This window comes from Ziziphus jujuba, chromosome 10 (genome assembly GCF_031755915.1).
Source record: "Ziziphus jujuba cultivar Dongzao chromosome 10, ASM3175591v1".
In the NCBI taxonomy this organism is placed as follows: domain Eukaryota; kingdom Viridiplantae; phylum Streptophyta; class Magnoliopsida; order Rosales; family Rhamnaceae; genus Ziziphus; species Ziziphus jujuba.
This window is the reverse complement of record NC_083388.1, coordinates 20,125,994-20,198,082: the sequence shown is the minus strand read 5'-3', so window position 1 is coordinate 20,198,082 and position 72,089 is coordinate 20,125,994. Positions and strand designations below refer to the sequence as shown.

The following is a 72,089-nucleotide window of genomic DNA, read 5'->3' as shown; positions in this document are numbered from 1 at the left end:
ATGACCGGCGGCCGGCGGGTCCTCTCTCTCTCTTTCTCTCTCCTCTCTCTCTTTCTCTCTCTTCCCCGAGAGTTTTTCAAAATTAAAACCCTGTGTGACACTGTTCATGCCACGTGGACCAATCAGAAACTGACACGTGGCATTTCACTGTTCACGACCCAAAAACATTAAAATAATACGGTATCCGGTAAACTTCAAACGTCCATAACTTTTTAACCACATGTCCGATTTAAGCGTGCCGCTAGTCTATGAACTCGTATCGACGAGTACTTTACAACCATACAAGAGTCAACTCACAATTACATCACAAGAAAAAGTCAACTCCCGGCACCTTTTAGACAGTTTACACTTCAACTTGTTTTGCCCATAACTTTCAAACCGTAGCTCCGTTTTCGACGTGCTACTAGTCTACGAACTCAGGGCGTCATGCACTTCGCCACCGTACCCTAGTCAACTCAAAATTCTCACCGAGTCAAAAAGTCAACTTTTGACCCCCTTCGGTCAACGGTCAACGGTCAACCTCGGTCAACGTGCACGGATTCCGGTGCGATTTGGGTCGGGGTGTTACATTAGCATGAAAGTTACTAAAACTGGCAACAAGGGACACAATTTTGCTTAAAGCATATAAGTGCACACAAATGAAAAAACAGAGTAATTTACTTGATTAAAGCATTCTTTGGACCTCGTTTCTAATTACCTATAAATAACAGACACCATAATATTGCTTGCTTGGTATGTTCATGTGTTAAAACCATGAATGAGCTATCAAAATTCGCAGATGTGGCTACTTCTATGGGAATACCAAATTTAGTTAGGGCTTCTTCAGCACCTTGGCTGCCAAAAGTCCCACTTCACCCCCTGTTTTAGTTACCATCCACTATTTTGAAGATCAAATTCACACCCACGAAGCAGATTACTTTCATTAGAGAGTCCAGGATTTTGTTCATGTACTTCATTTGAAGGGTCATGAAACAGAGTACTTATGCAAATTAGCACCGTAATGTCCATTAATGCAAATTGTAAGAATCTAATTCTTACATCAAGCCCCATAACATGCAGATTTAGCAAAGACCTTAATTCCAACAACCTTAATTTCTTCAACCAGACTAGCATTGTTAACTGTAAACTAACTCACCTTTACTATATAACATTACATACTGAATTTTGTACATACCAATTTTCTCAGGAAATATAATTCATGTCCCTAATAATGAAACTGATATTTTATATGCAGCAAATTGTTTGGCTAATATACATAGATAACTTCCTGGATTGTGCATTTGACATTAAAATTCTCCCTTTAGGATTCAAACTGCACTAGTTAGAGTAAACACTCAGTCCTGTTTGTGCAAGCATGCTTAAGTACATATTGCATTACAAAAGCCATATAGTCTCTTGATCGTCTACCTTAAGCGCATACAAACACTCTCTAATTTAAAGTATACTTCAATAATTATATGTAAACATATATAATTGCATTGATAATGTCACTCCTTTCTTTAAATTTTTACTTTTAGTTAAACATGTATCTTTTTGTATGTAACAAAATTCACCTGTTCTGCATAACATGATACACAAAAGAAAAATGCACTCCCTAGCTAAATTCCTTAACTATAGAAACTCATTGCATTTAGCAGCAACCAATTAAAAGTAATATAATCAAATTAATTAACTATATACTAAAACATGTCATTACATAGCATTGAAGTACTCCAGGAAATTAAGCTACAATATATTATAGGCCAAAACATATACCATCTATCTGATTGAATGAGTGACCTTAATTCCCAATTTCCCACCATATATATAAAGTCCAGCCAACACCTTAGATTTATATTACCAATTGCATAAGAAATATACGATTTATACAGCATTTTGTTCCAGTCATCAGATTTTGTCCCACTTCCATATCTCTAGCAGCCAAGTTATACCCAACTTTAACCCCACTTTTACCTGTAGAGAGTGTCTAGTTCTACTTAAAAGCTTAACTATCGATGTGCTTTTGTAACATGTCTAGTTCCACTTAAAAGCTTACCTATTGATATGCTTTTGTAACATATTTAGTTTTCTGCTTAGACTATTTCTTTTGTACATGCATATTTTTTTCAGTACATTTGCATAGGGATATTCAAAAATGGACGATGTGCTTCACATATATATACTGCAATGGAAAGTTGAATAATATATACTTCATTTCAAAGGACAAGCAATTATAATTTATAGTTCCTGTTTGCTATGTTAATTGTATTTTTGATATTCAATCAGAAAAGTCAATACCAAATACGTTGATCCTTGGTTATGTTTCATGTTAAGGCAATGCAAATTAGAAAGTCTTTCATAGACTAGTATTAGGCTTATTACATACTATAAGAAATTTCTATAGAAAATTGAGTACCAATAATCATTTCAGTGAATAAGGTAGCTAGCGCTGCCTGCTTGTAAGAAACAGTAGACACCAATGAACAAAACCACCTTAATTATCAATAACCAACACTAGGAACTTTCATTCGTTGCCAACATGATGAACTTCATTAAAAGTTAAAGCAATATGAAATTCAGAAAGTAAATAAAGTAAACAAATCCATATTTGTAAAAAAATATTATCTACAGATATATAACAACAAAGAACTCACATCTTGTCCTAGTGGAATTTACAAGACAACTGTACCTATAGGACAGTTGCAACCACTATTTCATTTGACAAAGAGCCAGAGTTCAAATATGATAGTTTAAATGCAACAACAATAGGTGACTATTATGGAATCTTTTGCATGTGGGGGAATAATGCAACAGGGTACACAAACAAAAACACAGCAAATCACTTTATTGAAACTTAATTCAATACAGAACTCATCACAGCAAGCATATAGAAAGAAACAAACAAGAAGAATCACATAAAGAACACACAAATTTTACGAGGTTCGGTTTAGAAATGACCTACATCCTCGGTGAACTCCATCCAAGAAGTTCTTGCACTATGAACAAAACAGATACACCATTGTAGCAGTTTCTCTCTTGATTTTACAGATTCTCTACACCCATAAACCACACCAGAAACCCCTTTACAACCTCTCTCTTTCTCACAAATCACTCACCCAGAATGATCCTAAACAATACCAAGAGAAAGAGAAATACAAAGAGAAAGAGGCTACAAGAAGAAAAGAGAAAACCAGAAGAAAAAAAACTTTGATCGAGAACTAGCTGCTCTATCATCTATTTTCTGTTTCTGCAGTTAAACCATTATTTATAAACCTCCAAAACAGAAAACTAACCGCTGACTCATTCTAACCACTTCCTTAAGTGCAACGGCACCGTTTCACAACTGATGCTTATAAGAAACGTTAACTTTGACCACCTCTCAATTGAATCACAACCAGCATACTCCACCTTGATTCAAGTGAGAGGATAATTTGTGTGCAAGACTCCTTGGACTTCTCAGTTCACTGACTTAAGCTATCAACCAGGTTCAACTCTTAGCAAACTTTTGCAAGTTTCAAGTTTGCTAACTGGAAGCACTTTAGTTCCCATATCTGCTGGATTATGTGCTGTTGCAATTTTCTCCAAGCCAATAACTCCTTCATTCACAACATCTCTTGTGAAATGGTACTTCACCTCAACATGCTTTGTTTGATCATGATAAACCGGATTTTTACACAAATGAATTGAGCTTTGACTGTCTGAAAATACAGTAACTTCACCCTCTAAAAGCTTCAATTCTTGTAGCAAACCCTTTAACTATAAAGCCTCTTTCATATCTTCTGCAGTAGCTATATATTCAGCTTCGGTTGATGATAATGCCACCCTTGGTTGTAGCCTAGACTTCTAGCTGACACAATTATTGCAAAGTGTAAATACATAAGAACTAGTTGACCTTCTTCTATCTCTGTCACCTGCATAATCAGAGTCTACATATCCTTTGAGAACCACACCTTCTTTGCAGTGACTAAACATCAAGCCAACATCACAAGTCCCCTTAAGATATTTTAGAAGCCATTGAAGAGCCTCCCAATATTTTCTTCCAGGATTTGCCATATATCTACTAAGAACACTGATTCCATGAGCTAGATCAGGCCTTGTACAGATCATAACGTACATGACAGACCCTATTGCACTTGCATAAGGCACATTACTCATGTCTTTTTCTTCTTCTTTGGTTTGAGGACACAAACTGGCAGATAGCTTGAAATGATTCCCAAGTGGTACATTTGTTGAATTTGCAGCACTCATTGAAAACTTAGACAATATTTTCTGAATATAACTTTTCTGATTCAAGAAAAGCTGATTCTTCAATCTGTCCCTTTCAATACTCATGCCTAAAATTTTCTTTGCTGGTCCAAGCTCCTTCATGTCAAATTCAGCCTTCAACTCATCCTTTATATCCTTGATATTCTTCATATTTTGACCAGTTAATAGCATATCATCTACATATAAGAGTAAATAGACTGATTCATGATAGTTTTCACCTTTGTAGTATAGACAACTATCATAGCTGCTCCTCTTAAAACCAACTTTTAACACATAAGTGTCAAATCTCCTATACCACTGTCGAGGAGACTGCTTCAAACCATATAATGATCTCTTCAGCAAGCAAACCATCTCCTTATTTGAGTTTGAGACCTCAAAACCTTCAGGTTGCTTCATATATATAATCTCATCAAGCTCACCATGCAAAAATGCTGTTTTCACATCAAGTTGTTCCAGCTCCCAGTTGAAATGAGCAACTAATGATAAAATCATCCTAATAGTTGTGTATTTCACCATAGGTGAGAAAATTTCAGTATAATCTATCCCTTGTACCTGTGTGAATCCCTTGGCAACTAATCTTGCCTTAAATATGACTGGATCAGCACTTGATATCCCCTCTTTCACTCTAAAAATCCACTTGCAGTCAACTACTTTCTGAGTTGCAGGTTTAGGAACCAACACCCATGTCTTATTCTTGTGTAAAGACTCCAATTCTTCCAACATAGATTTATACCACAATCTGGAATGCTTACTCTTCATAGCTTCAGAATAGGACTTAGGTTCCTCATCAGCAAGTTCCTGAAAACATACTAGAGCAAACATAGTGGAGTTAGAAGAAATAAATTTGACAGGGGGTTTTACCACTCTCTTTTGCCTATCTCTGGTCAGCTGGTAATGCTGTAGAGGATTTGTGCTTTCAGCAATTGATTCTTCTTCAGTTTCTTGATCTGGTTGCTCATTTTCAGATTCTGGAAGTTGTGTTTCAGCTTCAGCTTCCACTTGGGTTGTTTGGTTCTCCTTTGCCTTCATATATGGCTCCACCTCAAACTGAACTGACTTATCTTTGGTGGAAATTTCAATCCCTGCATCTTTATTACTCAAGCAAGGCATAATATTTTTATTAAAAATAACATCCCTACTTATTATGGTTTTAAAACCTTTCAAGTCTCTTGCCCACAACCTATAGCCTTTAACTCCCTCGGGATAACCTAGAAAAACACACTTCAATGATCTAGGTTCAAGTTTCCCTTCACTTTGATGAGCATATGCTGCACATCCAAAGATTTTTAGCCTAGTATAATCTGCTGGTTTGCCTGTCCACATTTCTTCAGGAGTTTTGAATTCTATAGCTGTTGATGGACATCTATTAACCAAATAAGTTGCTGTCATAATAGCTTCACCCCAAAATGGTTTTGGTAGACCAGAACTTAGCAACATGCACCTAACCTTGTCTAGTAAGGTCCTGTTCATCCTCTCAGCAACTCCATTTTGTTGAGGGGTATAACTAACTGTTCTATGTCTAAGAATTCCAATTTCTTTGCAGAAATTGTCAAATTCTAGATTACAAAATTCTAGCCCATTATCAGTTCTTAACACTTTCAATTTTTTCCCTGTTTGGTTTTGAACTAAAGAGTGCCAATGTTTAAATTTAACAAAAGCATCACTTTTATTTTTTAACAGAAAAACCCAAACTTTTCTGGAAAAGTCATCAACAATTGAAAGAAAGTACCTGTTACCTCCATGTGTAGGTGTGCTGGCTGGTCCCCATAAATCTGCATGTGCATAGTCCAGTATTGAGGTAGCTTTATGTGTTCCTAGCTTGAAACTCAACCGATGTTGCTTCCCCAATATGCAGTGTTCACAAAATTCCATCTTGCTGATTTTGTTCTTGCCAAACAGCCCTTGCTTGTTGAGAATCTGCAGGCCTTTCTCACTGATATGTCCCAATCTTTTATGCCAAAGTTGGGTTTCATCTGGACTTGAAGTTATAGCTGCTGCATTAGTTCCAGTTATTGTTTTTCCTTGTAGAACATACAATCCATTTCTCTTTAGTCCTCTCATGACAGTAAGAGCACCTTTGCTGATCTTCATGGACCCATTTTCAGACTTACAACTATAACCAGATTCATCCAAGACTCCAAGTGAAATGAGATTTCTTTGCAGCTCAGGAACAAACCTTACATTGCTCAAGGTCCTTATCACTCCATCACTCATTCTAATAGGAATATCTCCTATTCCAGTCACATTACAAGCTTGATTATTGCCTAACAGCACTTGACCACCATTTAAGTTTCGAAAATTAACAAACCACTCTTGTCTTGGACACATATGAAAGGTACATCCAGAATCCAAAATCCATTCTTAACTGGTTTGATCCATTGAGACAGCCAAGACATCTCCAATGTCATCCTCATTGCTTATTACAGCAGCATCTCCATTTTCAGAATGTTTCTCTCTATTTTCTTTATTTATCCTTTTGTAGCAATCTTTAATGAGATGACCTTCTTTCTGGCAATAATAACACTTCCTTCCTCTGTTTCTTGACTTAGATCTAGACTTGTCTCTAGATTTGCCCCTGAAATGGTTATTATAGCCTTTTGAAGTTCTAACAGGATTTCTTCCTCTAGTAATCAGACCTTCCCCACTAGTGTCTGGCCTCTCAATCTTCATTTCCAACTTTTTTGCTCTCAACGAATTTATGACAATATCAGTGGTCAAAATCTCTCTTCCATATTTAATTGCATTTTTAATATCCTTATAACTATCTGGAAGAGAATTTAATAAAATCACCGCATGATGTTCATCAGTGAACTTTTCATTACAGTTGGCCAGATCTAATCCCAAGTTGTTAAATTCATCAAGATTCTCCTCTAAATCCTTTGATGGATTCATCTTGAAACCAAAAATTTTTTCCAGCAAGTATATTTTATTTGGCAGTGATTTAACAAAATATAATTGCTCTAATCTACTCCAGATTTGAGAAGTGGTCTTAGAATCATTTACCTTCCTCAAGATGCTGTCAGACAGATGTAAAATGATGGTGCTGTAGGCAATTTCATCCATGTCTTTTCTCTGCTCTTCTGTGAGACTCTCTGGAAAAGACCCATCTATGGCTTTGGCCACTTTTTGTTGCACCAGAACTGCTTTCATCTTCTACCTCCATAAGAGAAAGTCTCCTTTCCCATTAAAGACCTCTAACTCTACCTTGGAACCCATTTAGCTTGCTGGTTCGTCACTTAGGAATTTCCTCAAACAAATGGCAGGCACACATTTCTTTCTTGTGAATGAGTATACAAGAATGCTCTGATACCACTATTGAAACTTAATTCAATACAGAACTCATCACAGCAAGCATATAGAAAGAAACAAACAAGAAGAATCACACAAAGAACACACAAATTTTACGAGGTTCGGTCTAGAAATGACCTACATCCTCGGTGAACTCCATCCAAGAAGTTCTTGCACTATGAACAAAACAGATACACCATTGTAGCAGTTTCTCTCTTGATTTTACAGATTCTCTACACCCATAAACCACACCAGAAACCCCTTTACAACCTCTCTCTTTCTCACAAATCACTCACCCAGAATGATCCTAAACAATACCAAGAGAAAGAGAAATACAAAGAGAAAGAGGCTACAAGAAGAAAAGAGAAAACCAGAAGAAAAAAAACTTTGATCGAGAACTAGCTGCTCTATCATCTATTTTCTGTTTCTGCAGTTAAACCATTATTTATAAACCTCCAAAACAGAAAACTAACCGCTGACTCATTCTAACCACTTCCTTAAGTGCAACGGCACCGTTTCACAACTGATGCTTATAAGAAACGTTAACTTTGACCACCTCTCAATTGAATCACAACCAGCACACTTGATTAGAGCATCCCCAAGAACTTGTTTGCAATAATGTAGGAATAATAGACTTCATAAATTGCTTTTTGATTTGTTCTGGTTAGAAAACAATGGAAGAGCTGTTGAAATTCTATAAAATGGGTACTTCTATGGGAATTCTAACTTTCCCTCCTATGATTGAAAGTAAGCTGCTAACGAGTTCGGGCTTCTTCAACACCTTAGCTGCCAAGTATCCCACTTCAAACCCTATTTTATGATCCACTATTTCTAAACGTTTCTTCCATAGATAAGCATAGGAGATCAAATTCACACCCACAAAACAAATACTCTCATCTCCCAGAAAGCTTTTCAGAGAGTGTGGAATTTCATCCATGTCATTCAATTTAACAATTAGGCAATGAATCCCAACACAAACTAGTATCATGTCCACAAAATTACAGTATCTGATTTTGAGTCAAGCCCAACAACACGCTGTTTTTTCAGCAAAGATAGAAAAGTCCTTATTTTGTACATTCTTTCATCAACTATACAAGCACTGTCCACTGAACTCACACTTATACTAACACCACTACATTGAATTTCGTATGTACCCATTTTTCTCGGGAAAGATAATGGAATATTATTCATGTCTCTGATATATATATATATATATATAGAGACTGATCTATCTTAATTTGACTATGAAGATATATAGATATGTTGGAATATATATAGGCCTCAATCTAATTAATTGTTCAGTGAATTAGTGGTTGGGAATTGGGATGTGTAATTAACTTCCAGATATTTCAGTGATCAGTTGATTATAGACTACTTCAACAAACATATTGAGCGCATTGTTTTGCACAAATAATTAAGGTGAAAACTGAAAGGCTCTTTACAAATATTACGGCTGGATATTATGTCTTATACGCAGTATTTTATGGCTTATGAATTTTTCTGCCAAAGGAAGGACAAAGAAAGTAAACAAATTAAAAGCAAACAAAATAATAATAATAATAAAGATAAACAATAATTCATGAATGGACGGTGTAAAAATATTAGAGGAAGAGTGAAGGCAGGATGTGGGAGGTAACGAGTTATAAAAGGGATTCTCAACGTAAATATATATTCAATCTGAAGGTTGATACATTGCAAATAAATTATATATCTTATTCAAAGATCCAGATTTCGAATGTGATTTAACTTAAATGGGAACATACTAGGTGCTTGCTTCGAAACCTTTATTATCTGCCTGGAATAATGTTTGAAAGCAGATTTTTTTAAAGCATATAAATGGATACAAATATAAAAACAGATTAAAGTCTCTTGATTAAAGCATGCATAGAACATTGTTTTCAATTACGTTCAAATAACCGACACCATAAAACATTTAGGCACCATAAAACAATTGCTTGTTCGATCTGTTCATATGTTAAAACCGTGAAAGAGCTGCCGAAATTCGCTGTTATAGCTACTTCTATGTGAATACTATGTTTAGTTGGGGCTTCTTCAGCGCCTTGGCTGCGAAATGCTTCAACCTCTGTTTTACCATCCGCTATTTCCAAACCTTAATCCAGTGATTAGCATTGAGGATCAAATCACATCCACAAAGCAGATAACACCATAACACGTTGATTTAGCGAAGACCTTTAACTCCTCCAACAACCTTAGTTTCATCAACTAGACTTGCATTGTCAATAAACTCTGCTTTATCGTGACATCACCATACTGATCAATTTCGTATGAACACATTTTTCTCATGAAATATAATAATGGAATATTATTCGTATCATTAATAATATTCAAATTGATACTATTTATACGGCAAATTGATTGGCTAATATATACACACACACATATATATATATATATATATATATATATATATATATAACATCCCGGATCATGTATTTGACATTAAAATGGTGTCTTTTAAGGATACCAGACTGCACTGGCTAGATTAAAACAACAGTCAGTCCTGTTCATGGAAACATGCTTAAGTTAACACATACTGCATGCATATAAACTATATATACATATGGTTCAATCAGGTTTAGAGCTAAACAAATCCAATTAAAAAATTTTAAATTAAAAAGAAAAAGGAATGGAAAAAGAGTTTAAAAATCTATAAATGACTAAAATATATAAAGAAGAAAAAAAAAAAAAAGGGACCCATCATGGTAGTCAAACTCCTAATTACGCTTACTTCCTCGGCTTCTCTCATGCTTTGTATAGACACAATAGACTTCTTAAGGTGCTTATAATGAAATTGAATTATTTGCAAGATTAATATTCACCTAATAGGTGGTGGATTGAGAAAGAAGTTATTACTAACCTATAAGGGGGGTTAGTCCAGTTGATAGGGAAGGTGCGCGTTATAAACAGATTAGGCATATACCTTAAGCATGTTAGTACCCCCCCCAAAAAAAAAAAATCCATACTATACAATAATATGTGCTATTTATTGAGAAAAAAGAAAGAAAGAAATTGATAATTATCTTATTGGTGGGTCGGGTTATATATAATCCTAATTAAACACAACAAAGGTGTATATATATAGGCAATTAAGTGGAGGGAGTGGTTTGTGATTCCATAGCAATACATGGCATTCACTAATAATGGGAGGCAGAGAATAATAGAGAATAGATATCTTCCAGAGGAATTGGTGAGTGAAATCTTGGTAAGGTTACCGGTGAAATCCCTTTTGCAATTCAAGATTGTGTGTAAGTCATGGTACTCCACCATTAACAGTCTTTCTTCGAATAATCATCGTTATCTCCTCTTCGATACCACCACCACTTAGTATGAAGGTATTGGCACTTTGGCATAAACTACTACTTTTCCCAGGATTTCTAACGACACACTTAGAATCTGCCCTCATCCATTAATCAACCTTGAAATTAGAGGAATTTGCCATATAGCCTGTGCGTGCAATGGTTTTATCTTGTTCGATAATGATACTTTTAATAATGCCGCAAGCAAGTGGTTGCTATGGAACCCCACAACTCGACAGACAAAGCTTCTCCCACCATCTCTCCCACCCCAAGCCTTGGAGTTGAAGCAAACTATACAAATATTATCTATCAAAATGTTGGGTTCGGTTTTGATACCAAAACTATGGATTACAAGGTGGTATTGATCTACAAGTACTATGTGCTTGCAATACCGCTGGCACTGTTGTGTTTGAGATGTACAGCTTCAAAACAAACTCTTGGAAAAGTAAAGCAGCAACTTATAATAATAATTCACACAGGGATTTTCGAATAAATTAGTATTGGCGTGGTGTTTTCAGCAATGGAATACTTTCTTGGAAAGCAAGCTATAAGGGCAATGGGGATATTTGGTATACTAATGTGATTATTTTAGTAGACCTCAGCAATGACTCCATTATAACTGCTACACCCTTGCCTAGTAGCATTAGTCACAAGCATCCTCCTTCTAACTACAAGAATAATTATTGTTTGGATTACAAGGATTCCTTGGTTCTCGTTCATTGCTATACTCAAGCTCACAAAAAAAGTTTCGATATATGGGTATTGGGTGAATATGGTGTTAAGGAGTCATGTAAGAAGCTATTCACTATTGGACGTCTTCGGGAAATTGGTCGAGTGTTCTCTAACAATATGCATATATGCAAAAAAGTGTCTTTCATATACGATGGAAAGTCGAATAATAGTTTGTTTCAAAGAAAAACCTATAATCATATATTGTTCATGCTTTCCATGTTATGGTATTTCTGACATTCAATCTTAAGTTTAAATTCCAAATAAATTATTTATCTTGTCATTCTTCCTAGATAACCTCATTAAAATTTTGAAGCATTAATATGGAATTCAGAAGGTAAATATATTAAACACACAGACACATAGACACACACACACACACACGCACATTTGCATAAAAATATTGATCATGATCTTTTTATATTAATAGATTTCATTTGACAAAGATCCAAAGTTCAAATCCAATAACTTAAATGCGTTTACTCTAGCGGACTACTTTTAATTCTTATTACATGCAGTGAATACTCTTCAAAAGAAGGGACATGGAAGTTATTAAAACTGGAAACAAAAGGACACAATTTGATCAAAGCATATAAATGGACACAAATAAAAACAGAGTAAATCACTTGATTAAAGCATTCACAGGACCTTGTTTCCGATAATATACAACTAATAGACACCTAAATTGCTGATTTGATCTTTTAGACATGTGAAAACCATGAAATAGCTGTTGAAATTCGCTGATATGGGCTACTTTTATGGGAATGCTAAGATTAGTTGAGGCTTAGTCTTTAGCAGCTTGGCTGACAAATGCTTCAACCCCTGTTTTACCGTCTACCATTCTTAAATGTTCTTCCAGTGATCAGCATAGAAGACCAAATCCACACCCACAAAGCAGATAACTCTCATTAGAGAGTCCGGACTTTCGTTCATGTACTTCACTCAAACAAAGTTTCGGGCAACAAGTCCCTGTGCAAAGTACTGTGATCATATCCATTAAAATTGTATGAATCCGATTCTTACACCAAGCCACATAACACGCTGATTTAGCAAAGACCTTAATCCAAGTCTCCAACAGCCTTAATTTCATGAACCATACTATCATTGTCAACTCTAAAATCTACTTTAACATTACCATACTGATCAATTTCACATGAACCGATTTTTCTCAGGAAATATAATGGAATATTTTACACTTTTGCCTTGTAGTATTAGACATCCTCATACTAGCAACAAGTACGACACTTTGCTTTAATTAATTACAATTATTTCATTAATGATTTTGGATTAGAAGAAAGTTTTGATATATTAATGGTATTGGGAATATGGTGTTATTAGACTCATGGAAGAAGTTATTCACCTTGGACCTCCTCAAGGAGTTGATCGAGTGTATATTGGTATTTTGGGAGGATGGTAAAGTGTACAAATTGAGGTCTTAAGCTCATATTTATACGTGATAAGTGAGTTTTAGCTCACTTATTTAGTCTTCTATAGCTTGATTATTTGTGGAAAACTCAAGTATTTATTGTTATTTTGATATATTTTTGTGTTCTTCTGTAGGTGAGCTCTAAAATGAAATTAAGGGTAATTTTTATGGTTTTTAAAGCTTTGGGGATCACCTTAGAGAGGAAGAAGGCTCACCATATCTAAACCAAGTCAAACATGCCACTCATTATTGAAGACTTTCAAAATGTTGACTTTCCATGCTTTTACTTCTAATTTTGGCTTTCATTGACTTTGGTCAAATTTGAGTTTTAATGAGAACATGTGCAAGACATGTGTCTTTAGTGTAGAGATTTGCATGTGCAAATATGTGACCTCATTTAAAATAGCCATGTGAAAGCCATGTGCACATCTAGTACCTTTTGATCTTGATCTAATGGTTGGAATTAACCAAAAAGGCTAAGGTTTTGGAAATGAATTTTGGAAGGCTTGGTTTTTAAAAGAGGCTTGGTAGAAAGAAAATAAGAAGTGGAGCCATCATTGTAAAGAGCTTGGAGAAGAACTAGAGAGCAACACACCCAATTTAGCGAGAGAAAGAGCAAAATCTAAAGAGAGAAAGCTTGGGTTTGGAAGAAGATTGAAGATTGAAGAGATTCTACTACAAGATTCCTCCTCCTTTGAGTTTTCTCTATATTTTATTACTCTCTAAACTGTATTTCTATATATATATATATATATATTGTGTTTGACATGGGTTTACTATCTAGGGTGTTGATGAAACTTTTATTTGGATTGTAATTGAATGGTGGTTGATTATTATTGTGCAATCCTATTCTTTTCTTGTGTATTCCTTGGATTTAATGTTTGAATATACTTAATTAGATTAGAAATCAATTGGGTATTGGGTAGATCTATAAATTTCACCTTGGGAAAGGGTTATTTAATGGATTTGTCACTAGAATTATACAGCCCATGTTTTAATTAGAGTTGGAAAGCTTAATTAGGAAGTGGGTAACCTAGAAAGGGAAATTAATGCATGGCTTTTAGGTTAATTTAGGAAGAAATTCTTGAATTTCCACTAATTATCCATAGATTCTAATTTTCCTAGGGATAGAGAGTTAGATGTAATTAGAAACCCTTTGGTTAGAATTAAGAATAGAAGTCCAATAAAAATCAACCAAAGTAAGTTCAATTATAGGAAGAATAAGAGGGAAATTAACATCCTAGAACTTTAGATCATAATATTTGCCATTTTCATTATTTGTATGTGTTGTTTTTCTTGATTTCTTATCCCACTATTTTAATTTAATTTTAATATTAGTTTTAATTTATGTTTACACTAGTTTTTAATCAAATTGGTTGCCTAAATAAAAAGAATTAATCAATAATTTTGGTACTTAGCAAAGTTTCGAATATCAATCCTCAAGGGAACGATACTCACTCATCACTCTATTAGTTGTGTGACCCATATACTTGTGGAAATAGTGCAACAATACGACCAATGTGGGATTTTTAACCTTGGAGTACTTTCAAAATGGTTCTTCTACCCTTTTTCTTTTCTTCTCAACTATAGGGGCGAAAAAAAAAAAGAAAAAAAAAGGAGAAAAGAAAAAAAAAAAAAAAAACTCTGGCAGAGGCAAATTCCAACAAGAAGTCTGCAAAAGTTAAAAATTGTCTATCTTCTATTTCTTTTAAAAAAAAATTATAGAAAAGAATAAACGAATGATAAAAGAATTAAAATTATTAACGACTAAAAAAATCTAAAGGGAAAAGAAAAACTTTTGATCCCATTATAGGAGTCAAACTCCTTACTCTAATTGCTTCCTCGGCTTCTCTCATGCTTTGTATATAAAACAGGTGCTAATGAAATTGAATCATTCACAAGCTTAATTAGTATTTACAATAATATGTGCTATTTATTGAGGTTAATTGGGTAAAAAAAAAATTATCTTATTGGTGGGTTGGGTTACAACCTAAACAAAATATATAGAAGGTGTGCATATATATATATATATATATATATACGTGGCCTGGAAAGAGAGGTTGTAAGGAATTCCATTCAGTACTTTTCTTGGGCGGCAGAGAATTTAGAATAGAAATAGAGGAGCATGATGATGATAACGATGATCTGTTTGTGTTTTTTCCAAAGGAATTGGTGAGTGAAATCCTGTTAAGGTTGCCTTGGAAATCCCATGGGCTATGCAAGTTCGTGTGCTAGTCACGGTGCTCCATCATCAACACCTTCCCTTCAAATCTTTATCGCCTCTTAGATAACACCACTTATGGCTCTACTACTGCCCCTTCCAGAAATTCTAGTCCCAGGATTTCTTATGACACACTTGCAGCTGTCCAGGCACTCGACCTGATCCATTAGTTGGCCTTGAATTCGGACTAATTAATTACCATATATCCTGTATGTCTAATGGTGTCATCATGTTTTGTAGTAGTGATCAAACCAAGTGGTTGCTATGGAACCCCACAACTGAACACACAAAGCTCCTTCCTCCTTCCTCATCATACCAAACCTCGATTTCAATGCAAGGCTGCAATAGAAGAAATATCAATATCAAAATGTTGGTTTTGGTTTTGATCATATTAAAACTAAGGATTACAATGTGGTCATGATCTACAAGTACAATGCCACTTTTCCTAAGTCCCTTGCGGTTGAGATGTACTCCTTTAAAGTAGACTCTTGGAAAATCATAGCAACTTTTTCACAAAAATGTTTTACTGATACGTGATTGTTTGCATGATTATTTGCATGACTGTTTGCATGATTGTTTGTGTGGTGTTTTCAGCGATGGAATGCTTTCTTGGGAAGCAAGTTATCAGGACAATGAATAATGATCAGTATGCTAATGTGATTCTTATTTCGGTAGACTTCAGCAGTGAGACCATTATAACTACAACCTTGCCTAATAGTATTAGTCAGATTAGTAATCCTCCTTCTAACTTCAAGAATAATTATTGTTTAGTTTATCAAGAGTCCTTGGCTCTTGTTCATTGGTTTGGTCACAAAAGAAGTTTCAATATATGGGTGTAGGGTGAGTATGGTGTTAAAGACTCATGAAAGAAACTATTCACTGTTAGACCTCTCATAGGAATTGCTCGAGTATTGGGATATGGTAAGGTGTTTATTCAAACATACCAAAAGAGGAAGTTTATGACCCAACTCCAAAGACATATAATTGAAAAATACGTGCTTTTGCTTGACACTCTTAATCCTAACCAACGTAGTCTTCAAATTTTTAGAGGATATTATAAAAAGGTCTTTACTATAAGAAGGGTCTAGTTCCACTTAATTAGAAACTAGATCTGCATTTTTTTTTGCATGGCTTAGTGATTTTTCTAGTAACTATAGAAGTATCTTTCATATGTACTTTTTTTTTCCCAAGGCTTATATGCATGCGCGAATGGTGTCTTTCATCTAGTATGATAAAATGGAATGATATGGTTTGTTTCAAAGGAAAAACCTTTTAATTATAAGATATAGTTCATGTTATCTATGTTATAGTATTTCTGATGTTTAATTGGAAGTTTAAACGTGATAACCAATTTGGACAGGCATAAGAGGTATTGGTCGATTATCTGGTATCCAATTCTATATAGTCTGGATACCTCCTACGAAGCTTGAATAAAAAATCCCATATCAAGTGTGGTGGGAACAATATTAGTAAAGAATGACAGGTTTGCCAATGAAGGCGGATTTTACAATTGGTATCGGCCTTGGGTGTGCCAATGAGGACACTGAGCTCCAAGATGGTGGATTATGATGACTAATGTAAGCTAGTGCAAAAGGCATTGACAAATTATTTAGTCTCCAATTTTAAGACATTTTTAGAATGGTTAGCTGTAGGATTTGAAAAAATTCTATAATTAAGCATACTCCAGTGAAAGGATGTTTGGCTTCTTAGAAAGCCTAAACAAAAAACCTCATACGAACTGTGCTTGGTAGCCAAATTGATGACACTATTAGTAGAGAGTGATATGTCACAAGTGGAGGCGGATTGTTATATTAAATTCTAAATAAATTATATTTCTTTTCATGCTACATAAATAAGAAACCATTAAAAAGTTGAAGCATTATGAAATTCAGAAGGTAAATATACATATATATATATATATATACAGTCCATCTATGGTGCGGACGGTCCTCATGCGGACCATAGTATTGGTGACGGTTTTTCATAGTATTGGTGACGATTTTCTAAGAAACCGTCGTTAATACTATAAAAAACCATCACTAATACTGCGGTCCTCATGCGGACCGTCCTCACCATAGAATTTCTGTATATATATATATATATATATATAACCCACATTTATATAGAAAAAGAAAAAAAGAAGAAAAAAAAAGAAACTCACATCGTTAGTAGATTTCGTTTTACAAGGATCCAGGGTTCTAACCCAATAATTTAAATGCAGGCACACTAGGGAATAAGGTTTAAAAGAAGGGACACAATTTTCTTGAAGCGTATAAATGAACATATATATAAAATAGAGTAGATCACTTGATTAAAGCATTCATACGACCTTGTTTCCAATAACATACAAACAATAGACACCGTAAATTTGCTTGTTTGATCTGTTCATGTGTTAAAACCATGAAAGAGCTGTCGAAATTTGCAGATATGGCTACTTCTATGCGAATACCTAGTTTAGTAGTAGTTTGGGGCTTCTTCAACACCTTGGCTGCCAAAAGCGGAAAGTCCCAATTCAACCCCTGCTTTATTTACCATCCACCATTTCTAAACATTTTTCCAGTGATTAGGATTGGAGGGATCAAATTCACACCCACAAAGCAGATAACTTTTATTAGAGTCCGGAATTTTTTTCATGTATGTCAGGACTCGTCCAAAATCCCTCACCGGAACCCTAGGCAAGCCCTGATCCCAGAAAAACCCTACCGGACCCTCCAATGGAAAATCCAGCAGAACCTCCCCTAAGGGTTGGACTTACCACAAATTTCCTGCATTAAAAACACACTTCTGTATCCATCCCCTTATTCCTCCCACATTACTATAAGTTGATTCCACAAATCACAGCGCTCCCAATGAATAACAGTAATCCAGTGCATAATTAATACATAAATGTCCGAGACAGTATACAGAGCTTCATGAAGTACTATTAAGTATAGAAATTATACAACAAGGATGAAAGAAAAAATTTACAATTGAAATAAATGAAGACAAAGGTAACTTCTCGAACTATGACAGTGACGGAGATTAGGTTCGCTCCGGAAGAACGTCTACCACCCCTTGCACCTAAGGGAACGAAATTTAAAAATATGAGATGCTAATCATCTCAGTGAGTGACCCTAACTACTGTACAATTATAAAACAACGATACTTAAGGCACATTTGATTAATTGGGAATAAATAAGTAAATAAATAATAATCATTTGAAAGTAATATTTTCTCTCAAAACCCTCACTATTCACTCCGTTGGAAATGTTCCCCTTTTAAAACATTTTCACAAAACCCGATTGTTCGTATGCCCAAAAATCAAGGAATCGTTAATTTAATAAATAATAATTAAATAATCCAAATATAAATAAAATGTAATAAAACACAATAAATAATTTTAGAACACTTTAGGGTTTGAAATTTCTATCTGAAAATTTATACTTGACGCACCACACTATATACCAGTGATGCCCTCCAATACCCAGCGTCTCGATCACCGACTGGTGGGGAGGTTAAAGAGAGAAACTTGCATACGGTCGCTTCGGCGTCCCGACAGCGCCGCTGCTGAAACCGTCATCCCGGCCACGGAGGGGGGCGGCTATGGCCAATATCATACTTGCCTGCCCTTGGTCCAATGGCAACTCACCGGAGACATAATAACTTGCGCGCTAATCCACATATACGGCCAGAACACCAATACTGTATGAGTGCGTCTAAAATAAATAACCAAATTTTTCCAAAATTCACCATGGGATTTGTACCATTTTCAAATTCAACCTCCCACATATTTCTTTAACATTTCTGGTACAAAACCACCGATAACAATATACAAATAATGTTCCACAGGCATAATTATGAAATTTGAAACCACCAATTTAAACCAATATTTTCCTTGAAATATTTAAACCAATCATAAATAATATTAAAATCCAAATACAATTAATTAATGTAAATACCTTACTCATGCGTAATAAATACAATTAAATCACAATAATAATAATCGGGAATTTCTTAATAACCCAAAATTCCATTTAGCATCAATGGATATATATATATATATAAAATAATATTTTTTCCACAATTATAATTAAATTTCCACCACATGAGCATAATTAGCACCAAATAAATATAATTAATCACCCCAAAATAGTTTTAAAGGTGGGTCACTCATCTTGAGCACGTATATCAATCAAGATCCTCCGCAGAATCAACTCCACTACCCACACGTGCACCTAAAACATCCACAATACACCAAACCAATTATATTAATATTTTAATCGGGTAACACCCAAATGGGTGCTCGGGGAGCGAACACAAACGACAACCAAAATTGACGAGTAATATACCGAATCGAAGCTTGAGTGACGAGGATTACGAATCCGGTTTTGCTTCCCGGAGATCGAACCCGAGGTGGCTGGAATCTCGCCGGAAAGCTTTCGGAATTCAACTCTTCGATTCTCTCAAACCATCGTGAATTGGAGGAAAAAGACCCCGGATTTGGATTCAGGGGGTCGGAATTAGTGGAGAGGGACTGGCAGTGCAACTGGGTTCTTGCCGAAATAGTGATTTCTTCGGTGAGCCGTCGCGATCACCAGCAACCGTCGCCGCCGGCAGTGCGTGCGGTGGATGGTGGCCGAGATTTTTGGGGGTTTTATAGATTGAAGGGAGAGGGTCTCAATGGGACCGGCGGTAACAAGAATGGAGGCCGGAATGTGGAGATCTTGGCGGTTGAAGAAATTGGCGCCGCCGCCGGAAAAAGTCCCGATCCGGGAGCGTCGCCGGTAAGTTGGCGTGAAATTTTGGGGTTTGGCCGAGAAAGGAGAGGTGCTCCTACCTGGCTGGCGCGTGTGGCAAGATTCGGTCGGAAAAGTTGGCAACTCCGGTGGCCCGTGGTTTTCTCTCTCCCTTTTTTTCTCTCTCCTCCCCCGCCATTTTGCCAAAATAAAAGCCACCATGGGTGGTACTATTCACCCACGTGGACCTCTCAGATGTCGACACGTGACATCACTGTTCACTTAAGCCAGATATAATAAAATATTACGGTATTCGGAAAACTTCACATGTCCATAACTTTTAAACCACGTGTCCAATTTAAACGTGCCGCTAGTCTATGAACTCATATCGACGAGTACTTTACAACCATAAAAAGTCAACTCCCGGCACCTTTTGGACAGTTTGAATCTCGACTTGTTTTGCTTATAACTTTCAAACCGTAGCTCCGTTTTCAACGTGCTACCAGTCTACGAACTCGGGGCATCATGTACTTTGCTACGGTACCACGGTCAACTAGAAATTCCAAGTGGAACAAAAAGTCAACTTTTGACCCACTCGGTCAACGGTCAATATCGGTCAACGTGCCAAAATTCCGATGTGGTTTGGGACGGGGTGTTACAATGTACTTCATTTGAAGGACCAGGAAACAGAGTCCTTATGCAAATTAGTACCGTAATGTCCATTAACACAAATTATATGAATCTGATTCTTACATAAGCTCCATGACACGTTGATTTAGCAAAGACCTTAACTCCAACAACCTTAATTTCTTTAACTAGACTAGCATTGTCAACTGTAAATTAGACTGCATTAGTTAGAGTAAAGAGTCAGTCCAGTTCATGCAAGCATGCTTAAGTTAAGTACATAGTGCATATAAAGGCTATATGGTTATCCTCTTGATTGTTTGCATACTTTGAAGTGCATAAACACTCTCTAATTTAAAGTATACTTCAATTACTATATGTAAACATATATAATTGCATTAGTTATGTTACTACTTTCTTTAAATTTTTCCTTATAAATAAACATGTATCTTTTTATGTGTAACAAATTCTACCACGAATTCTGCATATTATAATACACAAAAGACAAATGCACTCCCTAGCTAAATTCCTTAACAATTGAAAATAACATAATCAAATTACTTAACCATATTCTAAAACATATCATTACATAGCCTTAAAGTACTCAAGGAAATTAAGCTACAAAATATAATAGGCGAAAACATATACCATCTATCTGATTGAATAAGTGACCTCAATTCCTAATTTCCCACCATATGTATAAACCTAGTTTTTTGGTAGGAGGGATAGAAAAGAAGAAAGATGAAAAATAAAAAAGAAATGGAGAACTGGAGGGATAACAAAATTCATATTATTCCCTCCTGTTGTTTGGTATGAGATGAAGGATGAAAAATTAATTACATTCTATCCTTCATTTGGTATTGAAGTGAAAAATGGAGGGAAGGAAAAAAAATTTTGGTAAGTTTAGCTATTTTGTATTCACTGAATGCTTTTCCTTTTAGTAATCCCTCCATATATAAAATGATTGTTTTGGATGGAAAGCCCATCCTCTAATTGTCCATTCATCCTCTTCTCCTTCCTAGTCAAACAACTAAACCTATTTTCCCTTCTTCCACTTTTCCATCCATTTTTTTTCTTCCTTCCACTTTTCCACCATAACAAACAAAGTCTAACCTTAGCTTATGTTACCAATTGCATAAGAAACACAAGCATTATACAGCATTTTATTCCAGTCATCAGACTTTGTCCAGTTTCCATATCTAGAGGTGGTATAATACTTTTAAAGTTGATGTCCAGTTCACCTGCTAACTCTGCTAATCCCATGTTCTTGGAGAGTTGAGATTTCTTCAGCACCCTAGCAGCCAAGTATCCGAATTTAACCCCGCTTTTACCAGTAGAGAGTCATGTCTAGTTACACTTAAAAGCTTAATAATTGATATATATGCTTGTGTACATATTTAGTTTTCTGCTTAGAGTATTTCTTTCATATACGTCTATTTTTTAAGTACATTTGCATATGGATATTCAAACAGACATTGTGTTTCATATGTATACTGCAATGGAAATTGAAATAATATGTACTTCTTTTCAAAGGAAAAGCAATTAAATAGTTCCTGTTTGCTATGGCATGGTATTTCTGATATTTAATCTGAACTGTTAATACCAAATACATTGATCCTCGGTTATGTTTCATGTCAAAGCAATGCAAATTAAACTCTTTCATAGACTAAAAGTAGTCTCATTATGGACTATGAGAAATTTCTGTAGAAAAATGAGTAGCAATAATCATTTCAATGGATTGATGAGCCACCCCTTCTTGCTTGTAAAAATCAGCAGATACCAATAAACAAAAAACCAACTTAATTATCAACAACCGAAGATAGAAACTCTCATTTGTTGCCAAAAACTATATATCTAGCTTCCTTAATAAGGAACTCCATTAAAAGATGAAGCAATATGAAATTCAGAAAGTAAATACATAAAACAAGTCCACATTTGCATAAAATATGATCCATAGATATATAACAGCAAAGAACTCACATCTTGACATAGTGGGAACCACTATTTCATTTGACAACCATACCTATAGGACAGTCACAAAACCACTATTTCATTTGACAGAGATCCAGAGATCGAGTATGATAATTTAAATGCAAACACACACTACTATGGAACCCTTATTACATGTGGGGAGTCATGCAAGAAGGGACTCAAACAAAAACAGAGCAAACCACTTGATTAAAGCATCCCCAGGACCTTGTTTCCAATAGCATAAGAATAATAGACATCATAAATTGCCTCTTTGATCTGTTCCGGTGAGAAAACCGTGGAAAAGGGGTCCAAATTCCCAGAAATGGGTTCTTCTTTGGGAATACCAACTTCCCCTGCTATGATTGAAAGTGAGCTGTTAAGGAGTTCGGGCTTCTTCAGTACCTTAGCTGCCAAGTATCCCACTTCAACCCCTATTTTACGATCCACTATTTCTAAACGTTTCTTCCATATATGAGAATAGGAGTTCAAATTCCGACCCACAAAACAAATATGCTCATTTCCCAGAAAGCTTATCAGAGATTGTGGAATTTGAGCCATGTGATTCAATTGAACGATTACGCAACGACTCCCAACACAAACTAGTACCATGTTCACTTGGCAATAACTGATGTTGAAGTCAAGCCCAACAAGACGATGACTTTGACTTTGCAGCAAAGACCTTATTTCAGACATCTTTTCGTCAACTACACTTGCATTGTCCACTACACTCACCTTCATATTGACACCATTGTATTTAATTTCGTATGTACCCATTTTTCTCAGGTAATCTAATGGAATATTATTCATACCTTAATTTGACTATGGAGATAGATAGATATGTTGGAATATATAAGCCAAAGCTGAATTAATTATTCAGTGAATTTTTGCTTGGGGATTGGGATATATAATTAACTTCCACTAGATTTCAGTGATCATATGGATATAAGCAGAGCATTGTTTCACATGTATAATCAAGGCGAAAACTCAAAAGCTCTTCGCTGATTTTACAGTTGGATATATGTGTTATATGCAGTATTCTATGGCTTCAATTGCATTTATGCGATGTCATCCATTTTTTCTGCCAAAGGAGGTATAAAAGAAAGAAAACAAGTTAAAAAGCAAACAAAAAAGAAAGAAAGAAGATATTAAATGAATGGACAGAGTAAAAAATATCTTTCTTTTTACACTTTTTTTATCCCATTAAATATCTGTGCAAGCAAAGGAAACAGAAATTAATCACTAATTAATATCCAAGGAGAATCAAAATGGAGTCGTAGCATGTACCTCTTGGTTGCAGAGAGAAATGTTGAAGGAAGAGTGAAGGCAGGATGAGGGAGAGAATGAGATATGAGGGATTAACAAAGTAAATGAGCTTATTAAGTGATTCGGAGATCGAGGAATGGAAGAGTTTGGCTTATCATCATCTATACTCACCGTTTACTTATATATGTATTTACAAGCACTTTTATTATGCTTTTTTTATTTTTATTTTTTGGTAGTACTATTATCATGCTTCTTAGCTAAGTTTGCTATGGGATCCACACTTGCGACTTTTTCAAAAGTGATTGTATATGGAATTCCTTTTTCACTTGAAAAGATTGGATTTTCACCATGCACACGAGATGTAAGTTAGAGTTATGTTCTTTTGTCCATGTGTCAAGCTTTCATTGAGTAAAAGCTTTATGAATAATTGTCTATTAGCTTGCCTTAACCACGAAGGATAGCTTCTTGACAAGGGATGGTGACGGTGCATAGCTTAATGCTTCTTTAGTACATATAAAAGTATCTTTTATATGTAAATTTTTTTTTTTCTTTTAGTACAAATGCATATGTAAATGTCTGTTTCATACAGGGCAATGGAAAATTGAAAAGCTAGCATAATACATGGTTCATATTTTCTATGTTATGGTATTTGTGAGATACTCAATCACAGTTTAATATTTTGAGTTGTTTAATCCCTCAACTTTCAAAAATAGTCATTTAGATCTTTTTTTTTTTTTTTTTTTTTTGAACGAAGCCATTTAGATCCTTAATTTTTCAGTTTATTGTAGATCGGTTTAATTTTCAAGTTTGGCCAAACAAATATTGCAAATAATTTCGTTCACCTGGATGCTTTCTTCATAGACTCTATTGCTTTCAATCCATCATAGAAATATTTTTTTAGACAGAACTATTAGGGGATTAGACCGTTTGCAATAAATTGAAAAATTAAAAGGTTAAATTACTACTTTTGAAAGTTGAAGGCCCAAATTGTAAAATTTTAAAAATTCAAAATTATCAAAGTGCAACTAAACCTAAATTATATATCTTATTACGCTGCCAGCTGAATAAGAAACTGACTGAAAAGTTGAAGCATTATGGACTTCAGAAGATAAATATAAAAAATAAACCCATATTATGATGTTTAGATAAATAACAACATGACTACTTTGAAACTTAATATATGCAGGGAATAATGCTTAAAAGAAGGGACACATTCGCATAGAATTAAGTTACTAAAACTGGAAACTTAGGGCACAATTTTTTCTAAAGTATATAAATGGACAAAAATAAAAACAGAACAAGTGGCTTTATCAAAGAAATCGTAGTAGGACATTGTTTCCAACAAAATACAAATAATAGACACCATAAAATTGCATGTTTGATCTGTTCATATGTTAAAACCATGAAAGAGCTGTCGAAATTAACAGATATAAACTACCAACTCTATGTGAATACCAAGTTTCCCCGCCAAAACTTATTTATAATTGTGAGCTGATAACCATTTTATAATTAATTCAGAACAAAAAATATATGTTGTTTGATAAGTAATAATATGTGCTATTTCTTGAAGTTGTTTCTTTATCACTTCTACATCAATACTCTAATTCTAAAACCGTCATCACAACTTAATAACGCTATGTTTTTCTAATTGGCCGAAGAATAGAGAATATAGAGATGAAGAAGCATGATGATGATGATCTGCTTCTTCTTCCTCCAGAGGAATTGGTGGGTGAAATCCTGCTATGGTCGCCTGTGGGATCTCTTGGGCGATTCAAGTGGGTGTGGAAGGCATGGTGCTCCACCATTGACAGCCCTTCTTTGAGAAAAAAATTATTAGTGATTAAATGTGCTCGATCGGTTATAGCTTTATTGAATTTATTTTGAAAGTTCATATATTTAAATGGTTGGTTTTTTGGCTTTGAATACATACATGTGTTTATTACGTAAGAGTGTATATATGTATATATATATATATATATCTTTACATATTTTGTTTGAATATTGTTTACTAATATTAGATAAAATTTAAATGTTATTTATTTTATTGAAAATATATATATATATATATATATATATTTTTTTTTTTTTCTTGCACGAAGCATTGATGAGATATTATGCTACTAGTTGTTTATTATTTTTGTGGTTGTAATTTTTGTGTTTGTATGACATTCTTCAAATGTGGGGTAATCAAAATTATCGAAGTTTGCATTTGGATTAATTATATGGATGTACTAACTTATGGTTGATGTTTATTTTATAGGATATATGAATATAATATCAATGTCAACATAATTTGTACAAATTAATCTATGAATTTATGAAGTTTAAAGATTGGATTTCTTATGGACGTGCTATTACTCAATGCTGCGCTGAATACATTATGGGTTTTTCTCAAGCTAGCAATTATAATTTTGGAGGAATGTTCTGGAAAATATGTATATCATCAGGAGCAATGGTTTTTATTTATTTATTTATTTTTTTGTGTAGCTCTCTCAAGTTAAACTTATATGTTATTACTCTACGAAAGGCTCAAATACCTTTCAATTGACTGTTGGGGAATTCTCCTGATATTGTTTTGGACTTCTTTTGAATGTTTGCTAGGGAGTTTCTCTTATTGGGTCTCATATTGGATTTCTGATGGTGACTTTTTTATGCATCAAGCGTGTATATATATATATATATATATGTATATATATTATTAAAATAATTATCAAGGGAAATAGGAGTAAAGCTTTAAACATATAATCATCATAGTTGACATATAACCTCTATGATTAAGGATTCCATGAAAGAGGTTCAATGAGTAAGAACGAAGTTGAGCGTGATTATAAAGCACTGATTTTTTATTTTAGGATTATTTCCTGATCCTACTTTTATGGTAATAAGTGCTCATAAATATAATCGTTCAGGAAGAGTTTAACTCTGAATAAAACCAGAATATATATTTTGTAGGGTGTTGATCACAAATTACCCTTAGAGGTTTTATCTAAGTAAGTGTAATAGTGAGGTTGCTACTGTGGGAAATTAAGTTATTCCTAGAACACGTATGAGACCAGATACGTGCACATGACCGTTAAAGCTAAACCAGACTAGTCCTGATAACAATTGTTTTTAGTGTATGTGTTGTTGTGAGTAGAAAATCTAGCTAAAAGAACCTAGCTCAAGACTAGGTTCACTAAGTGTTAATTTATACTCATAAGGTACCTACACCTATTGCACACAAAGAGATGCTTAAGTATATTAAAATTATTTTATAATTTAAAATAAAGTAGAGGATTGTTAGAAATTTATTTATAATTATGATTTTTAATGTTATTAATTATTTTACCATTATATATTTAATAATTTATAACGGTTTTCTATTTATTTTACCCTTATGTATTTAATAAGTTTTAATATTTTTTTTTATGTTTATTATACATATTAAAGCTATTCTATCAATATTAAAGTGGATTTATGGTCTTAATTTTCTTCTTCTTTGTATCTATATATTTATTTGTTCTCAAAAATATTTTTGAGCGATTTAAAGGTTGTTGAAAGTTCTTATTTGCATCTTAAAACTTTTGGAAAATTATTGTATCTCTGGCGTATAACGATTTAATTTAACAGGCTATATTTATTTAATTAATTATTATTTTTATTATTTATTTTAACATATATTTGTAATTATTTTCTATATTCTTTTTAATAGATATTTTGCGCCTTGTGAAATGAATGTTTTCCAACATATATTTGCCAATTAAAGACCTATTCCTAAGCAAGAACAAGAAAAAATTAAAACAAAACACAGAATTCAAGAACAAGTAAACCAATTTTTTTTTTTTTTTGGGGGGATTAAAGACCGCTAGAAAAGGTATGGTAAGGAGCTCGTATATCTCACAAGCCATAAGAAAGAAGAGCAAAAGCTAAAGAATCCAAAATATGACCCAAACATTGGTCCAACAGAAAAAATAAATAAAATTTCATTATCCGCCTCAAGAAGATCTCTCAGAGAAAGAGAAGGATTCTGGAAAACCAGTGTAACTCTGCATTATCCAATAAATATGAATATATAAGGAAGTAAGGCAGGGTATATTTTAATAAATCATTCAAAAGGATCCATGAGGGATTCCCAATGCTGCATGATGAAATATAAAGAGGAATATGATCACAAAAGGACGCGAGTTCTAATAAGAGTTTCAAGTAAGCCTGCATCTGCTTTGCAAAACTCATTTTCTAATAGAATATCAAAGAGGCGGAGAGTTTCAATTAGACATGTATAGACATAAAAATAAGCTTTGCAAATGATCACAATATCATTTACTTTTGGGCAGATGGCATTAACAAGGTGAAGTGCTGCTTAATGAGCAACCAAACATACATTGCTTGAGTTTAAAAGTTCTCAAAGTTTCATATGGTCAATTACTTAACTACAGAGACAAAACCAGCTAAAAAGATTTTAAAGTCACCAAAATAGTAAGAATCCCCGTTGCTATTTTCTTGTTCCAAAATTGTTGCCTAGTTGATTTTAACCAGGCTCTCACTGTATAGAACAAAGTGGATTGAGAGGTATCTGGGACCTTCAATAACAATCTCTTCTTCAGTAGCAGCCCGAAACAAGCACAGGTTACCATCATTTCGCCTCTTGAACACCAAATTGTCATTCCAATGTATCCATGTAGTTGTCTACCATTGAAGGGGTGAATTTGGCGACCAATATTTTTCCCATGACCCCTCATTGCCAATTTCATGCAACCTCCAAAAATCAAAATATCGCTCAAAATGTTCCTCGCCCTCGGGCTGACGCATGTCATTTAAGAACAGAAACGACTCCATCTAAAGCCCCGATATAATTATAATATAGCATAGGCTCATGAACACCAATATCACTTGGCAAGGGCGTGGTCGTGATCACCTGGGTGTTGATGTCAAATGAAATTATTGAATGTTTCCATGATATACCATATTCACTCCGCGGATCTTTTTTATGAGCAAATGCTACCCACGAAAAGACTCCATTATTGTACACACCAACCCTTTCATCGATATAGAACAGATCGACCTGCAACTCATCACTTCCAGTAATCAAATTCCAAGAATCAGTTCTCAGGCTGTAGACCTCAAGCTTGAACCGCACAGGCTCAGGGTAATAATCATTACCAAATAAGTGAATCACACAGACCTTATAGTCATTGTTAATGGCATCAAAACCAAATGCAGCTGCTTGAGCAGTACTTTTCTGAACAGAGCAAGGTGGCATCACCTTGGTTTCCCTGGTTGCAGGATTCCAAATAACACGTTTTCCACGTTCAAATAAGCAGACAAGACCATTACTAGATCCAATCAAATGGGGGAGGCAAAACTGAATATTACCATTACTAGATCCAATCAATGCGGGAGGGGAAACTGAATATTGGGTAAAGGGTTTCGAACAAGTTGCAGTGTTGTAAGAGAAGCAACATAATAGTAGTCAGGTGATTTGGTGAGGTGGAGTTGGATACCTGGAGGTGTTTGGCAATGAAGGTGGGGTTATTGATAAGAGTGAACCATGATCTGCACACCGCCTTGCATCGCAGCAGGGTAAACACCGGAAGCCATGCTAGGATTTCAGCCAACAAGTACTCGCACATATCCATTATCGTCGTCGTCATTGTGTCCTTGATGGCTTTGGATTTCTTCATCTTCGTCACTTTGGGTTTCTGTCGATTTTAGAAATCAGAGCCCCCTGAAGTTAAAAACAAAACTTTTCATTCATTCATGGATAACAAAAGAAAAAAGAAAAAAAAAATGTAACAAGCTTTCAAAATACAAACTAGCTAAGCTAGCTAGCTCAACCTCATCATGGCCTTTCAAAGAAAAAGCATGAAGCAGATTTACATTTTCTCTGTATGAAAGACTTTTTGGTTGGGTTTTGGGTTTTGGGGGTTTTTTGCAGCTAACACATAGGAAATGCAAGTTTTGGGTTTTTATTTTTATTTTTATTTTTATTTATTTATTTATTTATTTTTTTTGTGGGCAGAAATCTCATGGTGATCGATTCGTGAAATGAAAAGAGGGCAATTTGGGGTTTTTGGTTTTGCTTTGTTGTCTCCATCTTCACCGCATCTTTTATTCTACGGTCCAGATCATTTGTCCGTTATCAGGAGAAAAAAAAAAAAAATGATTTACACGTCTGATTTTCAAATTTAAATTACCAAATCCTCCTCTTGAGAACCGTGTTCTTCACCTTTCTCTCTAGGATCTTTTCTAATTCTGGTGGACAAAGCTCCTCCCACCATGTGCCCCATCCCAAGCCTTGGAGTTGAAGCAAAACTATAAAAATATTATCTATCAAAACGTTGAGTTTGGTTTTGATACCAAAACTATGGATGACAAGGTGGTGTTGATCTACAAGTACTATGCTGCTGGCATTGTCGCTGGGTCTGTTGTGTTTGAGATGTACAGCTAAAAAACAAACTCTTGGAAAAGTTAAGAAGCAACTTATAATAATAATTCACACAGGGATTTTCGAATAAATAAGTATTGGCGTGGTGTTTTCAGCAATGGAATACTTTCTTGGAAAGCAAGCTATAAGGGCAACGGGGATATTCGGTATACTAATGCGATTATTTCAGTAGACCTCAGCAATGACTCCATTATGACTACGACACCCTTGCCTAGTAGTATTAGTCACAAGCGTCCTCCTTCTGACTACAAGAATAATTATTGTTTGGATTACAAGGATTCCTTGGCTCTCGTTCATTGCTAATCAAGCTCGCAAAAAAAGTTTCGATATATGGGTATTGGGTGAATATGGTGTTAAGGAGTCAAGAAGCTATTCACTATTGGACCTCTTCGGGAAATTGGTCGAGTATTGGGATTTTATGACGACAGCAAGGTGTTTCTTCAAACGTATTATAAGAAATTTAGAAGCAATGTATCTGAAATAGAGCTGCTTTTGCTTGACACTCTTAGTCCTACCCAACGTCCTCTTCAAATTTTTAGAGGTAATTATATGAAGATTGTAGAGAGAGTCTAGTTCCACTTAAAGGCTAGCACCACATTAACTATTGAACTGCTTTTGGCTTTTCTAGTAACTATAGGGGTATTTTTTATATGGACTTTTATTTTTTCCTCTGTGCATACGATGGAAAGTCGAATAATAGTTCGTTTCAAAGAAAAAGCTTTAATCATATATTGTTCATGCTTTCAATGTTATGGTATTTCTGATATTCAATCTTAAGTTTAAATTAAAAATAAATTATATATCTTGTCATGCTGCCTAAATAACCTCATTAAAAAGTTGAAGCATTAATATGGAATTCAGAAGGTAAATATATTAAAACACACACACAGATATTTGTATAAAAATATTTATCTATAGATAGATAACAACAAAAAAATCACATGATCTATTCATAGTTAATAGACTTCGTTTGACAAAAATCCAAAGTTCGAATCCAATAACTTAAATGCAAACACTCTAGGCGACTGCTATTAATTCTTATTACATGCAGGGAATGATGTTCAAAAGAAGGGACATGGAAGTTACTAAAACTGGCAACAAAGGGACACAATTTGGTCAAAGCATATAAATGGACACAAATAAAAACAGAGTAAATCACTTGATTAAAGCATTCATAGAACCTTGTCTCCGATAATATACAACTAATAGACACGTAAGTTGATGATTTGATCTTTTAGACATGTGAAAACCATGTAAGAGCTATTGAAATTCACTGATATGTGCTACTTCAATGGGAATGCCAAGTTTAGTTGAGGTTTAGTCTTCAGCAGCTTGGCTGCCAAACGCTTCAACCCCTGTTTTACCATCCACCATTCCTAAACGTTTCTTGCGGTGTTTAGCATAGGAATCAGACTCAACTCTATCTTTCGTAGCATGCATTCCCATCCGTGTCGCAACTGGATTCGATAAGCTACGTGTCCGGTGCACGGAGAACTAGACCAAATCCCCACCCACAAGCAGATAACTCTCGTTAGAGAGTCTGGAACTTTGTTCATGTGCTTCATTCAAACAAAGTACTGGGCTACGAGTCCCTCTGCAAAGTGCTATGGTCATATCCATTAAAATTGTATGAATCCGATTCTTACACCAAGCCACATAACAAGCTGATTTAGCAAAGACCTTAACTCCAAGTCTTCAACAACCTTAATTTCATCAACCATACTATCATTATCAACTCCAAAATCTACTTTTCAGTAACATTACTATACTGATCAATTTCACATGAACCCATTTTTCTCAGGAAATATAATGGAATATTTTACACACTTGCTTGGTATTATTAGACATCCTCATACTAGCAACAAGTATGACACTTTGCTTTAATTAATTACCATTATTTCATCAATGATATTTGGTTACAACAAAGTTTTGATATATTAATGATATTGGGAATATGGTGTTATTAGACTCATGGAAGAACCTATTCACCTTGGACCTCTTCAAGGAAGTGATCGAGTATATATTGGTATTTCGGGAGGATGGTAAAGTGTACAAATTGGGGTCTTAAGCTCATATTTGTACGACCAATGTTGGACTTTTAACCTTGGAGTACTTCCAAAATGGGGTTCTACCCTTTTTCTTTTCTTCTCAACTTCAACTATAGGGGAGAAGGAAAAAAAAAAAAAAAAAATCTCTGACAGAGGCAAATTCCAACAAGAAGTCTGCCAAAGTTAAAAATTGTCTATGTTCTATTTATTTTTTAAAAACATTTATAGAAAAAAAAAACGAATGATAAAAGAATTAAAATTTGTTAACAACTAAAAAATCTGAAGGGGAAGGGAAAAGAAAAACTTTTGATCCCATCATAGGAGACAACCTCCTTACTCTAATTACTTCCTTGGCTTCGCTCATGCTTTGTATATAAACAGGTGCTAATGAAATTGAATCATTCACGAGCTTAATTAGTATTTACAATAATATGTGCTATTTATTGAGGTTAATTGAGTTTAAAAAAAAAAACATAATTATCTTATTGGTGGGTTGGGTTACAACCCTAAACAAAATATATAGAAGGTGTGCATATATATATATATATGTAATATATGTAGCCTGGAATGAGAGGTTGTAAGGAATGCCATCCAGTACTTTTCTAGGGCGGCAGAGGATTTAGAATAGAAATGGAGGAGCACGATGATGATAATTCCAAAGGAATTGATGACTGAAATCCTGTTAAGGTTGCCTTGGAAATCCCAAAGGCTATGCAAGTTTGTGTGCTAGTCATGGTGCTCCATCATCAACACCTTCCCTTCAAATCTTTATTGCCTTTTAGACACCACCACTTATGACTCTACTACTGCCCCTTCCAGAAAATCTATTCCCAAGATTTTTTATTGTTAGATTTATGCTCTTAAAGCAAGCTAATCGATGATGAGGAGCTTTGTTAATAATGGACCGTAGGATCCCAAATTAGCTTATTAAATAACAGAGTTCGTTTAACTGATTATTAAGATACAAAAAAGAATTCATTAAATGAGCCCAAGGTGCTATGAAACCGTAGGAGAATTAGAGTTAGCAGTCTATAAACACACTACTTACTATCCTCTAGAAAGATAAGGTTTTATGTATTATTTTCTAGAGATTGAGAATTTCAGTAGAAGAAAGAACACCTTGAGAGAAAAATAGAAACTGTTTCAGAGTAACCTTCACTTAGAGAATATTTTCAGAGTAACCTTCACTTAGAGAATAGTTTGAAAGGTCCTACGCAAAAGGTTAGTAAAATCTAATGAATAATTACATAATTTATCACATGCTTTATTCAATCTTGATCAGGCTTCCGCTGTATGCATGATTTCAACACTTATGACACACTTGGAGTCCAGGCACTCGACCTGATCCATTAGTCGGCCATTAATTCAAACTAATTAATTACCATATATCCTGTATTTGCAATGGTGTCATCATGTTTTGTAGTAGCGATCAAACCAACTGGTTGCTATGGAACCCCATAATTGAACACTCAAAGCTTCTTCCACCTTCTTCATCATACCAAACGTTGATTTCGATGCAAGGCCTGCAATAGAAGAAATATTCAATATCAAAATGTTGGATTCAGTTTTGATCATATTAAGGATTACAATGTGGTCATGATCTACAAGTACAATGCCACTTTTCCCAAGTCCCTTGTGGTTGAGGTGTACTCCTTTGAAGCAGACTCTTGGAAGATCATAGAAACTTTTTCACAAAAATGTTTTATGGAGTGATTGTTTGCATGATTATTTGCATGATTGTTTGTGTGGCGTTTTCGGCAATGGAATGCTTTCTTGAGAGCAAGTTATCAGGACAATGGGGATAATGATCAGTATACTAATATGGTTATTATTTCGGTAGAACTCAACAGTGAGACCATTATAACTACAACCTTGCCTAGTACTATTTGTTAGATTAGTAATCCTCCTTCTAACTTTCAAGAATAATTATTATTTAGTTTATCAGGAGTCCTTGGCTCTTGTTCATTGGTTTGCTCAAGTGTCCCAAAGCAGTTTCGGTGTATGGGTGTTGGGTGAATATGGTGTTAAAGACTCATGAAAGAAACTATTCATTATTGGACCTCTCATAGGGTGTTGGGTGAAAATGGTGTTAAAGACTCATGAAAGAAACTATTCACTATTGGACCTCTCATAGGAATTGCTTGAGTATTGGGATTTTTGGGATATGGTAAGGTGTTTGTTCAAACATATCAAAAGAGGAAGTTTATGACCTAACTCCAAAGACATATAATTGAAAAATAGGTGCTTTTGCTTGACACTCTTAATCCTATCCAATGTCGCCTTCGAATTTTTAGAGGATATTATAAAAAGGTCTTCACTATAAAGAAGGGTCTAGTTCCACTTAATTAAAAACTCGATCTGCCTTTTTTTGCATGGCTTAGTGATTTTTCTAGTAACTATAGAAGTATCTTTTATATGTACCTTATTTGTTTCGAGGCTTATATGCATGTGCAAACAGTGTCTTTCATATAGTATGATAAAGTAGAGTGATATAGTTTTTTTCAAAGGAAACAGCTATTAATTATAAAATATAGTTCATGTTTTCTATGTTATGGTATTTTTGATGTTCAATCTAAAGTTTAAATGTGATGACCAATCTGGACATGCACGAGAGTTATTTGTAGATTATTTGGTATCAAATTTCATATTGTCTGGATGTGAAACTGGATTATTTAAATGTTATAACAGTCACGTTCATAATGACAAGGCTTTTTTCAAAGAGGTTGACTCTAGTTAAGTATGCTTCAACGGGAGGATATATAACCTCCTAGGAAGCTTGAATAAAAAATTTATATGACAGGTCTACCAATAAAGGTGAATTTTACAAATGGTATTAGCTGAGTGTGCCAACGAGGACATTGGGTTCCAAGTGGGTGGATTGTGATGATAATGTGAGTTGGTGCAAAAGATACTGGCAGATTATTTAGCGTCCAATTCCAAAGCATTTTCAAAGTGGTTGGTTGTAGAATTTCAAAAGAACTCTACAATTAAGCATGCTCCGATGGGAGGATGGGTGACATCCTAGAAAACCAGAACAAAAGATTTCATATCGAGTGTGTGTGGTGGCCAAATTGATGATAATATTAGCAGAGATTGATAGGTCTACAAGTGGAGGCAGAGTGTTACATTAAATTTCAAATAAATTATATTCCTTTTTCATGCTATCTAAATAAGAAACTCATTAAAAAGTTGAAGCATTATGAAATTCAGAAGGTGTATATATATATATATATATATAAAACCCACATTTATATTCCAAAAAAAAAAAGAAAAGAAAAAAAGAAACTCACATGGTTAATAGATTTCATTTTACAAGGATCTAGGGTTCTAATCCAATAACTTAAATGCAGGCACACTAGGGAATAATGTTTAAAAGAAGGGACACAATTTGCTTAAGCGTATAATGGACACATATATAAAATAGAGTAAATCATTTGATTAACGCATTCATACGACCTTGTTTCCAATAACATACAAATAATATACACCGTAACTTTGCTTGTTTGATCTGTTCATGTGTTAAAACCATGAAAGAGCTGTCGAAATTTGCAGATATGGCTACTTCTATGCGAATACCAAGTTTAGTAGTAGTTTATGGACTCTTCAGCACCTAGGCTGCGAAAAGTGGAAAGTCCCACTTCAACCCCTGCTTTATTTACCATCCACTATTTCTAAACTTTTTTTCCAGTGATTAGGATTGGAGCAATCAAATTCACGCCCACAAAGCAGATAACTCTTATTAGAGTCCGGAATTTTTTTCATGTACTTCATTTGAAGGAACAGGAAACAGAGCCCTTATTCAATTAGTACCATAATGTCCATTAACACGAATTATATGAATCTGATTCTTACATAAGTTCCATGACACGCTGATTTAGCAAAAACCTTAACTCCAACAACCTTAATTTCTTCAACCAGACTAGTATCGTCAACTGTAAATTAGGCTGCATTAGTTAGAATAAACAGTCAGTCCAGTTCATGCAAGCATGCTTAAGTTAAGTACATAGTGCATATAAAAGCTATATGGTTATCATCTTGATCGTTTGCATACTTTGAAGTGCATAGACACTCTCTAATTTAAAGTATACTTCAATTATTATATGTGGACATATATAATTGCATTAATTATGTTACTACTTTATTTACATTTTTACTGATAAATAAACATGTATCTTTTTATTTGTAACAAATTCTAACACCAATTTTGCATAATATAATACACAAAAGAGAAATGCACTTCTTAGCTAAATTCGTTAACAATTGAAAGTAACATAATCAAATTACTTAAGTATATACTAAAATATATCATTACATAGGATTAAAGTACTCCAGGAAATTAGGCTACAAAATATAATAGGCCAAAACATATGCCATCTATCTGATTGAATAAGTGACCTAATTCCTAATTTTCCACCATACGTATAAACCTGGTCCTTTTTTGGTAGGAGGGATGGAAAATAGGAAAGATGGAGAATAAGAAGGATGAAAAATAGAAAAGGAATAGAGAACTAGAGGGATGAAAAAATTTCATCTTATTCTCTCTTGTTGTTTGGTATGACATGAAGGATGGAAACGTATTGAAGTGAAAAACACAGGGAAGAAAAAAGAATTTAGGTAAGTTTAGCTATTTTTTATTGACTGAATGCTTTTCGTTTTAACAGTCCCTCTATATGTAGAGATATTGTTTTGGATGGGAAATCCATCAACTAATTTTCCATCCATCCTCTTCTCTTTCCTAGTCAAACAACCAACCTATTTTCCCTCCTTCTGCTTTTACATCCATTTTTTTTTATTTTTCTTTCTTCCATTTTTCCACCATAACAAACAAACCCTAACCTTAGCTTATGTTGCCAATTGCATAAGAAACATGAACTTTATACAGCATTTTATTCCAGTCATCAGATTTTGTGCCATTTCCATATCTTTAGGTGGTATAATACTTTTAAATTCGATATAAAGTTCACGTGCTAACTCTGCTAATCCCGTGTTCTTGGAGAGTTGAGATTTCTTTAGCACCCTAGCAGCCAAGTACCCGACATTAACCCCACTTTTGCCAATAGAGTCATGTCTAGTTCCACTTAAGCTTAATTATTGATATACTCCTGTACATATTTAGTTTTCTGCTTAGAGTATTTCTTTCATATATGTATATCTTTTCAGTACATTTGCAAATGGATATTCAAACAGACTGTGTGTTTCATATATATACTGCAATGGAAATTCAAATAATATGTACATTAATTCAAAGGAAAAGCAATTATATAGTTCCTGTTCGCTATGTCATGGTATTTCTAATATTTAATCTGAAGTGTTAGTACCAAATACATTGATCCTTGGTTATGTTTAATGTTTAGGCAATGCAAATTAAAAAGTCCTTCGTAGACCAGAAGTAGTTTCACTATGGACTATGAGAAATTTTCGTAGAAAAATGAGTAGCAATAATCATTTCAGTGAATTAATGAGCTACCTCTGCTTGCTTGTAAAAATCATCAGACACCAATAAACAAAAAACCACCTTAATCATCAACAACCGAAGCTAGAAACTCTCATTTGTTGCCATAAACTATATATCTAGTTATGCTTCCTTATTAAGGAACTCCATTAATAGACGAAGCAATATGAAATTCAGAAAGTAAATGCATAAAACAAGTCCACATTTGCATAAAATATAATCCATTGTTACGGAATTGGGAGAAAAACAAATAGCAACGGAAACAAGAAAATGAAGAACAAACACACAATTTATGTGGAAACCCTTGACGGGAAAAACCACGGGCAGGGAGAAGCAAATCCAATATCGAAAGATTTGTACAAGGTGAGCCAAATTTCGAGATACCCTAAAAACCCCAATTACGGCCGAACAAAAAATACATATATATATATAGTACAGAAGAAACCCTATCGGCCCGAGACCTCCACTTCCACCACAGAGCCCCAAATTTTTCTCCAAAATTAGTTTCACCAAATGGGTCGCACCGCAAGCTTTTCGGGTCGGGTCAACAAGAATTCGGGTCACTAACTCTAACAATCTCCACCTTGACACGAATTCCATATAAGGAATGAAAAAACATACAAAACTCCAATCTTCGATAAAAGTTGCCATCCTCTTCCACAAAAACCCCTAAAGGCAAAGCTCAACAACAAACACCAACCAAGTCCAAGCAATGCTCAAACTTGGCTACTGGAAGTGCCTTGGTCATCATGTCAGCAGGATTATCATGAGTACTCACCTTGCTGACAACAATATCTTCACGAGCAATAACGTCACGTACAAAATGATACCGAACATCTATATGTTTTGTCCTCTCGTGAAACATCTGATCCTTAGTGAGATAGATAGCACTCTGACTATCACAATTGATGACCGTACTCTCCTGCTCAGAGCTCAACTCACCTATCAACGCCCTTAACCACATAGCTTCTTTCACCGCTTCAGCTATAGCCATATATTCAGCTTCTGTAGTTGATAGTGCAACTGTTGCTTGCAAAACAGACTTCCAACTGATAGAAGTATCTCCAAGAGTAAATACATAACCAGTAGTGGACCTCCTTCTATCAAGGTCCCCAGCAAAATCTGCATCAACATATCCATTTACACCCTCCTTACTTCCACCAAACTCTAAACAAGTGTTAGTAGTGCCTCTCAAGTACCTTAGAATCCACTTGACAGCTTGCCAGTGTTGTTTGCCAGGATTAGCCATATACCGGCTCACAACACTAACAGCATGTGCAATGTCAGGACGGGTACACACCATAGCATACATCAAACTACCAACAGCACTAGAATAAGGAACATGTGACATATACTCAATATCTCTATCCGACTGTGGTGACATATCAGCAGACAATCTAAAATGAGTAGCTAATGGAGTACTTACAGGTTTAGCGTTCTTCATTCCAAAACGCTCCAGAACTTTCTCAACAAAAGATCTTTGAGTCAAGAAAAGTTTACCTGCAGATCTATCTCTCTCAATCTCCATACCAAGAATCTTCTTTGCCGCTCCCAAATCTTTCATCTCAAATTCACCACTCAATTCTGCTTTCAATCTGTTGATATCGGATTTCTTCTTGGCCACTATCAGCATATCATCAACATAAAGCAACAAATAGATAAATGAGCCATCTTCCAACTTCCTAAAATACACACAGCTATCATATTGGCTTCTAGAATAGCCATGGCTAACCATAAACCCATCAAACCGCTTGTACCACTGACGAGGGGATTGCTTCAAACCATACAAGGACCTTTTCAACAAACACACATGATCCTCTTTTCCTTCAACCTCGAAACCTTCGGGTTGCTGCATATAAATTGTCTCCTCAAGCTCACCATGCAAGAAAGCGGTCTTCACATCTAGTTGCTCCAACTCTAAATCATGCATAGCAACTAGCGCTAACAAAGCATGAATAGAAGTATGTTTAATGACAGGGGAAAATATATCATTAAAATCAACTCCTTGTACCTGTGAATACCCCTTCGCTACTAGACGTGCTTTGTACCTCGCATCTTCAACACCAGGAATGCCTTCTTTCTTTTTGTAGACCCACTTGCATCCCACAATCTTCTTACCCTCTGGAGGTAATGCCAACTCCCAAGTGTGGTTCTTATGAAGCGACTCCACCTCTTCCTGCATAGCAATTAACCACTTTGCAGAATCCTCACATGAAATGGCTTCATAATAGTTGCAAGGATCACTGGGACTCTCGATCTCCTGTGCTGCAACACAAGCAAAAGTGACATAGTCAGCTAAACTAGAGGGCTTCTTGATCTCCCTGCGAGGTCTATCCTTGGCAATCGAATGCTCCTGCACCTCCTCAATTCTCTCTTCTTCCACATGAGTGGGTGTCTCAAATGGGCCTGAAACTGAACCATTCTGTGAAGTACTTACTTCCTCCACTCTAAACTCCACTTGCTTTGGCATACTGTCTGAAACAACGAGCTCCTTTTTCGGATGCAGCATTGCCATCTCATCAAACACAACATCCCTGCTAATCACAACCTTAGATGACTTTGGATCAGGAAGCCAAACTCTGTATCCTTTTACACCCTGCGGGTAACCAAGAAATATGCCATTCTTCAATCTAGGCTCAAGCTTACCATCATTAACATGAACATAGGCAGGGCATCCAAACACCTTCAAATCTAAATAATTAGCAGGTTTTCCAGACCATACCTCTTCAGGAGTCTTGCAATCGATTGCTGCCGATGGAGAACGATTCACCAAGTAGCAAGCTGTAGCAGCTGCTTCTGCCCAAAATTTTTGTGCTAACCCAGAATTCGACAGCATGCATCGGACTTTCTCCATAAGAGTTCTGTTCATCCGCTCAGCCACACCATTTTGCTGCGGAGTTCCTCTAACTGTGAGATGTCTAACAATCCCTTCGTTTCTACAAAACTCATTGAAAACACCATCACAGAACTCCAATCCATTATCTGTACGAAGGCGCTTCACCCTTCTTTCCGTCTGCTTCTCTACCAAAGCTTTCCATTGCTTGAAGATAGCAAATACGTCATTCTTGTGCTTCAAAAAATATACCCAGACCTTCCTGGAGAAATCATCAATGAAGGTCAACATATATCTGCCACCACCCTTAGAAGCAGTACGTGCGGGTCCCCAAAGATCTAAATGAATGTAGTCTAGAGTACCTTTGGTTTTGTGAATTCCAGTATTGAAGCTAACTCTCTTCTGCTTCCCAAACACACAATGTTCACAAAACTCCAACTTCGAGATACTCCGATCACCAAGCAAACTCCGTTTGCTCAACATCGCCAAACCTTTCTCACTCATATGGCCCAATCTCATATGCCACAAACGAGTAACATCCGAATCTGACATGGACACTGAAACAGCAGCTGACCCCATTACCACAGAACCCTGTAGCCTGTATAATGTACCAACCAGGCTAGCTTTCATCACCACCAAGGCACCCTTCAGAACCCTCAAAACTCCACCTCCACCAGAAAAAGAACAACCAGACTTGTCCAAAGCAGATAAAGAAATTAAATTTTTAGACATATCTGGAACGTGACGTACCTCAGATAGTGTTCTGATAATTCCATCATGCATCTTCACCCTTACAGTTCCAATGCCGATGACACAGCAAGGATGATCATCTCCCATCAACACAACACCTTCATCCACCGGAACATAAGAAGAGAACCAATCCCTATAGAGACAGATGTGAAACAAACAGGCTGAATCCAAAATCCATCCCTACTTGCCCGAACTATCCTCAGTCACTGAATAAACATCTCCATCTTCAATTTCCTCATGTGCGACACTGGCTTCGGCATGTTCCTTACTCTTTTCATTATTTTTATTCTGAAGCTTACGACATTCAGTTTTGATGTGCCCCTTTTTCTTACAGTAGTGACAAATAAGGTTTCTGAACCTTGACTTCGATCTTGGCCGACTACCACCATTGTTATTTTGATCTCTAGATGATGTTCTACCTCTAACAATCAAACCCTCTCCTCCGGAACTCCCAAAATTATTGTTATCCGAACTGCTGGTCAACTCCTTATCAAACAACTCCTTAGAATATAAAGAAGCTTTCACGTCCTCCAATTTTAGGGTTTTATTACTGTAAATCAAAGTCTCCCTAAAATTTTTATACGATGGAGGTAAGGAACGCAGTAGCATTAGGGCCTGGTCTTCATCATCATATTTAATGTCCATGTTCGCCAGATCCAACAAAATAGTAGAAAAGTCATCTATGTGTGTTTTAATAGATGTACCTTCAGCCATAGAAAGGGTGTATAGACGGTGCTTCGCAATCAGTTTCGTTGTGAGATTCTTTGTGATGTACAAAGATTCCAACTTGTCCCATAAGTCCTTTGTTGTCTTCTGATCAAGGACCTCCCTCAAAACTTCATTGGACAAGCATAGCTGAATGGTGGATAGGGCACGCTCATCAACCTCGGCTTTCTTTTCGGCATCCCACGAAGATGGCATCTGCTCCTTGCCAACCAACGCCTTGTGTAAACCGTTCTGTGTCAAAATCGCCTTCATCTTGACTTGCCACATGGAGAAACTCATGTTGCGCTCAAATTTCTCAATGTCGAACTTTGTTGCCATGATCGAAAGAAAGAAAAAAAAAATTCCCAAATAGATCGACGCGACTCTGATACCACTTGTTACGGAATTGGGAGAAAAACAAATAGCAACGGAAACAAGAAAACGAAGAACAAACACACAATTTACGTGGAAACCCTTGACGGGAAAAACCACGGGCAGGGAGAAGCAAATCCAATATCGAAAGATTTGTACAAGGTGAGCCAAATTTCGAGATACCCTAAAAACCCCAATTACGGCCGAACAAAAAATACATATATATATATATAGTACAGAAGAAACCCTATCGGCCCGAGACCTCCGCTTCCACCACAGAGCCCCAAATTTTTCTCCAAAATTAGTTTCACCAAATGGGTCGCACCGCGAGCTTTTCGGGTCGGGTCAACAAGAATTCGGGTCACTAACTCTAACATCCATAGATACATAACAACAAAGAACTCACATCTTGTCATAGTGCGAACCACTATTTCATTTGACAACCCTACCTATAGAACAGTCACAAAACCACTATTTCATTGACAGAGATCCAGAGATCGAGTATGATAATTTAAATGCAAACACACACTACTATGAACCCTTATTGCATGTGGGGAATAATGCAAGAAGGGACTCGAACAAAAACAGAGCAGACCACTTGATTAAAGCATCCCCAGGACCTTGTTTCCAATGGCATAGGAATAATAGACTTCATAAATTGCTTTTTTGATCTGCTCCGGTGAGAAAACCTTGGAAGAGCTGTCGTAACTCTCAGAATAATAGACTTCTTCTTTGGGAATACCAGCTGCCCCAGCTACGATTGAAAGTGGGCTGCCAAGGAGTTCTGGCTTCTTCAGCACCCTAGCTGCCAAGTATCCCACTTCAACCCCTATTTTGCGATCCACTAATTCTAAACGTTCCTTCCATAAAGAAGCATAGGAGTCCAAATTCTTATCTACAAAACAAATACTCTCATCTCCCAGAAAATCTTTTCAGAGATTGTGGAATTTCAGCCATGTCATTCAACTGAACGATTAGGCAACAACTCCCAACACAAACTAGTACCATGTCAACCACATAATCGACGTCTATGTGGGTAGATTCGATTATTCTGACTTTGAAGTCAATCCCAACAACACGCTGATCTTGATTTTGCAGCAATGACTCTATTTCGGACATCTTTTCATCAACTACATGAGCATCGTCCACTAAACTCACCGTTATATTGACACCATTGTATTGAATTTTGTATGTACCCATTTTTCTCAAGAAGAATAATGGAATATTATCCATGCGTCTAAACTGATCTACCTCGATTTGACTATGGAGATAGATAGATATGTTGGAATATAAACGCCAGAGCTGAATTACCTATTCAGTGAATTAGTGGTTGGGGATTGGGATATATAATTAACTTCTATAGATTTTCAGTGGGCACATGTATATAAGCAGAGCAGCGTTTCACATTGTTAGCCAAGATATCAAAAGCCCAAACAAGGATACAAATAATAAAAGGCAAAGCCCAATACAAGAGCACCAGATTTCTTAGCCCAATACTCTAGCAACTTTAAGAACCATCTAGAAGAAATCATGTACATAATTTTCTACGTGTAATTCTTATCCATATCTCCTAGGAAACTTCCAGGCAGCTTCCCTTTTATGCATCTTATTATTTTATCAATTACCAGTAGGAATCCTAGGAGCTATAATATGAATATATATCTTAAATATACCTGGCAATTCGGGTTGGTGGGTCGTGTTCGTGTCAACCCGTTTAATAATCGTGTCAAAAATGCCTAACCCGAGCACGACCCATTTATTAATCGTGTCAGGTACCTAAAACACTAACTCGACCTATTTATAAACAGGTCAACACGACACGACCCGTTTAACACGATTATTTTAACGGATCGTGTTGACCTATTAACCCGTTAACCTGAAATTGACCTATTAACCCGAAAACTAACCTATAACCCGTTAACCCGAAAATTAACCTATTAACCCGAAATGTTTTTTTTATTTTTTTTTATTTTTATGTTTTTGTTTTATTAAAGATGTATTTTTTGTTTTTAAAAAATTAGTAATAGAAAATTATTTTTATAAAATTTTTAATTTATAATATTTTTTAGTTATTAAATATTATATTAGTGATAAAATATTAATTTAAAATTAAATTTAAATAGGTTGTAATAGGTATATAATCGTGTCGGGTTGAAACTGACACGTTTAATAAATGGGTCGTAACGGATCAATTTCGAGTTAAACAGGTCAACCCGAAAATGACACGATTAATAATCGTGTTAAACAGGTTGACCCGATTATGACCCGAACCCATTTATAATAAACCCAAACTCATTTATTCCGTGTCGTTTTCGAGTCGTGTCGCCGTGTCATGATCCAAATTGCCAGGTCTAATCTTAAAGGAATAAACAGTGAAGATAAAGACATCTATTTCCTTCATTGCGGCGCAAAATATCTTTCTCTATTTTGGAGGTTGTTTCAATATCTTTCTCTATTCTCAAGGTTGTTTTCAAGGTTTTTTAGTATCAGTGCATCACAGAGCTCAAATACTCATCGCACTGCAGTGTTTCCTGGAGCTTTTACCTATAGCCTTCCTTTGAAGCTTGACCGCTCCAACTGTGAAGTCCAACCGCACCACTGCACCTCAAGAAGATCTCTCAGACAAAAAGAAGGATTCTGGAAAACCAGTGTAACTCTGCATTATCTAATAAATATGAATATATAAGGAAGTAAGGCAGGGTATATTTTAATAAATCATTCAAAAAGATCCATGAGGGATTCCCAGTGCTGCATGATGAAATATAAAGAGGAATATGATCACAAAAGGACGAGAGTTCTAATAAGAGTTTCAAGTAAGCCTGCATCTGCTTTGCAAAACTCATTTTCCAATAGAATATCAAAGAGGCGGAGAGTTTCAATTAGACATGTATAGACATAAAAATAAGCTTTGCAAATGATCACAATATAATTTACTTTTGGGCAGATGGCACATTAACAAGGTGAAGTGCTGCTTAATGAGCAACCAAACATACATTGCTTGAGTTTAAAAGTTCTTGAAGTTTCATATGGTCAATTACTTAACTACAGAGACAAAACCAGCTAAAAAGATTTTAAAGTCACCAAAATAGTAAGAATCCCCGTTGCTATTTTTTTTTCCTAAATTGTTGCCTAGTTGATTTTAACCAGGCTCTCACTGTATAGAACAGAGTGGATTGAGAGGTATCTGGGACTTTCAATAACAATCTCTTCGTCAGTAGCAGCCCGAAACGCTTACCATCATTTCGCCTCTTGAACACCAAATTGTCATTCCAATATATCCATGTAGTTGTCCACCATTGAAGGAGTGAATTTAGTGACCAATATTTTTCCCATGACCCCTCATTGCCAATTTCATGCAACCTCCAAAAATCAAAATATCGCTCAAAATGTTCCTCGCCCTCGGGCTGACGCATGTCATTAAGAACAGAAACGACTCCATCTAAAACCCCGATATAATTAATAATATAGCATAGGCTCATGAACGCCAATATCACTTGGCAAGGGCGTGCTCGTGATCACCTGGGTGTTGATGTCAAATGAAATTATTGAATGTTTCCATGATATACCATATTCACTCCGCGGATCTTTTTTATGAGCAAATGCCACCCACGAAAAGACTCCATTGTTGTACACTCCAACCCTTTCATCGATATAGAACAAATCAATCTGCAACTCACCACTTCCAGTAATCAAATTCCAAGAATCACTTCTCAGGCTGTAGACCTCAAGCTTGAACCACACAGGCTCAGGGTAATAATCATTACCAAATAAGTGAATCACAAAGACCTTATAGTCATTGTTAATGTTATCAAAACCAAATGCAGGTGCTTGAGCAGTACTTTTCTGAACAGAGCAAGGTGGCATCACCTTGGTTTCCCTGGTTGCAGGATTCCAAATAACACGTTTTCCACGATCAAATAAGCAGACAAGACCATTACTAGATCCAATCAAATGTGGGAGGGAAAACTGAATATTACCAGATCCAATCAAATGCGGGAGGGGAAACTGAATATTGGGTAAAGGGTTTCGAACAAGTTGCAGTGTTATAAGAGAAGCAACATAATAGTAGTCAGGTGATTTGGTGAGGATATTAGGATTGGTGGAGTTGGATACCTGGAGGTGTTTGGCAATGAAGGTGGTGTTATTGATAAGAGTGAACCATGATCTGCACACTGCCTTGCATCGCAGCAGGGAAAACACCGGAAGCCATGCTAGGATTTCAGCCAACAAGTCCTCTCACATATCCATTATCGTCGTCGTCATTGTGTCCTTGATGGCTTTGGATTTCTTCATCTTCGTCACTTTGGGTTTCTGTCGATTTTAGAAATCAGAGCCCCCTGAAGTTAAAAACAAAACTTTTCATTCATTCATGGATAACAAAAGAAAAATTCATTCATGGATAACAACCAAAAAATAAAAAATAAAAAATAAAAATGTAACAACTAACAAGCTTTCAAAATACAAACTAGCTAAGCTAGCTAGCTCAACCTCATCATGGCCTTTCAAAGAAAAAGCAAGAAGCAGATTTGCATTCACTCTGTATGAAAGACTTTTTGGTTGGGGAGATTCAAGCTACAACAAAGGAAATGCGAGTTTTGGGAGTTTTTCCAGAAATCTCATGTTGATTGATCCGTAAAATGAAAAGAGGTTAATTTGGGGTTTTTCGTTTTGCTTTGTTGTCTACATCTGCACCGCCTCTTTTATTCTACTGTCCAGATCATTTGTCCGGTTATCAGGAAAATAAAATTATTTACACGTCTGATTTTCAAATTTAAATTACCAAATCCTCCTCTTAAGAACTGTGTCCTTCACCTTTCTCTCTATGATATTTTCTAATTGTCTGGTGGATACTTTCGTCAATCCGTATATAAAAAAAATATTATATATGTCATAGGTTTGTATGTCCAAAAAGAAATAATTGTATGTCCGAAAAACCAATCAAATCCAATAAATTCAGTTTTTTTTTCTATTTTTTTTTAATTTTAATTTTGATATATTTTTTATTATTTGATTTTCACTTATACAAATGAAATTTTAAATATTTTCTCTTTGGATAGAGAACATGTGCACTTTTTGATTAAATAAATGGATATAAGATTAATAACTAAATTTCAAGATAGAGTTTAAACCGTTTAAAAATAATAAACTAAGATTAAATTATGTCAATTATTAATTGAACATATGTACAGTCTACAAATTTTGGGCTTTCCTTAATTAATTGATGTTTTTTTATAGGATTGGGAGAAAATACTATCAAGTTTCTCTAATTGAAAGGTTTGCATTTTTTATTTATTTTTTTTTAAAATAACACTCTTATTTTTTAACAATACAAATGGAATGAATGGACAGAAAAGGAAAAAATAAATGGACAACTTGGAATTTTCTAGTAATTAGAAAAATAGAACTGATTAATTTCCTTAACCATTAGGAAAATCATGTTTTCAAAGTAGTGTTTTTCCATAACAATCAATCTAAGGATTCTCAATATATGCTTCCTCATACCAACTAATAAAAGTTATCGTGTTCTACCAAAAGAAAGAAAAAAATAAAGAACTTAAAGTCATCTTGAGTTTTAAAAAGATTTAATTTCTTCCCCCACCTCAATATCAAGAAAAAAGAAAAAAAAAAGATTTAGTTTCTTTTTAAGAATTGAAGTAACAATTTATTGTTGTCTTTTGTTTTGCATCTTTTGTTTGGTTTTTCTAGGAATTTCTTGTCCTATACCATATAAGGATTATATATGTGTGTGTGTGTGTGTGTGTGTGTTCTTTTACCACAATAGGAATGTGAATCGGTGCACTTTTTATTTTTTTTAAAGACAATACTTTTCTTATATAACAGTACGTATACAGGAGCCTATATAAACATTTAAATTTTATGGTCACTTTCTTAATTTTGTCTTTTATCTAGCTTTTTAAATTAATTGTGTGATTTTAGCAACATCGCAGCTAGGGGTGGGCATGGATTGGATTGGTTCGGTTTTGGACCGAAATACAATCCAATCCATACATATCGGTTTTTCTAATTTACAATCCAAACCAAACCATTGAAGCATTAAATCCAAACCAAACCAAACCATTTATGATCGGTTTGGTTTGGATTGGTTGATCGGTTTGAAGCTTACTAATTTATAAATATATAATACAAATAAAAAAAATTTCAAATATAAAATATAAATAATAAATTATAATTATCCAAACATAAAATACAATTAGAATAATACAACATAGTCTACAATGGAAAATAAAGAAGAAAATGTAGCAAATGATACACATCATGCACTTATTAAATAGTAAACATTAATGTTATCATCTCACTCCTATAAAATCAAATTAAAATTGTTAGAATAAATAATGTAAAATAATACATTCATCAAAATTCATTCACTCAAGAATCAATGCATAATTTTTTTTTTTTAACCTTAAAACTTTGGTAAATCATAAGTCAATCAACGTTGACAGGTTCACTAATTTTAGTTGATTCTGTAAGCTCTACAAAGATCAAAACAATAAAATTAGCAATAAATTATATTTAAACATTTATATATATATAAGTAACAATTGGATACAATATATGTAGATATATATATATGATGGGGTTCTAAAAATATATATATATATATTATAGTGATGGTGATGGACTGGTGGTGGGCGGCAACAAAGGTAAATGTTTAGTTTAGGATTATAACTTACAATTTAATTTGGAATTTGGGATATGGGGATATAAAAGAAAAAAAAATATATATATATATATATATATTAAAAATCAATATATAAAAATGGAAAAAAATTTTAAAAATTAATATATAAAAATGAAAAAAATATTCTAAAATTAATATATAAAAATAAAAAAAATAAAAAATATATAATTTTTTAGTTATATAATATATTATTTGGATTGGATTGGATTTATATTTCCAATCCATAACCAATCCAATCCATACAATTTATAATATTTTGAACCCAATCCAATCCAATTGATATAAAAATCCAATTCAAACCGTCAAAAATGAATTGGATTGGACAGATTAAATAGGTTGGATTGGACAGATTAAATGGGTTGGATTGGATTTTACCCACCCCTAATTGCAGCTCTCATTACCTTTTATTTCCATTGCTTAGTTTGAAATAATGATTTAGCCTATCTCCTAGCCTACCTCAACAATCTGATTTTCTAAATTAAATTGCCAGCTCCTCTGTCTTGAAAAGCGTGTCCTTCACCTGCCAAAGATATATTTTCATCATTTGTTGGGTACTTTCGTCAATCCGTATACATTTTTTTTGTTTTGTTTTTTCTATGCCTCAGTTACCCTTGTCTTCCGGTAGACTAATAGATAGTATATTCATACTAACTAAGCTACCACACTCGCTGTCAATCCGTATACATAGAATTTGTTTTCTTTCTGACAGTGATTTTTTTTTTTATAGGTTTTGTGTCCGAACAAACCAAATCCAATAAATCAAATATTTATTTATTTAATTTTTTTTTTGGGCCTTTTTGACGAAGCTTAACATCTTTTTCTTTAATTTTTGAATGTCGATGTATTAAATATTATCTGATTTTCACTTATATAAATAAAAGTTTAGACTTTAAAAACCTGTGCACCTTTGTATTAAAAAATAAATGGACAAAAATTTTAATATATAAATTAAACCAATTAAAAACAATAATTTATATTAACTTATTTAATATTTAATTGAATATATGTATTTTTTAAATCAATATTGTTTGTTAATAATTGTAGATCTACAAATTTTGGCTTTCGGCATTTCTTAATTAATTTTGGTGCGAATCCCACATAAATGGTCCACTACAGTTCATAGATAAAATAAACAGGTAAATATATGCTAGCAGCCTAGAAAGACGATTCACTTTAGCAAACACAACTTGAATGAGCGTACAGAAAATGAAATAGGCAACTAGTAGAACAACTTAGAAAAGTAGTTAGAAAATGTAGAACAAATTAATCTGACTATTTTTCCAGCCGTTGAACGAATTAATTTCCTTAACCATTATGGAAATATTGTTTTCAAAAAGATATTTTACATAATGATCGATCAAACTAATTCTTAATATATTCTTCCTCACCAATTAATTAAAGTTAATCTTGAGGTCAAGTCCCAAGTGCCGGTTAAACTCCCTACCACATGCACATTTCTAGCAGCACATCAAATAAATATGCATAAAAGAAAACAACTTGATGATGATGAGCTTAATAAAGAAACCAAAATATTGTGTTAGCAGATGCTTTTGAAAAATTGAAACGTGCTCCTGACATTTTCTCAGCTGCATCAAAGATCTTTTATGTGCCTGTTAGTGAGGTACACTAATATTTTACATATATGTCCTGATTGTGGAATTGATTCACATAAAACAAGTCGCATATTGTTTTTTTTTTTTTTTTTGGTTGTTGTTTTGATACCATATTAAGTTACTATTAATTTTGAACATTTATGTTTTTTAGACCCAGCTTATAACACAACACAATTTATATTTAACATTAACCAAAATCTATATTTAACGTTACCCATTTCTGTGCTACTTGTTGGCATAAAATTTTCTCTTCTATTCCTGGTAGATTAACTATATGTCGTAAATGCTAATCTGTTTCTGCTTCTTGCAGATGTGTAGCTGCCAAGACTACCTTATCAGAAGAGACTTTAAGGACTGCTGATCCGTAATTTATTCAGAATGACACAGGAAATATTTCCCTCACTGATATTCTCAGTGTTGGCTCTGATGGCTATATAGTATGTAGTCCTGAGAATCTGCTGCAATTGTCAATTTGTACCATCAATAAAGTAGAATGGTGAAGCTACACTTGTGCCATATTTTAAGGATTATAAGTAAGACCTACTATTTTCTTGTGATGGGAATCCTATATGTTGGACATCTTTCTCTGCAGCTGAGTGAACACTTGGACTCAAATAAATTATTGTAGCTTTTATGTACTCTGCTTAAAATGGTGTGGGATTAGAAGCATCTATTTAATAGTTATGAACTTGTGTTCATATTTATCTAAGCTATTTGTTACTGAGTAATAAATAATATTACATATTTCTTTCCCAATGTCCTTATGATCATTTCTTCCCCAATGTCAAATGACATTATTTTATCTTCACGGTAATTCCAAATCATCTGCTTCATCTACATCTTGTGCCACTTCCTTCTTAGACGCTAATCAGTTACACATCCCACCTACATATAAACCAGATGCCCACAACCTTAAATCCATACTTTGAATTCCTGGAACCAATCTCCAAGAATTGGTGCTTAGACTACAGACCTCAAGCTGGAAGCTCATAGGACCATTTTCAGTGCAAGCATGAATCATGACTACTCTGTACGTAATCATTACAGTTTTGACATCGAAACAGAATCCGACAGCCTCCGACTCAAAATCAGACCTATTATTCCGCTGGATGTGGGAATGTGGAACAACCTTAGTCTCTCTAGTTGCAGGGTTCCAAAGAACCACATCGCCATTTGCCCGATTATACAGACAAAAGACACCGTTACAAGACCCCTCGGTTTCTGACCCGGGTAAGGCAGGTACGGCTTGAATGAGTTTCGGATCCAGTGGATTGTCATAAGAAAGTATAGAGACCGACTCAAGATTAAAATCATAAGGAGACCGAATTTGGAGAAGGAGATAAGAAGGATTAGTGGAGTTGCAAACCTGGAGGTGTTTTTGAATGAAGAAGGGGCTCCTGATGATAGAGCGCCACGACTTGCATACGCATTTGAACCTCAACAGAGAAATCACCGGAAGCCTCACCAGGATTTCAATCTCCAATTCCTCGCTTAATATATTATTATTGCTCCTCTTTGCTTCCGATTCAGCTTTTATGAGATCCATGGAATTACATTGACCAACAAAACAAAGGAATATATATCAACCATAACAAACGAAAGGAAAATGTTAACCAAAAAGTTTTACTTTTTTTTTTTTTCTTTTTTGTTTTTTTGGGATCACTAACCAATTCAGAGCTACTACAAAGTAAAGAAGAAAGCTGGGAGGGTTTTGAGGAACTCGGTGAAATGTTTACTGCGTCTTGCGGAATAAAAATATACATTATACATATCCATGTGTTTTCTGTTCTGGATGATGGAATGGGAATGGTTTTATTTGGGTTTGAAATTTGATTTTTGTTTTGGTTTTGATGTATTATCGATTATTTATCTTATGTAATTTTCACTTATATATTAAAATCTTAAACAATATTTGCACTTTTTGTTTATGGCTTATTTGGGCTGTGAAAGTTGGGGGTTTTTGTTTGTAGAACTCAGTCAAATGGTTTTGTCTTTTGCGAGTGAAGAATTAAAATCCATATGTTAAATGGTTTATTTGGCCTTGAAAATTTGACTTAGGAAATCAACAGTCAAACTTAGCCGTGGAAATTTAAAATTTTCTGAAAATACTTTTTTTTTTTTTTTGTGTTTATTAGGAAAAAAAAAATATTCAAATCAAAATTCAACTGACTGGAATTTGTAGGTTTTATGAAGTCAGAAAACGTCCAATTCAATTATGAAGTGTGGTTCTCATTTTAGTTTTGACATGTATTAATTGGTTCCACATACGCTGTCTGAGTGCGATACCAACTCATGGTCCTGGATGTAGATACTGCCTGCTGTTGTTTTATAGTATAATTGATTGTTGATGTATAAGAGTAGAGAAAACAAGAGCAATAAAATTGTTAGCATTTTCTTAAATTATAGGATTATTTTGTTCTTAAGTAGAATAAATTCCGAAACACGATTGCAAATTATTCTTTAAAAAAAAAAAAAAAAAAAAAAAAAAAAAAAAGAGAGTATGTTTTGATGAATTAAAAAAAAAAAAATCACCTTACCTTCATTCCCTCTTAAAAATACATGTAATTAATTACAAATTAGTTTTGCTCTAAATTCCTTCACATCAAGTTATTGATCTCTAATTTTTGTCCCCCATTTGTATTATGCCCTTAATTCCTAAACTAACTAGTACGAAGTTTAAAAATTGTAAAAATTAGCTATTCTTTTAATATGCAAAACGAGAAGAGGGAAAATTGATTAACGAAAAAAGAAAAAAAAAAACTAAGTAAATTTCCTCAAATTTTAAATAATATGTTAGCTAATTTGAGAATTGATGGTCTAGGGGTGAAATAAATTATAAACTGAGGGTTTAATTGAAATATTTTAAATTTAAAGGCTTAACATGCAATTTGGTCAAAGTATAATTTATTTATTGTAATTCACTTTTTTTTTAATATAAATATATAATTAAGTAGCCAGATTTTTTTTTTTTTTTAGAATAAAAATCCATGTTTTTATAAGCATAGATAGGGATGCTCAATCATATTTTGTTGCTACGGTCTCATCCTGTTTGGTGACTTTTTATGAAACCCCATGATCGGAGAGACAGAGTTTCTCCCACCTCCCCCATCCGGACGCTTGGAGAAGCATGACAAAAGAAACCTCTTACGTGAAGGTATTGTGTTAGGCTTTGACGCCAAAACTATGGATTACAAGGTGGTCACAATCTACAAGTTCCTTGACACTCTTCCAAGCTCCATTCTATTCAACATGTACAGCTTGAAATCAAACTTATGGAAACGTATAACAACTTATTCAGACAAGGTTTTCAAGCTACATAATTTTCGACGTGGTGTTTTCTGTAATGGAATGCTTTCTTGGAAAGCAATGTATGGGAATATTCACCATGATAAAGCCGATGCTGGGGATTTGATCATTTCGGTAGACTGAAGTAGTGGGACCATAATAACTACACCCTTTTCGAGTAGTATTAGCCACCACTATCCTCCCTTTGAAATCAAGAAAAAGTTTTTTTTTTTTTTTTTTTTTTTTTTTTTTTTTTTTTTTTTTTTAAGTATTGGGGTTTTGGAAGGATGATAAGGTGTTTGTTCAAACATTTTTTAAGGAGAAGCTTTTACCTCAACTCCAAACAAATATATGTGAAAGAGAGCTAATTTTGTTTGACACTTTTAGCCCTACCCAACAAACAACATGTCTTCAAATTATTAAAAGAAACTATGTGGATGTTTATGCACATAGACAGTCTAGTTCTACTTAGTTAAAACTTAGCACACATTTCATTATTGATATGCTTTTGTGCATAGTTTACAGCTTTTCTAGTAGCCATAGAAGTAACATTGTCATTCATATGGGGAATGAAAAGCCATTATAATTTATATGTAGTTCATGTTTACCATATCTTATGGTAGTTTTTTATTTTTAATCTTGGTTATGTTCTTCCAAATACATTGTTCTTTGGTAATGTTTTTGCATTGTGACAATTGAAAAAAAGTCTGTTATTATGATAGAATTTAAAGAGAAAATTGTTAATTTAATTCTTTTAATTCATGGTCAAGTAATAACCGTTACACAAGTAAAATTCATCAATTGATATGATCCTCATCCAACACCTTTATAAATAAAAAAAATTATTATTAATTATAGAAGCAATTGAAAATATTACAAAAATAAGTTCAAATCACTCCTATTTGATGCATGCTGAGTAGAGAAAAAAAAGCCTACGATTTCATTTTTGGGTAACTAGCCTACAATTTCATTTAGTTTTTGTTAAGTTGTCTCTTTCTGATTGAAACCTAACTCCCTTTGAATGTAACAAAATCCATCGTGTAGCCTTCTTGTGAAGGAAATTCCCTATGTGGATGTTTACGGACATAGACAGTCTAGTTCTACTTAGTTAAAACTTCGTACACATTTCATTATTGATATGCTTTTGTGCATAGTTTACAGCTTTTCTAGTAACCATAGAAGTAACATTGTCATTCATATGGGGAATGAAAAGTCTAATAGTAGTTTGTTAGGAAGGAAATGCCATTATAATTTATATAGAGTTCATGTTTACCACATCTTATGGTATTTTTGACTTTTAATCTTGGTTATGTTCTTCCAAATACATTGTTCTTTGGTAATGTTTTTGCATTGTGACAATTGAAAAAAAGTCTTTCATTATGATAGAGTTTAAAGGAAAATTGTTAATTTAGTTCTTTTAATTCATGGTCAAGTAATAACCGTTACACAAGTAAAATTCATCAATTGATATGATCCTCATGCACAGCACCTTTATAAATAAAAAATTTATTATTAATTATAGAAGCAATTGAAAATATTACAAAAATAAGTTCAAATCACTCCTATTTGATGCATGTTGAGTAGAGAAAAAATAGCCTATAATTTCATTTTTGGTTAACTAGCCTACAATTTCATTTAGTTATTGTTAAGTTGTCTCTCTCTGATTGAAACCAAACTCCCTCTGAATGTAACAAAATCATCATATAGCCTTCTTGTCAAGGAAATTCCAGCATATATTCTTCTTCCTTTTTAATATCAAAAAAGCATAGAAAGAACATCAAGATTTGGCAGATATTTACCACTCAATTGATCCTAGAACACCAAACAAACATTCCAAGTATAACAGGCCTAACTTTCTTAACATTCCCATGAGTTAGCCTTGCCCACAAGCTATGCACAATGCAGAAGCTATTTACTTTGCTAAGTTAGCTTTACCCATGCAGAAGCTAGAAGTAGAGTAGGAAGTGGGAGAGCTTAGGAGAGTTTGAAAGAATGTAGAGAATATTTGTATTACTAGAATGCTTGATTACTTTGATGTATTACAAATGAGAGTCCAACCTTTTTATATAAAGGGCTTGGCTCATATCACGAGGATCTACAAGGTTCTAGATATGTACACATGGCATAAAATTAGGCTAGGTTCTAGACTATTACAAGAATTATTCTAGACAGATTCTTACTACATTAGTCTAGGTTTCTTATCTACAAATAAGAGTCCAATCCCTTTATATAGAGGGCTTGGCTCATATCACAAGAGTCTACAAGTTTTAGCTATGTACATATGGCATACATCTAGGCTAGGTTCTAGACTATTCTACTAGATGTTTACAAAAATTATTCTAGAGAAATTCTTATGTACATTAGTCTAGGTTTCTCTTGAATTCTTTAAAATCTTCTAAACTTTTCTCAAATTTTCAAGGAGAGTATATAAACTTCCAGCTAAGCCTCAAGGATTTCATCCTTTTTTGCACGGAACATGACACAAGGGTCGAGTTATTTCCAAAGATTATTCCTATGAGGCCTTATCACTGACTTTAGGCAACTTCCAAACATTAAACAACGCAAGCAAACCATTGTCACACATATTGTCTAGGGCTAATTGTGGTTATTAAATGATTATTAAGAACAATAAGGTGTCCATCTTTGATCCCCGCATAATTATGAATTTGGTAAGACCCATGAACACCAATTTCAGTAGGTAAGGGTGTCATTATGATCACCTCCTTGCTGATGTCAAATGATATTCTTCACCATATTCATAATCTAGATGTTTTTGTTTGCCATATGCTACCCATGAAATCACTCTCTTGTTGTACACATCGACTTCTTAACTATATAGAATAATTTCTTCTTCTTCTTTATTTTAATTCCAATAATCAATTTCCAATAATTCATTTTGAGGCTATAGATCTCAATCTTTAACCACTCAACAACAAAATTAGAATTAGCATTAATATCATTCTCAGCATCGCTATCAGGATCAGCTCTCAAACCAATATGAAATAAATGAATCACAAAAACCTTGTCATCATTCTCAATGACATAAAAAATAAACCCAACTACTTATGTCTTACTTCATTGTACAGCACAAGGTGGCATGATCATTGTCTCCCTAATTGCAGGATTCCAAATAATCTCAATGCCACGACCATAATTTCAAACAAGACCATCATAAGAACCCACCATTCTTGGCCACTCAACAAAATGAATATGGGGTACAGTGTATGAAAAACCTCGCAGTTCTTCCAATGCTTCAGGATAAACAATATGGTAATTGCTTCTATTACTGATGAGGAGATTAGGGTTTCTACTTAAGAACACCACAGCCAGAGAACAACAAGATTTCTTCAATTCTTTTGTTGAGGATCATTAATAAAATTAGATTTAGCATGTTCTTGGTAGAAATTCATTACAACTATTTTTCAATTATGTATTGAACAATAAAATATGTTGAATGCAACCTTTTTCAATGATAAAAATATAAGAAAGAGAAGTAAACACAAATAAATGATGGTCCCAAGTTTTCTACTCGAATAATACCTACTTTGCTGAAAAGTAATCATCTCTTTGATACAAAAAACTTTCTTTTGAAGCTGATAGATTGAAACGGTGTTCTCGGCTTGAAATTGGCTAGTTACTCTAGTTTAAAAGAAAAGGTTAAATAATTAAGAGAATAATTATAGAATGACAAATTGATTTAATTTTACTTGACAATCAAGAATATTCAAGGTACTTGCTAGGATGCCAAAATTAACATTGACTTGCAAAATTCTTTTTCTGACAACTTTTACATCACAATGAGATAATGGTTTCAATAAACAGCATATGATTTCAGCATATGAATCCTACTCTTTCCAGAAAAAAAACTTAAACTGAAAAATATAATATTGAAACTCGAATTCAAGTTTGCTCGAATTGAGAACAACCTGTGTCCACATATTATTTAGATGACCCAATATGGTTCAACATACCCTGCTAACCAGGCCTCTCATTCAATCAATTTTTTGCTTCTTGCGGTAGAGATAGGAAAAACTTCTTGCTCGAACCATCATGGTTGCATACAAGCTTCAACATTTTCCTTCCTCTCATCCATTTAAGCATCAACTTCATGTGAGTTTTGCTGTTCAATCCACTAGTACCAGAATCCTATTTTATTAAGAATAAAATCCAATTAGAGACATCTGTAACGTTTGCAACGTTTTTTTTATTTTGAATAATTTTGAATTAATGGACTTTACTGGGCCTTTATGTGCATTATTTGTGGCCTTTTAACTTTCCAAATGTGGGTTTTGACTTGATGGATGAAGTTTTTGTAAAAAACAAGTTTTTGGAATAATAATTACCAACGGGAGAATCAAATTGGAAAGAAGAAAAAGAGAAAAATTAGTTTTCTGCACATTTTGGTTAGTAAGTGTGGTAAAGATCAGGTACTTTCAAAGTTCGAGGGAAATACAGGTGGTGTTTTGTCAGAGATTTCAAATCCGTTGTATCTTGGGAGACTGACATCAAAAAACACCAGCACCGGTGGGACGGGAATAGTCTTAAAGACACTGTGGTACCACACAGGTCTCAGACCAATATTTCAACAAGCAGATCAAATCTAGAAAAATACAGATTTCCAATCTTTTTATTTATTTATTTGATCATTTTTCTGTATTTTTATTTGTATCTTCATTCCACATATATATTCATATATTATGTATATTTTTAATAACATTCTTAAGACTATCCCATGAATATATGTTTATGTATGTGGGATTGAGTTAAAAAAAAAAAATTTGCTTTCAACCTGTGGAGATTTAATGAATGGGTATGTTGTTATTTTAAGTTTTGTTTAATTAAAGGAATTTTATTTAAATGGTTTTATTTTTATACATGCCTTTGATTTCATCTCTTTATTATTATTGTGTATGAAAGCAATATATTTATATATTTTATGTTTTTAATTTCTTATCTTCAAACCCGTATACAACTTGGTGAGGGGCTTCTATTTTAATTATTTATTTTGTTTCCCGTGGGTTTGGAATTTTTGGGCAATATTTAGTTTTGTTTTAAATCAAAATTTTTTTCCTAAAATTGAGTTGCCCATGAAATTCTAAACCTTTTGGTGTTTTTCCAACAATTTTTCGGTGCCATGAGAGTGTAAAAAGCAAGAAAAATAGTGAATTGGGTCAAAAAACCCATTTACTAGTGAAATGGGTTGAAAAAACTGGGTTGGAGGTTGAATATGGGTCAAAAAAAGGGTTAACGGGTCTGAAAAACGGGTTTGGATAGGTTTCTGGGTCAGTGGGCCTAAATTATAAATGTTAATGAACCTGGCCTAGTTCCAAAGCCCAGCTCGTGGTTAGAATAGGCTACTGCTCAGCCCAAGCCCAGTCCAGACCCAGGCCCAATGAAATTCGGCTCGACTAGATATGCCACATGTCTCTGAAAGAGATCTCCACGTGGTAATATGAAACGACAACACATGGCTCACCGTGGTGAGGCCACGTGTCGTACAGTAGTGAAGCCACATGTCGGTCACCACATCTCGACGTGTCGGATTCCATGGGAGCCACGTGTCGACCTGTTACAAGTGACACGTGTCACATTCACAGCAAGTCACATGTCGTGCTAAGGATTATCCATGTGTCCATCTATAGCATATGACACGTGACCGTCCGAGAGTGTGGCACATGTCGGTCTTCAGTGCGACACGTGGCGGTATCACATGGTAACACATGGCAGTAAACAGTGAACAGTATGCGTGGACAGTGCCACGTGAACAGTAATTTTGTGGATGTATACAGTAATTTTATGGTATATACAGAAACCCTAAAAATCATATTTTTGCGTATTTTCCTTTTGGAAATTAATTTAAATTAGTTTATTGAAATATAAATAACAACTAATTGATTTATGTTTTTGTGAAAATACAGGAATGGCTAGTGGAGATGTGCCTGCTGCACAAGTGCCTTCACAGACTCCTGTTTTTAAAGTGCCTCCATCCGCAGGCCATGCAGAAAGACTTGAAAAGTTCGATGGAGAAAATTTTAAGAGGTGGCAACAGAAAATGCTGTTCTACTTGACTACTCTGGGCTTTGCGAGGTTCCTAATTGAGGACGAACCACCAAGTGATGAAAAGAGTGATAAAGAAACTCTGATGGCGGTGGATGCGTGGAAGAATTTCAATTATTTATGTCGGAATTATGTCCTAAATGGCCTATCTAATGCCTTGTACGGAGTGTATTATGGCACGAAATCAGCAAAAGAGCTTTGGGAAACTCTGGACCAGAAATACAAGACTGAGAATGCAGGGTCCAGAAAGTTTGTGGTAGGCAAATTCTTGATGGTGGACTCCAAGCCACTAATGAGTTAAGTACATGAGTTGCAAATGCTCATCCAAGAACTTCTTGTCGAAGGGATGTTCATTAATGAAGCCTTTCAAGTTGCTGTAATGATTGAGAAGCTGCCTCCTAGTTGGGGAGACTTCAGAAATTATCTTAAGCATAAGAGAAAGGAAATGGACATAGAGGCTCTTATTGGAAAGCTTCGAATAGAAGGTGACAATAGAAGGTTTGATAGAAGATCCGGGAAGGCTGGAATAAAGGCTAATGTTGTAGAGCATGGTAGTAGTTCCAAGAACAAGAAGAAACTTGGAAAGAGTTCCAAGTTAGGGCCTAAAGGATGCATCTCCAAGAAGGCCAAGTTCCAAGGAAAATGTTTCAATTGTGACAAGATGGGTCACAGAGCGGCGAATTGTAAATTGCCGAAGAGAAAGAGGAACATAGAGACAATGATGATGGAGCACATCATAAGAAAGGTTGATGAAATTGACCTAAATGTTGTTGTCTCTGAGGTGAACCTAGTGGGTTCTAACCCAAGAGAATGGTGGATAGATACAGGTGCAACCCGCCATGTGTGTGCAGATAGAAGCATGTTCACCTCCTTTGAACCAAAGGAAAATGGGGAGAAGTTGTTCATGGGGAATTTTGCATATGCAGAAATCCAAAAGGAAGGCAAGATTGTCCTGAAGATGACCTCTGGGAAGGATCTGACTTTGAATAATGTACTGTATATTCCAGATATTTGTAAGAATTTGGTGTCTGGATCGTTGCTAAGCAAACATGATTTTCGCTTAGTATTTGAGTCAAACAAGGTTATCTTGTCCAAGTATGGGATGTTTGTGGGAAAGGGCTATGTAGTCAATGGTATGTTAAAATTAAATGTAATGACTGTAATGCCAAAGAATATTAATAATAAAGCTAGTACTTCTTCCATTTACATGCTTAAGTCTTCCATTTTGTGGCATGGTAGACTAGGTCATGTTATTATAATTCTCTGCGGAGGTTAATTACCTTGAATCATATTCCCACATTTGATATTGATACCACACATAAGTGTGAAGCTTGTGTAGAGGCAAAATTAACGAGATTATCATATCAAACAATTGAAAGAAATAATGAACCTTTGGATTTAATACATAGTGATGTATGTGATTTAAAGTTTGCACCAACTAGAGCTGGTAATAAGTATTTTATCACCTTTATTGATGATAACATGAAATATTGCTATGTGTACTTGCTTAAGAGTAAGGATGACGCTATAGAGAAATTTATTCTCTATAAAACAGAAGTTGAAAATCAACTCACCCCGAAAAATTAAAGTAATCAGAAGTGATCGTGGTGAAGAGTATGTGACTCCATTTGGAGAGTATTGTGCTCAACATGGCATAATACATGAAGTTACTCCACCATACTCGCCACAATCAAATGGTGTGGCTGAACAGAAAAATAGAACTTTAAAAGAAATGATGAATGCAATGTTGATAAGTTCTGGAGTACCTCAAAACTTGTGGGGGGAAGCCGTTTTGTGGGCAAACGACCTTTTAATTAAGATGCCCTGAAAGGACTAAGTAAAGACACCCTATGAATTATGGAAAGGAAGATAACCTTCCTATAACTACTTATGAGTGTGGGCGTGTCTAGCTAAAGTTGTAGTACCCACTCTGAAGATAGTGAAAATAAGTCCTAAAACAGTTGATTGCAATTTCATAGGATATGCACAAAATAGTAGTGCATATCGGTTTCTCATGTATAGGTCAGAAATTCCTGATATACACAATAATACGATTATGGAATCAAGAAATGCATCATTTTTCAAACATATTTTTCCTTATAAAGTGGAAGAAGAACTGAGTTCGTCGAAACAAACTTATGATACTATCGATGAAGATAATCATGATAGTGATCAAGAACAAGAAACTAATGTTGAGATGGAGGTTGCACTTAGACGTAGCAAGAGAGTAAGAATGGAAAAATCCTATGGTCTGGATTTTCTTACATATAGCAAAAAAATGAACCTCAAAGCTTCCAAAAGGCTATAAATTCTCCTGAAGGGAATTTATGGAAAGAAGCTGTGAAAAGTAAGATAGATTCTATTCTACAAAATCACACTTAGGAGTTAGTAGATCTTCCTCCAGGTTGTAAACCTTTAGGTTACAAATGGATTTTTAAAAGGAAGATGAAAGCATATGAAACTATAGACAAATACAAGACAAGGTTTGTAATTAAAGGATACAAGCAACAAGAAAGTCTTGATTACTTTGACACTTATTCTCCAGTAACGAGAATAAATTCCATAAGGATGGTACTAGCGATCGCTACACTGCAGGATCTAGAAGTACATCAAATGGATGTGAAAACAGCATTTCTTAATGGAGATCTAGATGAAGAGATCTACATAGAGCAACCCAAGGGTTTCTCCACTCCAGAACAAGAAAAGAAAGTCTGTACATTGGTGAAGTCCTTGTATGGATTTAAACAAGCTCCAAAAGCAATGGCATCAAAAATTTGATAATGCCATGCTAAGTGATGAATTTAAGATAAATGAGTGTAACAAGTGTATCTATGTAAAGGATATAGAGAATGGATATGTCATTCTTTATTTGTATGTAGATGACATACTCATTGTGGGTAGTGATGACCATATGATCCGAACTATGAAAACCATGTTAAATTCTAAATTTGATATGAAAGGCATGGGACTTGCTGATGTAATTTTAGGAATAAAAATCATAAAGACTTCGAATGGAATCATTCTTAGTCAAACGCATTATATGGATAAAATATTGGCTAAGTTTAGTAAAGACGATACTAATATAGCCAGAACACCCATAGATGTGAGTTTACACTTATCCAAGAATAAAGGAGATGGTGTACCTCAAGTCGAGTATGCAAAGGTGATTGGAATTCTAATGTACTTAATGAATTGTACAAGACTAGACTTAGCCTATGCTATATGTAGACTAAGTAGATACACGAGTAATCCAAATGATAATCATTGGAAAGAAATCGTTAGAGTATTAAGATACTTACGATATACTCGTGCATATGGACTGCACTATATGAGATATCCGTCTATATTAGAAGAATACGATGATGCAAATTAAATATCAGATATCAAGGATTCAAAATCCACTAGGGGCTATGTATTTACATTGGCGGGTGCAGCCATAACTTGGAAATCCTCTAAACAGACAGTAATAGCTTGATCCACGATGGAATCTGAGTTCATCGCATTAGATAAATGTGGTGAAGAGACCGAATGGCTACGCTAATTTTTGGAAGACATTCCAAGGTGGCCTAAACCTGTGCCAGCAATAAGTATACATTGCGATAGTCAATCTGCTATTGGCAGGGCACAAAATATTATGTATAATGGAAAGTCTAGACATATTCATCATAGACATAATTCTATTAGACAACTAATCTCAACTAGAGTTATCTCGATAGACTATGTAAAGTCAAAAAATAACATTGCGGATCCGCTAACAAAAGGGTTAAATAGAGAATTAGTTGAAAAATCATCGAGAGGAATGGGATTAAAGCTCATGAGTAAAGTTGATACGATAGAAACCCAACCTAGTTGACTGGAGATCCCAAGATCTAGGTTCAATGGGACAACGCAATTGTAAAGACTAGTATGTTTCATTGTAAAGGTTAATCATCTGCCCATTCCTGTGATAAAACAGTGATAGAAAGAGGTTAGCATAAAGTATGTTTTTAATGATTTCTATAAGTGTGTGTACAGTAATCTTTGCATGGTGATGCTGATTACATTGAATAAGGAATCACCTATGTAGAGAGAAGAGTGGCCGCTTCAAAAAAGAATTATTAAGGGCACAATTCTCTAAAAACTCTCGCAGAACGAGGTAGGTGTTCAAGGCCAAAATGAACACAATAATGAGAACTGAAGTGTACCAGGAAGGATTATATGTCAACTATGTTGTCATTTACACAAACGACGAAGTGGTTCAAAGATATCGCATCTACTATTAGTTAGTAAAGAAGATATAGTCTCACAAGGAAAGGTTCAAAAAGTAACATCTACCTATCTTATGCAGGTTCCAACTGCAGAGCTTTACCACCAGAGTCTTTCATTGTCAGGACCCGTTCAAAATTCCTCACCGGAACCCTAGACAAGCCCTGATTCCAGAGAAACCCTACTGGACCCTCCAAAGAAAAATTTGGCAGAACCTCCCCTAAGAGTTGGACTTACCACAAAATTTTCCTGCACGAAAAACACTTCTAGAAACATCCCCTTATTCCTCCCACCTTACTACAATTTGTTTCCACAAATTTACAGCACTCCAAAATAATAACAGGGAATCAGTAAGCAATTAAACAAATATCGGTCCAATCCGTATGCAGAGCGTTATACAAATAAATATGACTTTAATACAATGATGGATAAAGAAGCAACACAAGATGGAGAGGAAAAAGGGAGGAAAAGCTTCTTTTGGACTTTCGGCAATGAAGTAAGACATCGAGTTCGCCCCCGGACAATCAATGTCGACTAACTTGGACCTAAGGGAACGAAATTTAAAAATATGAGATGCTAATCATCTCAGTGAGTAACCCAATCTACTATACAATATTAATAATAATAAGAGAGTAAATAACTTAATTAATTGATTAATAAGAAATAAGTAAATAAATAATAGGTAATTAAAAATAATATTTTCCCTCAAAACCCTCACGATTCACTCAGTTGGAAAAGTTTCCTTTTTAAAATGTTTTACAAAACCCGCCATTTGTATGCCCCGAAAACCAAGGAAACAATTAGTCAACTAAATATCAAATAAAGTATAATAAATCAAGGATCCAAAATTTATAATGAAAATAAAATAGAAATAGAATAAAAATAATTTTGTAACAATTACTAAATGATTGATAAATGTCATAACCAAATAATACAAAAATATTAATGAACTTACATTAAGACAATTAAGGAAATAATTAAAATAATTAGAATGAATTAATTAATTGAACAATTAAATAAACGAATAATTAAACCAAATTAAAACCTCCATTTAAAATAAATGGTAAGAACATAGTAAGATCTCTTTAAAATCATCAAATTAATGTAAATAGTAAAATCATGATAAAATGCATTGTTAAAGCATTAATATAAATAGGTAATTAAAAACATAATAAAATTCCATAAAATTGTATTAAAATCTCCAATTGAAATAAATAATAAAAACAACATTAAATACATTCTAATTTAAATATAATTTCAAAATATTTATTTTGAAAATCGTGTTCCGAAAACCACTTGATGCACCCACTATATACCAGTGGCGCCAACAGTACCCAACGTCCTGAGCACCGCCAGACAGGAGGTTAAAGAGAGAAACCGGCATACGGTCGCATGGCGTCCCACCGCGCCGTTGCTAACAGGCGTTCCGGCCATGGAGGAGCGGCCTACCCTCATCCGATGGCAACCACAGGATAACCCCATAATCATTTGTGCGCTACTCACATCCACCTGCGCATTAATCATATCCATGCATAAAGAACACCAGTACGTGTATGGTGCATCTAAAAATCATAAAATCAATATATTTATTTTCAAATCTCAAAATCTCATAAATACTACCGGGTTTATTCCATCCAATTAAACCCGTAAATTTTCCACAAATCCATCAATTTCAAATTCATCAACTTTCAAATGCATCAATTTTCCAATCCACAATATTCAAATGCGTAAGCATAATTTTTAAAATAATATCCTTAAATCCTTAAAATTCAATATAGACATAATTTCATTAAAATCCCATAAAATTTCCAAAATTCATAAATCCATATAAATGCATTTTTATTGCTTGAAATAAACTCATAATAATTTCAACAATAAATCAATAATGTTAAAATCATAATTTCTTTAAATATCAAATTTTCATAAAATGAATTTCCATAATTTATCAAAATCGAAATATGCTTCGGTGCACACACATATACACATTTCAAATTGTCCAAATATTAGCATCAAAATTTAACTTGCAATTTATCACATAATTAATATAATATAAACATCCAAATATTAGAATATAACGAAATATAATTAATTTGACATCCGAAATTAATTTTTGAAGGTGGGTCGCTCACCTCGAGTACGCAATTAACCCAAGATCCTCCATGGGATAAATTCCACGATGCACACGTGCTCCTAGAACAACAATATTATACAACTCAAATAAATTAATATTTTATTCAAATAAATAATACCCGATACCCAGGGGATTTAACCCAAACATTAACCAAAATTTGTGAGTTATTACCAAAATGAAGCTTATGGAATGAGGATCACATTACCGGCCTTCATTGACCCCAATTCCGTTGGTGGTGGTCGGAATTTGCCTGGAAAGTACCGGCCAAACTTCACCTCCTCATAACTCGGGAACCACTTTGAATTTAAACAATTGGAGACCATATTTGAACTCAAAAGACCCAAAATAGGGGGGAAAGGGGTGGAAGATCGGATTGGACTGGCCGAAAACGGCGAGAATCGCCAGAAAACTCAAACCCACCGCCGCCGACTTCACCGGCTTGATCTGGGCGCGTCTAGCGGCATTTGGCTGGGAAAATTGGAGGTTGGCATCACCAGGGAATGGGAGGGGCCCGTGGGCCTTTTTTCCCACATGGGGGAAGGAAAAAAAAAAGAAAAGAAAAAAAAAGAAAAAGAAAATAATTAAATAATATTATTGTATAGAATAATACTAAATTAATATGGTATTTAATCATGTCACCGTTGTGACACATAGCACTATTTATTAAGTCACACGTGACACACTATTCACATATTAAAAATAATATTAAAATAATACTGTATTTGAAAAACTCTACGATCCATAACTTTCAAACCACATGTCCAAATCGGATGTACCGCTAGTCTATGAACTCGTATCGACGAGTGCTTCACAACCATGCATGAGTCAAAGTTCAACTTTGCATGACCAAAAAGTCAACTCCGGCACCCCTTGGACAGTTTGGACGTCAACTTGTTTTGCTCATAACTTTCAATCTGTAGCTCCGTTTTCAACGTGCTACTAGTCTATGGACTGGTGACAATGTGTATTTTTTAACGGTACCTCGGTCAATGTGAAATTCCACTGGAAGCAAAAAGTCAACATTTGATCCCTTCTCGATCAATGATAGTCAAACCTGGTCAACCTCGATCAAATTTGAGAAATTTCCGGTGTACTTTGGAACGAGGTGTTACATTCATAGTAGTCAAATTATTCATATGGGGGATCGTAACGTTTGCCATGTTTTTTTGATTTTGAATGATTTTGAATTAATGTACTTTAATGGGCCTTTATGTTCATTATTTATGGCCTTTTAACTTTCCAAACGTGGGTTTTGACTTGATGGATAAAGTTTTTGTAAAAAATAAGTTTTTGGAATAATAATTCCCAACAGGATAATCAAATTGGAAAGAAGAAAAAGAGAAAAATTAGTTTTCTGCACATTTTGATTAGTGAGTGTGGTAAAGATCAGGTACTTTGAAAGTTCGAGGAAAATCTAGGTGATGTTTTGTCTGAGATTTCGAATCCGTTATATCCTGGGAGACTGCCGTCGGAAAACACCAGCACCGGTGGGACGGGAATAGTCTTAAGAACACTGTGGTACCACACAGGCCACGGACCAATATTTCAACAAGCAGATCAAATCTAGAAAAATACAAGTTTTCAATCTTTTTTATTTATTTATTTTTTTTTATTTGATCATTTTTCTGTATTTTTATTTGTATCTCCATTCCACATATATATTCATGTATTATGTATATTTTTAATAACAACATCAACTTAAATTAATATAAAACATATACTTTTTCTTACATTATGTAAAAGGCTATGGTCTCCATTGCATTAAACTAATATGTCGCATTTGGTGCACTTTTTGGATAGCTGGGAGCCATGCTTTCAGAGCTTCTTTTACCTATGAGGATATTAATATATATATATATATATATATATATATACACACATCCATTTATAGGCTTTCTATTCTATGCATGAATAGAAGCTAAAAACTAAAACATAATCCTATCTTTTCCTCTTCTAATACATGAATATATTTGTGCAGCCTTCAATTCCAATAAACAGGTATAACCTATTAATACCATGGAGTAAAACATCACGGCTAAAATCCAATAACATAGAAACTAAGAAGAAAAATTTGACTAGGAGAAGTGACATTACCAAACAAATATTGTACTCAAGGACAAATCATCATTTCATCGAATATATGCATAGATAGATTTAACTGTTTTGTTATAATTCCATTTTCATTTCTACTTGAGCCAAAGTATAATACAACAGACAAAAGCAATATGTATACCATAACCACTTTCCGCTTATAAACATGATTCAACAAAACTGATGGATTATTGATGGAGGTGCAGAAACACGGCAACAGCAGTAGCAGGGCAGCACACCAGCAGCAACACAGCAGCACCAGCTGCAAGGCAGCACCAGCAACAACATAGCAGCAACAATGGCAGCAACAGCAGCAACAGCAAACTCAAAACAATGGCAACTTCAACATCAACAGTAATAGCACTTAAAACAGGAGAGAACAGAGTGCTACAGTGGCTGAGAAACAACAAAGATTCTTTTTCGTAGTGGTTATTGGACGAAGGGAAAAATAAAATAAATGGATATGTATGTCATTTTTAATTTTTGGTAACGTTAAATTTGATATGGAGGGGTAAAATAAAAAAAGATAAAAAAGAGGTGGGCAAATATCCTTAAGGCCCTTAAAATAAGGGTATTGGATCAAATTCCCCTTTTTCTGACTCTACTGGCAATATTGGCACTGGTGTGCGTAAGATGCACAGCTTAAAAACTAAAGCAACTTTTTTAGACATGGTTTTGTAGATACTGCATGGTTGGCATGGTGTTTGCAGCAATGGAATGCTTTCCTGGAAAGCAATGATTAAGTACGATGGGGATATTCTGTATACTAATGCGATTATTTCGGTAGACCTTAGCAGTGAGACCGTGATAACAACATCCATGTCTAGTAGTATTACTCACATTAATTATCCTCCTGATGACTTCAAGAATAATTATCCTTTGGTTTACAAAGAGTTCTGGCTCTCATTCGTCATCGGTATACTTATTGGTATGCTCACCCTCACCAACGAAGTTTCGATATATGGGTATTAGGTGAATATGGTGCTAAAGATTCATGGAAGAAGCTATTCTATGAGGACAAGTTTATCCCTGAAACAAAGCTGCTTTTGCTTTAACACTCGTAGCCATACCAAACAAACAAGTCTTCAAAATTGTTTTGAAGGAAATTATAATATGAAGGTGTTTGCCTATAGGAAGAGTCTAATTCCACTTAAAAGCTAGCTAGCACACATTTGTGATTGATTTGCTCTGTACATAGCTCACTTTTTTTGGTAGCTATAGGAGTTTCTTTTATATGTGCGTTTTGTTTAGTGCATATGCATAGGCAAACGGTTTCTTTCTTATAGGGCAATGGGAAGTCAATAATATAGTTTGTTTCAAAGGAAAAACTATTATAATATGTAATAGTTCATCTTTTCTATGTTATGGTATTTTTCGAAATTCAATTGCAGTTTAATTCCAAATACATTGTTCCTTGGTTATGTTTTCTATCTTATTGTATGATTGTGACATTCAATCTTAAATTTTGCCTCACCTCCAAAATATATATATAAATGAAAGAAGCTGCTTTTGCTAGACGGTCAACAGGCCTTCAAATTGTTAAATGAACTTATATGGAGGTATACTAATTTACCTATAAAGAGAGGCCAATTCCACTTAAAAGCTAGTACACATTAATTGTTGGTCTGCTTTTATGCATGGATAGCTTATTGCTTTTCTAGTAGCTTTTGGAGTACCTTTGTCTTTCATATAGGGCAATGGAAAGTAGAAAAATAGTATGTTTCAAAAGAAAAATAAAAATTAACAAGATTGTTTAAATGCATCATACTTTTTATTTGAAAAAGTAAATCTTTAAAAATAAACTTTAATGAACTCCTTATTTTGATTTTTTTCAATCTAAAAAATAATTTAACTCTTCAAAAAATCAAATTAACTCTTTATTTTAATATTATATCCAATTTAATTTAATGTAGTATATATTCTTATATGACTAGTATAATATTTAAAAAATAATTCATATAGATAAAATAAAAATAAAAAGCATAAACAAAAAGATTTGAAGAGATTTGTTATGGGAGCTTTATAATTTACTCTTTTACGTTAAAAAATACTCTTTACGATAAAGAAAATATGCTCTTTGTTGTAAAAGTTTTTGAGGGTACGGTTATGATGCCATGTGGGCCACCACAGTTCAAAACGATCAATAAAAAGTCTATAGATTAAAAAAATTATTAAAAAAAAAAAACTCACACCTTATCATAGTAGATTTCCTTTGATAATGATCCAGAGTTCAAAACGATTAACTTAAATGCAAACGCATTACACTTTGAAACCTGAGGGAATAATATTTAAAAGAAGGGACACATTCGCATATTGGAAGATACTAAAACTGGCAACAAGGGACACAATTTGTTTAAAGCATATAAAATGGACACAAATAAAATAAATAAATAAAAAACAGAGTAAATCACTTGGTTAAAGCATTCCTGGGAACTTATTTCCCTTGTTTGATCTTTCATATGTTAAAACCATTAATATTCTTCAGCACCTTGGCTGCCAAACTCTTTAGCCCCTGCTTTACCATCCACTATTTCTTAAGTGTTTCTTCCAATGATTAGCATTGGAGATAAAATCCACACCCACAAAGCAGAATTTTGTTCATTTACTTCATTTGAAGGATCATGAAACAAAGTCCTTAAGCAAATTCACAGATATGTATACTTCTATGGGAGTTAGGGCTTCTTTAGCACCTCTTGGCTGCAAACACTTCAACCCTTGTTTTAATTACCATCTATTATTCTTAAACGTTTCTTCAAAGTGTTTAGCATTGGAGATCTAATCCACACCCACCAAATTAAGCAGATAAATCTCATTAGAGAGTTTGGAATTTTTTTTGTTCATGTACTTCATGTGAAGTCCAGCCACATCACTGCACCGACAGTGTGAAAGACCACTCAGTCACCATTTTTTACAATAGTTGCTGCATTTAACACCAAAAAACCAACTTGTTGCTGCAACTGTGGGTAATGTCAAAAGCTGTTGAAAATGGTGGACATGCACCGACCTAATGAGCTTATAAATAGGCTCCATCCCATTGCATCTCCAAGCAAAGCCGAGCAATCTCAATATCATCCCAAGTGAGGAGTGTTGAGAGCTTTTAAAACTTCAGAGAGAGCTTGAGAAAAGAGTGAGCAAATTCCAAAGAGAGTTTGACAGTAAACAGAGAGATTCTACGTGAGAATCCAAGAGAGAAATTTGTGTTTTGTATTCTATTTCCAAGAGAGTAATAGAATTCTTTTTATTTTTCTTCTCAAATTTCTTCTCTATGGTGGTCAGAGAACCACAACAAGTGATATCAGAACTTCAGGTTGAGAGCTTGGGTTCCAAATTTGAAGAAATAGAGCCTTTGTTCTTCAAGTTGGTGTTTCAAAAAGTTGCTCAAATCAACAATTTGAGAATACCAGGTGAAACAACTCGACGAGACGAGAAAAACCAAGTTCGTCGGAGAGCAACGGGACATCTCATGCGCCTCCTCGCACCGATCAAATTTTTTTTTTTTTGTAGCAGATCACGTGCCGTCTGGAGGTTAAAGACGACCATGCCAGCTGCCATATCATCAACACATCAGTCGCATAGTGCACCAC

The 72,089-nt window shown here is 34.6% G+C and overlaps 3 protein-coding genes across 3 annotated transcripts; all 3 read right to left on the bottom strand.

Annotated features, from left to right (window-relative positions):
• Positions 1-22,480: 22,480 nt before the first annotated feature.
• On the bottom strand, positions 22,481-23,978 carry LOC107411736 (uncharacterized). The gene is made up of 2 exons (XM_016019384.4): positions 23,821-23,978; positions 22,481-23,614 (listed from the first exon to the last, which is right to left on the bottom strand). Exon 2 carries the CDS (start codon positions 23,341-23,343, stop codon positions 22,744-22,746), a length of 600 nt encoding a protein of 199 aa, XP_015874870.4. The 5' UTR covers positions 23,344-23,614; positions 23,821-23,978; the 3' UTR covers positions 22,481-22,743.
• Positions 23,979-28,005: 4,027 nt separating this feature from the next.
• Positions 28,006-30,056, bottom strand: LOC132799688 (F-box/kelch-repeat protein At3g06240-like). Its single transcript, XM_060812136.1, has 3 exons — positions 29,973-30,056; positions 29,340-29,477; positions 28,006-29,248 (listed from the first exon to the last, which is right to left on the bottom strand). Exons 1-3 carry the CDS (start codon positions 30,054-30,056, stop codon positions 28,589-28,591), a joined length of 882 nt encoding a protein of 293 aa, XP_060668119.1. The 3' UTR covers positions 28,006-28,588.
• Positions 30,057-45,262: 15,206 nt separating this feature from the next.
• On the bottom strand, positions 45,263-52,483 carry LOC125420793 (uncharacterized). Its single transcript, XM_060812135.1, is given in 2 exon segments — positions 45,263-46,694; positions 51,586-52,483. Coding segments are annotated over 2 exon segments (1,512 nt in total). The 5' UTR covers positions 52,243-52,483; the 3' UTR covers positions 45,263-45,839.
• Between the last annotated feature and the right edge of the window lie 19,606 nt (positions 52,484-72,089).

Coding starts and splice junctions, on each gene's coding strand:
- LOC107411736 (XM_016019384.4), bottom strand. CDS start 23,343: ATGAATAATATTCCATTAGATTACCTGAGAAAAATGGGTACATACGAA.
- LOC132799688 (XM_060812136.1), bottom strand. CDS start 30,056: ATGGTGGGAGGAGCTTTGTCCACCAGAATTAGAAAAGATCCTAGAGAG. Junction 29,478..29,972: donor GTTCTCAAGAGGAGGATTTG/GTAATTTAAATT, acceptor TAAAATCGACAG/AAACCCAAAGTGACGAAGAT. Junction 29,249..29,339: donor CCCTGCTGCGATGCAAGGCG/GTGTGCAGATCA, acceptor CAAATCACCTGA/CTACTATTATGTTGCTTCTC.